Source organism: Vicia villosa, unplaced genomic scaffold, assembly GCF_029867415.1.
Source record: "Vicia villosa cultivar HV-30 ecotype Madison, WI unplaced genomic scaffold, Vvil1.0 ctg.002268F_1_1, whole genome shotgun sequence".
NCBI classification, from domain to species: domain Eukaryota; kingdom Viridiplantae; phylum Streptophyta; class Magnoliopsida; order Fabales; family Fabaceae; genus Vicia; species Vicia villosa.
The window spans coordinates 123962-196050 of NW_026705880.1; the positions used below are offsets into that span (position 1 = coordinate 123962).

The 72089-nt window shown below is 37.3% G+C and overlaps 1 protein-coding gene and 2 long non-coding RNA genes across 3 annotated transcripts; all 3 read right to left on the bottom strand.

Annotated features, from left to right (window-relative positions):
* Nucleotides 1-2564: 2564 nt before the first annotated feature.
* LOC131638331 (cinnamoyl-CoA reductase CAD2-like) lies at nucleotides 2565-4978 on the bottom strand. The gene is made up of 6 exons (XM_058908892.1): nucleotides 4790-4978; nucleotides 4495-4664; nucleotides 3828-4019; nucleotides 3509-3671; nucleotides 3053-3236; nucleotides 2565-2905 (listed from the first exon to the last, which is right to left on the bottom strand). Exons 1-6 carry the CDS (start codon nucleotides 4908-4910, stop codon nucleotides 2761-2763), a joined length of 975 nt encoding a protein of 324 aa, XP_058764875.1. The 5' UTR covers nucleotides 4911-4978; the 3' UTR covers nucleotides 2565-2760.
* A 12077-nt stretch (nucleotides 4979-17055) lies between these two features.
* On the bottom strand, nucleotides 17056-18568 carry LOC131638336 (uncharacterized). The gene is made up of 4 exons (XR_009294646.1): nucleotides 18294-18568; nucleotides 18156-18212; nucleotides 17808-18057; nucleotides 17056-17295 (listed from the first exon to the last, which is right to left on the bottom strand). It is a non-coding gene; the product is annotated as an uncharacterized LOC131638336 (long non-coding RNA).
* Nucleotides 18569-27253: 8685 nt separating this feature from the next.
* LOC131638337 (uncharacterized) lies at nucleotides 27254-28766 on the bottom strand. Its single transcript, XR_009294647.1, has 4 exons — nucleotides 28492-28766; nucleotides 28354-28410; nucleotides 28006-28255; nucleotides 27254-27493 (listed from the first exon to the last, which is right to left on the bottom strand). It is a non-coding gene; the product is annotated as an uncharacterized LOC131638337 (long non-coding RNA).
* Between the last annotated feature and the right edge of the window lie 43323 nt (nucleotides 28767-72089).

A 72089-nucleotide genomic window follows, 5' to 3' on the forward strand; every position in this document is an offset into this window, starting at 1 on the left:
GTGTGTATGTGTGTGTAAGACTATGTACATAAGAAATGTGATGCCAGAACACACCATGGGATTTGAGAGAAATAACCTGCATATACCCAAACAAGGGCATGGCTCGCGTAAGCAAATATGGATATATCAGACGTGACCTAGAAATCAACCATGTATAGTAAAATACTATATCATCAAAGGGACGTGTCTGACAGTCGAATTTGTATGGTCGGAAGTGTATACATAGTGTATTATGTAGTCAAGATACACTCTAAATTGCTTGATTGACTAATTTCCTCTAAGCGGGAGGAATGCACAAGTACGATAGATATCCTCGGTATAGTGATCAACATATGATCGATCGGAGATGCGTGGTAAGTGTTGGAGGATCCATACTTGAAAATGGTACATATGAATTATTAGTAATGGTGTAGCATAACTGTTATGAAAATGGTACAGAAACAGTAAATGATGCAAATATATTACCGCCAATAACGTGCAACTAGTTGTCATCTGTTTGGTCTTTCAAAGACAACCTTCAACTAATTTGGAGTACATGTATACCAAACAAGCGCCCCTAGTTATACTGATGAATCCGCTCCAAGTCAGCGAAGTTTCTGAATTAAGCCATATCCACATTTTAGGTGCTCTTGTCCACAAATATGGATGTGCCAACCAAGTATAATAGGTATGTTATTATTACATATGCTCTATGCTGCATAACCTATTCATCATCTCCATTGGCCTGCTCTGCCTTAGTGAATTGGTGTGCATACAACCTCTCCAAGAGTCCAAATATAGAATGACACTCTCGGGTGTCTTCTATCTCCTTCCAGGAATCATCTGGATTAGCTTCCAAATAATCCACCATCATCTCCAATGCATCACCTATGGTAATCCTGGAGTAGTATAATAATCTTTCACTAGTCGGAAGATGGAGAAAACATTACGCATCATCCAATGTGATGGACATCTCACCATGTAAAATATGAAAAGATGACGTATCAAAGTGTCATCTCTCAACGAACGATGACATCATACCATGGATAGTAGTAGTATAATCAGTCATGCATAAATCCCGTAGCCCAGATAACTACATCACATCATGAAACCATTGTTCATCAGGATGTTGCAACCTCACAATCTTCCGACCATGGTTGATACATTTTAAAGTATCACGTTATTGTAGAAAAATGAATTATGTTAGAATGTTTGAATATTGTAACACATTGGTTTCAAAGAATAAATATAGATAAATTTTACCTCTCTGTCCCACACATGCTTGGCAGCAAGGTTTGCATATAGAGAAATCAGTGATAAGTCATATGGGTCTCCTCCAAACTCCTCAAGAATGGCCACATCGACAACAGGTGCCTTAACTTGGACTGGTGGGGCTTCTGGGGCATTATGATGTGGCACATGCCACCTCCGGGATGAAGAAGTCGGAGATGGCTGAATCCTAGAAGTTCAGGCCTTTGTATTAAACGAGCTGGAATCGACTGATGGTTGCGAGGGTCGGGCTATTTCCCTACGAGCCTTATTCGATCTTGGTTATTAGGCATGTTGTCTATAATTAAGCCACACAAGCAATACAAAGTAGAAAAAAATCAAACCCGTATGAAACACATTGAAAATCAAGTCAAACAATGCAGAGAGACAAAATATGGAAATGTACTTCCGTATTTCTGAAAAATTCAATTTTGAACAAATACGGAAGTGTATTTCCGTATTAACCTAGAACTAAAAAAACCAAAAATGTCAGAAATGCATGAAAACTAGACATGCTTAGTTATACTACCTATATATTAATATATTAATGTCCATTACACAACCTAATGCTCTATTCTACATATGCTTGTCTAGGGAAATCAAATGTGAAAATCTTGAATTCAAAAACTTACTAAATATGTGAGTTTAATATTAAGCACTTTGATCGATCGGATGTTGAGAGTAGTAATTTGAAAGTGAGTTGAAATTGTTTGAGAGTTTGAGAGATATGATGAAAATAAGAAAGGAGAGGTCTGACGCGCTTTTAATTAAAAATCCGTCTAAAGATACATTTCTGCAAGTTATACGAATATGCATTTCCGTATTAATTTTTAATATAAAATTAAGATTTGACTCACTTATGAATGAATTGTGTGTAAACCGAGGTGTATCCGAAAGTATATTTTTCGTATTAGGATGTGGGAGGTATCCCCAAAAGTTTATCTTGCAAGCAAATCCTAAATAGCCAATCCTTCATATCCCACCATACCAAACTTGTGATCCAACATAAATACCCTTCCATGTGATAGTTTTTTATTTTAGCAACACACAACAACGTACATATGCAGTGAACGTAGTTTTTATATGATATTAACAATAGACATTCATTCATATAGAAATAGAGAATGAAGTAATGATTTCAATATAGTGCATAATACTTATAATAATAAGACTTACAAACGAATATATAGTTAAGTATAAAAAGATTATACTGATCAACAAGTCCTAGCTCCACTTAATGGGATACCATGCCTCAGATTCAAACTCAGAATCTCATAGTTACGTGTATGAGTTTTTAGTATAAGAGTTTTTAGTGATTATTACCTTTCTATCTATAAAAACTTTGATTAAATCAAAAGATAACACATCTTATTTTACAAGGATAACCCCTTATGAACAAACAAGGAAGATATAATAATCTCAAAGTAAACACTTATTGATGCTGTCAAAAAATTTCAACAACAGTAAAACATTTTATTCTACTAAGTGGTTTATCGTGCCTGATCGCGACCATTAAAAGTCGACAATTTTTTTCTCCCGGAAGCTTTCCACAGTTTCCTTGAGACTGACTTCCAAAGGAATAAAGTCTATTCCCAAACTGTTAGCCTTTTCCTTGGAAATCTGATACACTGGCATGTGTGGCTCATCATCCTCACACCTGATGCATAGTACAGAAAAAAGAGACAAGATTGTTCATAAAATTGTGTCTCTATGACTGAAGTAACTTATGACTTCTCTGTACAATATCCAAATTCATATTTTAATCTATGCAATGCACTCGTGAAGGTATAGCAATCGAACTTACTTGTCTGAAATTTGTATTGTTGGGTATAGATCACGTAAAATCCTAGCAAGTTCTGAACAATGTACCACTGTCTCAGATAAACAATATCTTCCACCACCTGAAGCAATCTCATATGCGTGAATATGAGCGTTCGCAACATCTTTTACATTCACCCATCCATAATTTTTATTTCGAAAAGGTAAACCTGCGTTCAACAATTACACGAGTTGTTCTATTATGCAACAGGGTAATTCTTTTCTGAAATAAATATGACATTAATTAATATGTCACACATTGCAAAAATTCACTGTTATTTGTTAACGGAAGCAACAGATACAGTAACACAAGAGATACGAGAAACAGCTACATGAGCAAGACAATGATCAATACTTAAATGAAACATTGATCGAAAGAAGAGTGAAATTGATTTTAGAGTTTCACTGCAGCCATATGCACTTTATGTCATGAAAGAATTACCATTTATTAGGTTTAGAATTAGTTCAACACTTTCGTTAACCTCAGGTTGTAAGAGAGGTCCGGCAACCATTGTTGGATTGATAACAACCATGTCAATCTTGTTTTCATTTACAAATTCCCAGGCAGCAGCCTCAGCCAAAGTCTTTGAAAGCGGATACCATAACTGATAACACAAATACAAGTTGGCAACAAAGTTAATTTATGAAAAACACATTACTCAATTCCTAACTTCAGATAAACCACATCGAAATCACGTATCCCAGCTTGACGAGCTTCAAGTTTTTTTAATTCTAAGTAACATTCAGGAAAAAATACTAACCTTTGATTCCCTACAAAAATCTGGATTTGAAAACCATGTCTCATCGATTACAACTTCGGGAGTTTTTGGCCTTGGATCATGTACAACTGTAGCAAAAGAAGAAGTAAAGACAACTCGTTTCACAGATGGTGATTTCGCACATGATTTAAGAACATTAAGAGTTCCCTTCACTGCCGGATCAATCAACTCAGCCTGAAATATAGAAACCAAAAGTTAACCGTGCATATACCAGTAATTGGTCTGTTTTGCAAAGACAATAAATAGGTAAGTTTACATAATCACATGATTTGTCAACTATATACATAATCAATAACAGCCAGCCTAGGCTTTGAACTTCGATTTCAAAGTGTTGTTGTCATTAAGCAACCTGATTAATTTGAACCCTGTTTCTTGTACTTTTGTGTATGAAAGTATCTCTTATATATTTCTACTAATTTGGTTACCGATGAAAATCACTTAACCAAAATTTCATTTAAAGTTCAAGAAAAAACCTTCATTCTTACATCACAATGAATCATATCGGATACGCTCTGCGGATACATATTGAAGGAGTATCGAATTTTTTTAATTAAAAAAAAAAATTCCGGTACTTCCCAATACGACGGTGACACGTTGCGATGCGCTGCCACACGGTTCAACTACTTATAAAAAATAGAATAGAGTGAACCTGTGGATCGTCTACGACAAAACGAACAGGTGAAGCAGTATGAAAGACACCATCACATCCCTGAATAATAGAGTCAAAGGAACCTTCATCCAAAAGATCAGCCTTAAAAAGTTGCAACCTCTCTTTTGCACCATCAAGTTTAAGCAAGTGGTCAACCTTTTTCGGATTACCTGCTTGCACACCAATTAAACCAATTATTCATAAGGGTGATCAAATAACTGAAACAAAAAGAACATGAATGTTGATGAATTTATTATATAAAGAGAAAGAAGTTGAAGAAAAAAGAAGCACTGACTTGGATCTCGAACGGTGGCTCTGACGGTGTAACCACGTTGGAGAAGGAACTTAACAATCCATGAAGCAATAAAACCAGAAGCACCAGTCACACACACCACCTTTCCTTCTCCACTCATCATCCTTGTTCTCCTTTTCCTTCAAAAACTTTGAACTTCCCTTGACTTTTATGTTAAAAGATGGATGTTCGTACTTTATATACTGATTTATTCTTAATTTCCTTGTCTAATAAAAAAAAATAATTAAATATTAGCTAATTCTAGTAACATAGTTCACATGACAGCTTTTGTACTTTGGCACATGGTGTATCAATAATTTAGTTTTTTTTTCTAATTATTTTACTGTAGCAATTATCAAGAAAAATCAGCACACATGCCGAAATTTATAACAAAATTGATTATCTAGAAAAGGAAAAAACACATTTAAAATCCAACATTGGCATTAAAGTGAAATAGTACAAGATAAGATTTGGTTTCACTAGTGTAGTGTGAAGCCATGAAAGGAAATCTACTTAGACATTTAATTTAATTACCACTTCGGTTATTACCTGGGTACCTCATTGCTAATAAAAGTGTTAGAACAAGATTAAGAATCTATGTTCAAAATCTGGTTTTGATGATAACAAATATATATTTTGTGAGTAATAATTTTATTACTAATGGTTTTATTTAGTGTGCAGATATTATGTTATAAATCTCATACATGACTCATCAGAATAAGAATACGACAACTACATCCAGAAGATCGAAGAAGCCAAACATCGTTCATTAGATATTCTGATCCAGAACACATCAACTACCAAAGACAGCAGGCAAACAAACAAGCAAGATTGAAAACAAGCTTATTCAAGAAGCTTTGCAAACATCAGAAGATCACACAAGTATGAAGATCAGAAGTTCTGAAGCTACAAGTCCTGAAGACTACGATACAGTGATATATAACATACAAACATCAGCAGAAGACACGCCAATAAAGAATCTTCAGCTCAACATACAAATTGAGTAAAATATAAAGAGCTTAGAATCTAAGGGAGAGCCGTTAGAAACATCATCATAAGCAAAACAGTTGCAACATTTAAAAGGAACAACTCCTAAGGCTGAAAGAAGAAGCAACCCGCATGCAGCACATTGGAAAGACAAGTCTATCCAAAGAAGCACGCCATCAACTATAATCATTATGTTTGAGAATAAGGTTCTTCCAAGAACAACACATGTCACAAAAGGCTCAATCTAGACGAACCATTCAAGACAACATTCAAACCAATCTCAACGGCTAGATTCCAACGGTAACATACCAAGCTATATAAATAAATCAAAACCTCAGACTTGAAGGTATGCATGCTGGAAAGCATCTGAGTATGCATCCAGAGTGAGCATCAGAATGTGTATCTAGGATACATCTACAAAGAGCGGAAAAATGAGAGATCCTGAGAGAAAATCAGTAGAAGAAGCTGAGCATGAATATCACATAAGTATCTTCATGAAACCATGCATCAGAAAATTCACAAGAAGCAACACATACTTAGTATGTGATAATCCACTGTGTTGTGATACATTAACCATATGCTTAATATAAGCTAAGAAGAAATCCCTTCTGTTAAGCAGTATTCTCCACTAGAGTTATCAGAAGTTCACTAATACTTGATCAACTCATACATTTTTCACATTGAATGACTTGAGAAACAGAATACACTGAGTTGTTGCTCGAAGAAATTTTTCATGTTTACTTATGATCATTAAATGTGTTATCAGCTGTAACAAGCTTTATGATCAGTAGTCAAAAAGAAAAATGAAGATCTACTCACTAGAAGCAATCAATATGAGAGCTGATGCTCCATATCTGCTTAAGTAGATAAGAAGAAGATGGTCTTACAAGAAGGAATTAATTTCAAGAGCTGAAGCTCTAATCTCCTTACTCAAATAAGAGAAGACCAGACCACAAGAAGCAATCAACATAAAGCTGCTGCTCTAAATCTACTTGGGAGAAAGAAGAAGTGCAAATCAAATCAGAAGCAATCAACAATAGAATTGTTGCTCTAAATAAGCTTAAGAAGATTTGAAGATGAAGATCATGACAAGAAGCCATCAACACAAGAGTGTTGTCTCTTAATATGCTTATCAGAAAATGAAGAAGATCTCATCCAGAAGTTCAAGAATAGAAGACCACAAGACTATGTATTGTTCTTGTTATAAATTGTAAAACACATAGAGTTGTTGCTCGTAGTGTGTTATATCTTAGGAAACTTCTGATAGAATGTTTAGGCTCTATAAATGACTTCTAGTCAGTGAGCCATAAATATACATTTTGAGAATAGGAGACCATATGCTTGATTAAGAAGCACACCAATTATCTCCAGAAGATAGATGAACGTTATATCCTGCTAGGATCCCTGAACGGCTCATTATCAGAAGTTAGTCACAGCAGGTAGTTGTGCAGGGAGTTAGTTACAACGAGTTGTTGTGCAGGTTACTAGATTGATGAACATTATATCCAGAAGGGATCACTGAACGGTTCAGTCATCTAGGGGTTAGTCACTCGCGGGTAGCTTGTGCAGGGTGCATGGATCAATGGACGTTATATCTCGCGGTAATCACTGAACGGGTCATTGTCCAGATGGTCAGTCACAGCAGTTGGCTGTGAAGGTTGTGAGTCACGATGGAGGATTGTGCGGTTGTAATCATGATTTGGTTATAGTGGATTAAGACCTCTGTTGAGAGGAAAATCACCTGAAGAAGGTGGACTGGAGGTAGCCTTAGTTAGAAGGTGACCCAGGATAAAAATGAATGTGTCTTTTACTTTCTGCACATATCAGTTTTAACTTAGAACATTCACACAAAAGCTCCTCAGACTTGTACTGAGAAAGTCATAAGTTCTGATGACAAACAGAAGTTAAAATGAACATCTAATTGCTTATGCAGTTCTACTTCCTCATGCTTCCGCAACATCAAAAGCATAATCCAATAGATGATCAAATGAATGAAAAAATAGACATTAAAGAAAAAGAAAGGGAATTTTAATTGATAAAGAACATGATTCAATCCCCCCTTTCTTGTGTTTTCGTCACCTTCAATTGGTATGGCTCTGTATTGATCTCAAGATCAAACACTTAACCGTGTAGAGAGATCCAGAAGGAGAAAAACCACACTGAGTTGAAATCAAAGTCAAATTCAAACACTCAGTATAATCAGAAGATGTCAAGACAAAAGATCTCAAGACTCTGAATATCATCTACCTAGCAGAAGGAGTTTTGAAAATCAACAAAAGAATATTCTACAAAGCTCAAGACATCAGAATGAAGAATATGTGCTCAATGAAAATATTCAAAGATAAATAAGTGTAGTTGACTCATCTCAGACTCACCGGCACCAATCAGAGGAAGAAGATATGAAAGAACATCTGCTAAATGAAGACATTCAAAATCAGAAAGAGCAAATCTGACTCAAGCCAGAATGATAAATCTATTCAACTAAGATCAAGTCAAGAAAGACACTTCAAGACAAAGAAGGAAGGTTTATCACTCAATATGGTCAGATCTTTCTAAAACTCTCTCTTTTATAATTTTACCAAAATAAGTTTATTGACATAGATTTCTTCTGTTATTTTAATTAGTGTCTACTCTACTATATGTCACATTATCCATGCATGTCCTGCATCTGTGCTTTTAACATTAATTACAACATTCCTTTCATATTTTTTAGGTTTCTCTAAAATCTATCTCTGTGCTCTTAGCATATGTCTCCATCACTTATCTGCTCCTACATGACTAACACCTCATTATCATTTTCTCTCTTACTGAAATACTCGATATAAGTGTGTCCTCATCAAATTGGTTTTAAAAAAAAGGAAAGTTAATTAGATATGATGTTGCTAAAACATCTAGATGTTATAGACAAGATTGAGAATGTGAAGATTATCAGAAGTTCTGACCACTCTAGAAAACAAGACTTAAAAGGATTAGCTATATTTTAAAAAGGACGATTGAAGGTTTAAGTATTTATGAGCTTTTAAAACCTTTGACAATCAAATTCTAACCTTTGGTGTTCATACACGCAAAACCCTTGGATTCTGAACACGTGTTAAAATGTTTTAAAATGGAAAAGTCGGCGTATCTCTTAGTCCTATGTCTTAGGTCTCTGTTCCAAATCTCCTCGTATCACGATATCTCCTCCTAACCGTCAGGATCATCATTAGCAAATAATAATTAGGTTTAACTAGGGGTTCTTTTTCAAAATGGTATCCACCGTTATTTATACTTCCTAATCTCTCATTAGCCTTCATCTCTTCACTAATTCTTCTAAAATCCAATACTCTTCCTTCTATACCCTAGCTTCTACTTCTCTTCAACCGACTTCCTTCTTCAAAATGGATTTCCAACCATACCTTCTTACTCTAAAAGAAAATTACATATGTCCCACCGAAAGCAGTGGATTTCTCAGGGAATGTCTTGAAAAGCAAGGCTGGTCTAACTATGTTGCTCTTCTTCATGGAAAGGTCTTTCCAAATCTTGTAAAAATCTTCTGGAAGAAAGCTTCTGTCAGTAATGACAATCGCAGCATCTCGGCCAAAATTTATGGCATCCCCTTTGTCATCTCTAAAGAATCAATTACTGAAACAATTGGTTATGTGTCTAACCCATCTGCTATGTGTCCTGATATGTTTGATCAATGGAATGATGCTAACCCTGTCACTAACAGTGTAGCCAGACATATCTTCAACAATGCAGACTTCCTTTCTCCTCTAAGACGAATTTTGTTTAAGTTTGTGCTATCAAACCTAACACCCAGGGGACTTTTTCATCATCTTGTGTCAAGCAGAGATCGCTTCATGATTCATTGGCTTGAAAGTGGTCGACCACTAAATCTTCCTGTAATCATCTTCCGTCAGTTAAGGGAATCACTTATAGCTTTTAAGTGTGGCCAAAGTTTCCACATCCCTTATGGAAGATTACTATCAGCTCTATTAGTTTCTGCCGAATTAGTTCAGATTATTCAGAATGCAGAGTTTGAGAAAAGTGATGACATTCTTATGGAAGAAGAGTGTTTACCATTCATTGCTTAGTGTAATACGGTGAACTGACTTTTTATCGAAATGTCGCGGATAGCATGAGTCGCCACCGACTTTTATTTTATCCAAATTATTAGAAAGGCTAAAAGAACAGGAAAAACCTTTTAAATAAAAACTGAGTTCAGGGGGTAATTTATGCAAAGGGAAGGTGTAAGGCACCCTTTGCATCCATGGTTTTCCATGGGCTCTTAATTGCTTTGCTCTTTTGAAAGAAAAAGTGTAGAAAACAAATAAGAATTTAGCTTGTAAATAAGCGTAGCTTTTTGAAAGTTTTTTTTGAGAAAAGGGTAGAAAAAGATTTTAAACCAGAGCATGCAATTAATGGCAAATTACCTGGTTAGATGAAAAATGTTCTTTTAGCCTTTCAGGGCTATCCATACCATAGGAGGGTAAGGAAGCCCTTTGATTTAGAGGTTGAAGGGTCGTCAAATTATCATTCGCCACAAGACTGTCCCTTGCCATAGAGGGGCAGGTAGTCTAAGGGAAGGATCAAAATAGCCATCTTCGTTAGGAAACCAGAGGATACCTCAGCACTTCGTAGGAAACTTTGAGGGACGAGATCATATTTGGCGAATCGAAGGCAGCATCATTAGGGACTTATGATCTTTGAATGAACTGAGAGCAACATTGCTGAGGTATCCTCGTATTCGAGGGACTTGGCTATTCTGCATTTTAAAACACAAGGCAACAGGCAACAAGAGGGGTACCATAAAAGGTGCGTGTGTGCAACAATCACGTGATTAAATTCAATTATAAATTATCTTGTAAAATTAATGACTCTAATTCAGTTCAAGGTTATCACTCCCTAGATTACTAACCACGCAGTTAATCAGAAAAGTTAAACCCTAATTACTATTACAACCTCGGAGAAGTTACATAATAAAGCAAAAGGGTTTGTGGGCAAACCACAAAAAAGAAATAATTAAGTAGATGATAAGTTCAGGATTACCAAAGGTTTGAGCTTTAATCGATCTGGTTAACCCTGCAAAAAAGACAGAAAGGAGTGAGTGTAGGCGGAGTTCATTATATTTGAATGCGAACCCTAATCTTAATTTAGAAAGGCAAAAATAAAATTTAAAAGAAATATAGAATAGGACTTAGCTTTTGATCTGATATGGCTCGTAGTCGGACAAACCCTAATGGTAACCCTGGAAAAAAAACTGCACAAAAGAGAAAATTTCAGTGTAGGCACGATCTTCGTAAACCCTGATTAGGGCACAAGTCAACTGTGATTAATAGAATAAATAAAACCAAATTAATTAATTATTGGTTTTCAACCTAATCGGCAAAGATAATTTTTTTGATTAAATTGTCTAATCCTACTGAGTATTTTAATCAGTTAATAAAAATATTTATAATCTATTAAATAATTAGATAATTTAATCCTTAAATCAAATTAAAAATATTTAATGACTAAAATCAAATTAAATAGTAAAATAAAATCAAAATAAATGACTTATTATAAAAATAATGAAATTTGGAAGAAATTTTATTTAAGGAGAATATTTTAAAAAGGTTTTAGCTAGGTGAAGGTAAGTAGGCAATATATAAACAAAAAACTGAATTATACAATAAAAATAAAAATAAAAGGATTGGGACTTAGCGTTTTAGATCCGGTGTTGCAGGTCCCTGGAGGTCTATCATAGGCGTGCAGGCTTGTGGTCGCTAGATCCAGTTTTGAGATCAACCAGAGGTCATGATGTGATAGCGCACCATGGTCGCGAATAGGCTAGACGCACATGATCTGCCAGCGAAGGCACTCAAAGAAGTGAATAAAAAAACAAACGCAGGGAGCCAGAATCGAGCTCGCGTCCTCGCGCTCGAAGACTTCTGGCCGGACTTCTCCTCCACTGGGCCTCCTCTTTTTCGCTGTTAACATAACAAACCCATAATACTATATGGAAAACAAACTTTTTAAAAAGGAATTTAAATTAATCACGCGCCAGACTTCATCTTCTTCACTTCTGAGCCAGTCCCTTTTGCTACGAACTGGCTAGTTTTTATCCACGATTTATTCCATAGCTACCACCTGCGAAATCCCAACTAAACAAAATACAATGAATAAATCAAATTCAAGGACATGAATCGATTGTAAATCGCCTTCTAAGTCCGTTGGTGCCGTTAGTTTGGACCAATTCTTCCTAAATCTAGAATTCCCAATTTAAAGCTTTGGAAACCTAGCAATGGTGGATTGCTATTCCTGTGTCAAACCTCAAATTAAACGTATCAGAAACATTTCCTACATCTACATGAACACAAATATAGCATGGAATTATGTTTAAAATTCATAAATTGGACAAATCGGTTTGAAAAAGAGAAGAGGAAACCGTGACATGTGAGGCCAGGTTTTCGACCGATTTAGCGCCTTGTACTGGTATGGAATGCTTCAAGGAACATCAAAGAATGTATTGGTACACTGTTTTTGGCCTGACTCGATCCAAATCCGTGAATGCTAGCTCTTGAAAGGCACGGTTCTTTTTTGTTCTCCCAAGGTTCTTTAAGCCGCCAAAAAAAATCTCCCCAATAGTTTGAACCATCCTCCTCTTATAGTAGAAGGATTAGGTTAATAAAACTTGAAAAAATCCAATCAAATCTTGTTTCTTGTTGATAGAAATTTTGATTAAAAATTGATTGATAAATCCTTCCAAAATTGACTCAACTTCAATCTTTTCCTCCCAATTTGATTATGCACGAAATTTGATTGGCATTTAGGCATAACTGATGATTATATTTGATACTTATGGGATCTCTAACAAATATGTGATTTTTACTTGATCAAAATCACTTTTTAAATGATTAAATATTCATAAAAAAAATCAAATAAACATTAAAAATTCGTGCCAATTAGATTTGAAGTCTGAGATAACTTGAGGATCAAGATTGGGCCAAAAAATATTGGGCCCCTTTGCAAGAAAATCCATTTTAAAGCCTTTTACTTCACATTTTTTCCTTTAAAATCGACCAACTTTAACAAGGCGTTTCTCCCTCAATTTTTAAGATATGGAGGAGTTCTAGGACTTTTTGGAAACCACAAGATGTCCTCTACAAGCAACTTTGGAAGCTTTTTTCCATTTGAAGAATTTATCTCGATGATATGGGCTTTGACAAGAAACTGCTTTCGGTTGACTTTCAAAAAGGACTTGTAATCTTTTTATCCATATCTCTCAAATGAAGCATTTTTAGACATGGCATGTGAGAGACAAAGTTGTAGAGAATTCAATTTCCTTCAAAATGAGCTTTATATGGGAAATTTATGATGTTCCATGTGAGAGTTATGGCTGGTCAAAGTTCAGTTGACTTTCTCCTATGAAAACCCTAATTTTGAAACTTTTGAAATTGTTGATTTCTGATCTTTTCTTGATGAACCATGATCAATCCTTGATCAGATGGTGAATGATACTTCAAAATGAGGATGTTGACAAAAAATCAGGAGTTTTGACTGTAGTTTGACCATAGTTGATTTTTAGGTCAAACTGGTCGACTGTTGATCTTTTAAGCAGTTGACTGTGCAATCTTGGGAGTTAGGGCTTGAAAATTGGCATAGGGATTCTTTGGATCATATGATAGGCCATGGGAGCTTCTTGAGGTATCAGAACCTGACTTTTCTTTGAGAAAGGCAAAACCCTAATCGGAGAGCTGTTGTTTAGGAGAGTGTATATTCAGCCAAGTATTGAGACTTTGATATTCAAATGAGCTTTAGCATGAAAATGTGGTGGGAAAATTTTGGGGTATGATAGCTGCCCCTGTTCAATCTTCTTATACCTGAGGATGTAGATTGGCTTGTGTGCCTGTCGGAATCTGAAGGTAGAAGAGGATTGAACACTAGAATACCCAGGAATTTGTCCTGGCTGAAGCAGGGACTTTTGCCGGAGACGGGCTTAAAGATGCCGTCCAAGTGTTGGAAAATATGTATGAGACGGGCTTAAAGATGCCATCTGATCTGGATAAATAGGAAAGTCAGAATAATTCGTACGTTAGACTATATCCGAGCTTGAAGTATTGAGAAGAAAATGTTGAATGTTAGTCGTGTCAACACCGTTTGTAGTAACTGAATTAGACTCTGGAAGGTTGATCATGTCCACACTGTTCGTGATGATGGAATTAGATCTTTGAAAGTCTCTTGATTATCTCTGAACTATCTCTGGAGAATACCCGGAACTAAGTATCAGAATTAAATCTTTGTCTTGACTATATCTGAACTATCTCTGGAGAATACTCGGAACTAAGTATCAGAATTAAATCTCTGTCTTGACTATCTGTCGTGCACTCGGCTTTTTACCATACCTCTCGTGGAGAGATACGCGAACTGACTCTTTTTTGTTTCTGCTTTTGTGTTTTTGAAAATCAGAGAGTCGCCACCGACCTTTTATTTTATCCAATTAAGGAAAGGTTTATAGAAGAAACTGAAAAAAGACCTTTAAGAAATTCTGGGTAAAGGGGTAGGTTATACAAAGGGAAGGTGTTAACACCCTTTGTATCCATGGTTATCCATGGGCTCTTTAATTTGCTTAGCTCACTTGTTTTCAATCACTTTTCTATTGCCTTGAAATGCTTGTATGTGGTTTCAAATACCTTTTTAAATTGACTTTGTAATGATCCTTGTGCGGATGTATACAAAGTGTTTTTATTTTTCGAAAGATGTTTTTGAAAAAAGAACGTTAACTTCGTAATGATCCTTGTTTGGATATATACAAAGTATTGTCTTTTTTTGAAAGTTTTATTTTGAAAAACAATGGTGTATGAGAGATTTGTTTGTTTTGATCTGAGCAAGCAAATTAGGAGGTCTACCCTAAGTTATAAGGTCTTTATCCTATTTCCTTTAAAAAACTATCCTTTTACCGGATGTAAACGAAAGTTCGATTTTGCATTTAAAACAGTAGAGTTTGGTTTTGATTTTGAAAAAGAGTGAAAGAGGGATTACCCTAAGAGGTGCAAGTGTGATTGTGTTTTGATTCAGATATTTTATCTTTGAAGTTAGTGATCTAACGATTCAATTTTTATCTTTGGCATACACGCAGTTTTATATGTGCTGGAATTTAAATGCGGAAATGTAAAATGCGGAAAGTAAATCTACGCTATTACATCGATTGTGCAGGAAATGTAAACTACGCTATTTACATGAGTTTGACAACCTATACATTTATCTAGGAATTTAAATTGCAAGAAAATAAAAGAAGTGTTTTTGGATTTTTTATGATTGATTTTAATTATAATTAATGCATGATTAATTTAATTAAAATGAGAAAAAGATGGAAATAAAATTTAAACCTAAAAAAAAAAGTTTAAAATATGTTCAAAATGCTTGTTAATTAATTTTAAAACAAAACTAATTTTTTTGGAATTTTTTGAAATTGTTTTGAAAATTATTAAGTTAAATAATCATATAATTATACAAATAATCACACAAATAATTAAAACTTAAATAGAAAATTATTCTAAATATATACAAAATTAGCCTATAATATATAAACTATATTTTATATAAAGAACAAATTTTTTTATGATTTTTTGATTGGTTGAAATAATTAAAAATAAATATATAAATATAAACTAATTAATTATGCAAAATATTTAAATTATGAAGAAAAATAAAATATTTTTATATCAGAAAATAAAATATTATTTTATTAACTTAAAAATATTTTTTGTGTATTTTTTTATTTTTAGAACTATTTTTAATTAATTTTGCAAAGAAATTAAAATAAAATAAAAAATATAAAAAGATATGATCATGTGTGGTATTTAAATAAAGTCCATGATAAGGATGCGTGTTTTGATGCGTTGGATTGACATATGGATGGATCTGATGGTGGGAAGCCTGAAGGCGTATGACACGTAAGACACCTGCAACACACCGGATTAGAAAAATTAAATTTAAAAAACGCGCGCGCGCAAGCCAATGGGGTGAGGACACGTCTTCGTCTTCAACCTCCAGACACCACCTTTAACAACGCTTTTATGCAAAAGCGCTGTAATTGATGAACCCTAAATCTGCAAAAATAGCGAGTAGGGGTAAATCAAAACAATAATTTTTCGCGATATGCTCTTTTGACTGGGTTTTCTCCCCTGAATTCGAATATGGCCTTAGTTTCTTCTAATTTTGCTTGTAACGAAAATCCCTAAATAGGATCTAAGAACCCTAAAAATGGTAACCTCGTATACAAGCATTCAAAACTCAATTAAACTTCCAGAAATGATCAACACGTCAAGCTAAACTCAAATATATGTCTACATCTTGCTAAGTATGCGTGTATGATCAAATACGAGTTGATTTATATTTGAACAAATCGTGACCTGTGTAGCTCGATTCAGTGAGTTTCAAGACTTGCAATTGATCTGATTATGTTTAGTGAGGGTTAGGGAATGTGTTTGAGTATTTAGTTTATATTGAAACGAGCTATAATTTAAAATTCGAATTCTAAATTTTCTTCAAAATTTCAAGTGATTACAAAAGTGGCATATGCATAGTATTGGTTCTGAATTTGTCTCTCTTACATTACTGAAGTATGCTAGCTCTTATATAAGCATTGAAGTGCTTAAGAACTAAGCTAAAAAGCATTAAGTGCTTTTGTTGAATTCTTGACTTTTTCAACACATGTAGCTTTGCATTTAAGCTACCATGGTGTCATACCCCAATTTTTGACCCATACATTTCGCTTCATTAGATTATTTGCATATCATTCATTCACTAAGGCATGATTTCAAATAATCGACATTTGTACAAAATCAGGGTTTTTGCATGGTTTAAGCTGAGTATGTCAATTGAGCTTGATTTCAATGTTGTTTCTAGTAGAGTATGGGAGGGAATTAGGTTTTGAATTCTCTTTAACTTTTGGTCAAGCTGTGGTGCATTATTCATCCGGTGTGACTTAAGGTGCAAGGCATTAAGAATGGGAAGATATTGGGATTCCATTGGTTTGAGGTTGCATTTGAGATATTGATTATTCAAACTTTAACAAGACATCTTGTTCAAGCAATTCAAGAGATGGAAGAAAAGCTCATTTGATCTTCAAACGTGATTATCATGAAAAGAATCAAAGTTTTCAAAGAGGAATTGATTGTGATTTCAAGGTCATTTCGAATTGTTTGGTTTGCATGCTATACCTAATACTACAAAGGCATCAAGTTTGAAAGTCATGCTACTTAGTCTATACAAAACTTGTGATGGCATTTCAATTGTTCATAAGGTGTTACCAAGATAAAAAAGATTTACAAGAATTATGTTGGTTTGGATTATTAAAATGCCAAGTGTTGTGAAAGATGAAAAAATGTTACAATGGTATACAAGTCTTACAGATGCTCACAAGATACAAGAAACATCATTTACAAGCTCATTAAAACCTAAGTGAAGTCTTAAACATATGCTTCAATCCTAGTCTTCAAATTCTATCATTCCCTCCAAATTGTGTCCATAAAGCTCCAAGAATGTGCTGCTGCCCCAACCTGCAAAAGCAGCCCACAATAGTCCAAAATTTTCTCAAAATAGACATACAAAAAACCTGCATCAAAAAGCAATAAACAGTCCAAAGATGCAGTCTACAAAACAAAACAAAGTTGCTGCCAGCATCAGAAATTGCAAGAAAATGGTAAAAAACACAAGCTGCTACACAAAGGTTCACTACAACATTTCCAAATCAAAGGCCAAACCTCAATATTTTTTATCCAACCCTAGAATCAAATGCCAAACCTACACACTATATAATCATCCACTATTTCATTGAGAAGGGGAGGATTCGGCAGCCCCCATCTTCACTTTAACAAAAACCTAACCTACCACAAAAAGCTCATAAACACACAAAGAAATACTCAGAGTTTCACATTGAACTCTGATATTTTTTGAGCTAAACCCCTCCCTGCATACAAGTTCAAACACTTGGTCCTAGTTCAGACTCAACCAGAAGGCTTTTGACAGAAAGATTCAAAGAAAGCTACTCGTATTCAAAGGCTGAAGGTACCTTTCCAAACCTGTGCATAACTCTGAAATATTGATGATACCTTGTGTCTGCTTAATCTATTATTTGTTTCTTGCTTCTACTTGTGTATTTTGATTCCACCTGGGGCCAGGTTTGAACTCAACCAACTCACCAATGAAAAGCCCGAGTGGAAAGGCCTCTTAGGCTGAACCCATGGTGCTGAGGTGATTCTAGGCCGCAGAGATGATTGGCACTACTGGTACAGAATGTCTTGGTGTGTGAAATATCTTCCCTGCATAAATAATAGACAGATACATTCACTTAAAGTGAAAATCTAAAATCAAACTAAAAATATACTTGTGAACTCATCAATCCTGATAAAAATGATACCTCAGTAGAAAGAAATAATAAAGAAACAGAATTTTGTTGTTGTCATTGAACTGCAAACTGAGAACGAAGCACACTGTTGTCATTAACGTTTGAACCTAGGAGATTGAGAAAACTATGAGAGTTTGAGAGTGATGTTACCGTTTCATTGAGCGACGATAGAGAGGATGAGTATTCATTTTCTCTGGTTGATTATCCATCAATTTCTGCGGCTAGTGAGGACGGTTCTTTGTCGGGAATCGTTTCAGGCAATCGAAAGAGAGGTTTAGGGTTTTTGTGTTGTTCGATTAAGAAAGTGATCGAAGGAGATCGAGAGTGAGAGGAAGCTATAGCAAAGAGAGATTGATTAGAAACTTAGCCATGAAAACATGTTTGTAGCGAGATCAAAAGAGAGTTGCACCGAGATAGGAGATTTCTTTTTCTTTTTTCTGATTGAACGATGAAAGGGGAAGATTAGAGTATTTAGGGTTTCCTATTGGGAACCGGGTAATGTTTCTCAATTGGGATGGATCCGGGTCAGACCCAACCCGGGATACTTTAAATCCATGTTTTTTTATATTTTTTTATAGGGCCAAATCCTTTTATTGGGCCGTTTTCACACCTCCCTCTGGATTTCGCACCCCTGGCCCAATTAGCTCTTTTTCTAATTTATCCTCCTTTGTTCTTTATCTAAATATGTTCATAAAGTTCAAGTCTTTTATTTTTTAGTATAGGATTTTAATTCTCTTTTCTATATCCTTATTAGAATACAAAAAGTATTGTAAGATTAAATTTTCTTTTTTTTTTAGAATTAGTTTAATAAGTTTGTTTGATTAAAGAACATTAAAACCCCAAAAATATTTTAGTTTAAATTTCTCATCTAGAAGAATCCAAAAAATGTATGATCTTTTAATTAGAATTTTATTTTATTGTTTAGTATGTTAAAAAGCTCCAAAAAAAAAAATAATTGCCATTCAAAATAACAATTTCTCGATCCAACGTCGAGTTTCTTCTTTTCAAAAACTTTTTTCCTTAAATCAAAGTGATCGAGTGACAAGAAGTGCACACCTCTTGAATACCTTTGATCCTTTGAATCAAACTTTCAAAATTATTTCTTAATCAAATCGAAGTGATCGAGTGACAAGAAGTGCACACCTCTTGAATACCTTTGATCCTTTGAATCAAACTTTAAAATATTTTCTTAATTAAATCAAAGTGGTCGAGTGACAAGAAGTGCACACCTCTTGAATACCTTTGATCCTTTGAATCAAACTTTCAAAATTATTTCTTAATCAAATCGAAGTGATCAAGTGACAAGAAGTGCACACCTCTTGAATACCTTTGATCCTTTGAATCAAACTTTAAAATATTTTCTTAATTAAATCAAAGTGGTCGAGTGACAAGAAGTGCACACCTCTTGAATACCTTTGATCCTTTGAATCAAACTTCAAAATTCTTTCTTAATTAAATCAAAGTGGTCGAGTGACAAGAAGTGCACACCTCTTGAATACCTTTGATCCTTTGAATCAAACTTTCAAAATTATTTCTTAATCAAATCGAAGTGATCAAGTGACAAGAAGTGCACACCTCTTGAATACCTTTGATCCTTTGAATCAAACTTTAAAATATTTTCTTAATTAAATCAAAGTGGTCGAGTGACAAGAAGTGCACACCTCTTGAATACCTTTGATCCTTTGAATCAAACTTCAAAATTCTTTCTTAATTAAATCGAAGTGATCGAGTGACAAGAAGTGCACACCTCTTGAAAACCTTTGATCCTTTGAATCAAACACTAAACATCCTTCATAAAATTAAGGGTTAAATAAGTTTTTGGTCCCTATAAATATTGCAATTTCATTTTTAGTCCCTCCCTGCCTTTAGGCAACGGTTTTAGCTGGTTTTGGCAACGGTTTTCTTGTAAAAACCGTTGCCTAAAGGTAGGGAGGGACTAAAAATGAAAATTGGAATATTTATAGGGACCAAAAACTTATTTAACCCTAAAATTAATCACAAACTCGTAGTTTTTTATCTGAACTACGGTCGCTCTGACTTTCCCATTGCACGAGGGAATACGTAGGCACAAGATACAAATGTCTTGGCGAGCATAATAATAAAAAATCTTTCCTTTCCCTTTCACAATAATAAAAAATAAAAACCCCTTTTCTTTTCTTAATTAATAAACTAAAGAACGCAAACATTACGCAAACACTCATTCATAAAACTAGCTAAATGGGTCCCATCGAGTACGATGGAGGTGAGGGGTGCTAATACCTTCCCCTTGCCTAACCGACTCCCGAACCCTAATTCGGTTGCGATGACCGTCTTATCCATTTGTTTTTATCCATGGGTTTTATTCGACATTTTCCCTTTCCTCTTTGGAATAAATAAAGATCGGTGGCGACTCTGTTCTTTTTCGAGTGTGTAGACACCTCGAGTAATTTTTAGCGCTACAGAATTGGCGACTCTGCTGGGGAAGGATAACAAAAAGTCTTAAGAAAGTCAACCCTAGTTTAATTTGTTTTATGTTTAAGTGTTTGCCTTTGTTTGTTTACTCTTGTGTTCTTTTTATGTTCTTTATGGTTATTCTTGTGCTCTTGTGTTATTTATGTTTACTCTTGTATTATTTATGTTTCTTTAATCTTGCTTTATCGCTTGTATTTATATTGCTATATATATTCATCTGTGGGAATGGAAATGATGCTTGAGTGAAGCTCTTAACCCGAGCTTTTGAAAAACAAGAGAAAAAACATAAGTTAGGAGGTGGTTGTGTAGTGTTAGCCCCCAAAGTGCACACCTTGAATGGCTAATACGAAAACCCCACTTGGAGGAGACTTAGTCATGAGATTTGTCATAAGATGGTTCGCCCATCGCATGACCGAAATCTGATTTTGTCGCTAACTCCAAGGACCTTTAGAACCCGTTCCATCCAAGAGAAGTTATGTATCGATCCCCAAGGTGCACTCCTTGTATGATTGGTACAATAACTTCGCCTAGAGGTTGCATATTCATGAAGTTCGTTATAAGACGGTTCACCTGTCGCATGATGAAATTCTGATCATGCTTGGGTGCCTCTAGGAACCGTTATATCCAAAAACTTTAGAGCTAACCTTGTGAGGGGATTTTTTGGGTAAAGAACTTAGAACTATCCTAACTTAAGGAGCCTTCCTATAGGTTGTTTTGTTATCACGCTTTACATCCAATATTGCATGCCATTGCATATCATTTGCATCATGCATACATCCATGTTGTCCTTATACCTCATTCCAACTGTCTCTTTCATTCAGTCACCCTCAATCGTCAAGTTGATTCCTCGAAACATTGACTAGAAGCTGATTCCTCAAGACTATGGAAGAACTTCAACAAGACCAAAAGTTGTTGAGAGCGGAAGTTGGCCAGTTGAGGGAGCAGATGAATCATATCATGGGAATTCTGGAAGTCTTACTGAAAGGTGGAAAAATCTCTCCACCGATCATTGCATCAGAAGTGCAAGCTCCTATAGCCCAAAGGCAGTATTATCCAGTGGTTGCTCAAGTGGAAACCCATGGCCTGTCTCCTATGGATCCTTCTCAACCCTCCTTTTCAAAAATTCCTGATCAACAATCTTTGCCTATCCCTCGACAAAGCCAAGGTTATCAGTGGCAAGGAAAGAAGCTGAATAAAACATTGAGGAAACAACAAAAGATGCCTCGTCGCTTTGATACCATTCCTATGTCTTATACCGAGTTGTATCTTGTGTTGATTCAGAACTCATTGGTAGCTCCCAGACCAACCCAGCCTGCAAAGTTTCCATTTCCCAAGGAATACGATCCAAATGTCAAGTGTGATTTTCATAGTGGGATATCAGGTCACTCCATTGAAGATTGCAATGTCCTGAAGGAAATAGTTCAAGATCTGATTGACAAAAAGATACTCTCTTTCAAGGATATCAGTCCTAATATGGTCACTAATCCTATGCCATGATCAGTGTGATGACTTCCTGAATCGTCTCCTCAAAGCCAATCAAAGAAGATCATTGAGCCACTTTTATCATTTGCATTTGTAGTTTTTTCCTTGATTGCTAAGTGTTTATTTGCTTTTAAAAACATTGTTAAACTTAATGGTAGTATTAATGAAATGAATGCAAGTTTTGAATCAATCCATTCGTTTCACTCTGTTTTTTTACTTTCTTTACAAAAACAGAACAAAAAATGTCTTTATTTCTCCCATTTCCTTTTCTTTATCGTACTTTTGTTTAAGCAAGTATTGGAGGGAGAATGATGAAAACAAAATACACGGATTGAAATAGTATGCTTTCGAATAAAACTTTGCTAACGATGTACAGGCATTGTTTCAAATCCCCAAACACTGGAGTTATAAGGAAGATAATCCCTTGTTAACCCCTTTGAGCCTAGAAGTTGGTGTTTATTTTCAAAAAAATCAAAACCCTTAAATATTAACCTAGGGCAGGGTAGTTATTTAGTTACAATGACTAATTCATTTGATTTCCAAGAGAATCATTCATTTCTGAAGGGACCATCCCAAAAGAGGTTCAACTGTGTCCTCTCTTCGTACACAATGTCGAAGAAGTAGTGAAAATCCAAAGCTTATGACAGTTATACTCTCTGGAACCATCAATGTGGCAGACGCAGTCTATAAATTCTCTAATCAAGTGGACAAACGTCACACAAGTTGTTCAAAAAAAATAGAATTAAAAAAAAAAGAAAAAATAGAAAGGCCCGCTAAGTCAAAACCTATAAAGGAAACTTAGGCAAAAATTAGGGCATCCCGTTGGATTGAAAGATTATAAAAGATCGTTGTCAAAAAAAATCTTGTGTGACTTCCAAAGAAGAATAGATGACTGTCGCCTTAAAGATAATTGGTTCTCAAACCACCAGTTTCAAATCCTCTTGGAAATTGAATACATGTGTCAAGTAACTGAACATAGGACTGAAGTACATCACGAAGAATGGGTGGGTTAAAATTAAAATTTGAGCCTATATCCTTTGTTTCATAAACCGTGAACCTGACCACATTACAACCCTTAAAAGACCTAATTGAAGCAAGGTTTCCTTTGAAAGCATACTGCTGCAAGGTTGTGTTAACTTGACTCCTAATTTATTTGCTAATCATTTGCGTTGACATCATGCTGTTACGTTATCTTTCACAAATTGAATTTCAAAAAAAGTTCTCATAAGGATTCACCTTTTTTTATACCTTTGTCATCCAATAAACGACTTGTTTTTGAAATTTCCATATACGTTGCATTAAAATTACCATTTTTGAATAAACTGTTTTATTTGCAAGTCAGCACTTAGCATTAAAGGAATCGCAGATGTGTGAAATTAGGTATCTGCAAGTGATTCAATCAGGGGCACATTCTTCCCAAGCATAGTCAACTTGGGGAAAGTTATTTCAAGATCCAGTTGATCTGGGGCAGTTACCTCGAGACAAAGTCTCTCAAAGGCTCACACTGGGGCATGTTACATTACTGAAATAGTGAAGCCAGTTACTTAAAGGGCTCTTCATTTAGGGGCAATCTCCTCCCAAGTGCCAGGCATAGGGGCATAAAATCTCAGATCCTCATTTATAATAGTGCATAAGATTCTTCAGTGATTAGTGAATCATGATTTGTTTGGTTGATGGTGGGTCTACTCCGGCCGGTTTATTTGTTGCAGTATTGAGATTATTTGAAACCTTAAGCGTTTTGGGGGTTTTCCAATTGATATTTAATTTCCCCAATAGGGTAAGCTGATTTTGTCTTTTCCTAAGTGGTGGTCCTGATTCCCCAAGCAATTCTAAAGCTTCTCCAACAATTGATGTTTGCAGTTTCGCTTTGGGTTATCCCAGTAAGCGTGGTTCCGCTGCTAGTAAGTTTCTCTGACAAGTGTTGGTTTCCCTATAGGGTTTATTTCCCCAATGGATGTTATTCCCATCAAATTTTTCTCATATCCAGCATAATATTATTTCTTCTGGAAGATGTTATAAACGACAGACTCTATGTAGAAGTCTCCATCCAATTGAGATTAGTCGAGTATCCCGTTGTACTATGATGTTTTGAAGATCTCCAATTTGTCTGTTTTGTTCGTTTTGTCAGCATGTGCATGGCATTCATACATTCATATTTACACCATTCATGTACATTTGCATTTCCTAATGATCCTAAATCCATTTTGGTTGTGTTTACCACCAAGTAGTGTATTCCTTCTCCCTAGTAGAGTGTCAGCCCTAAGCAGAAAAGTGTGTATCCTTTCTAAATTCCCCACTGAGTTTATCCCTCGTGGGAGTGTTTGCTTTAGTTTTCCTTTCCATTTTGGATAGGATAAATCCTTAGATGAGCTTATTCCTCACTAGGATGAGTCTTGGTTGACCGTTTCTCTCCAGTTTGTTCCTGGATTGATTTTTGCCTCTAATCACTTGGACCTCTCAAATTAATGAAACTTGGATCAAGAGTATATCTAATTTTCACTTTTGATAACATTATTCCTACACCTTCAATAAACGTTGGTGTATCCTTTATTTCGCTACCATCAGTAAAAGTTGGTAGTTCACCTTCAGTAAACGTCGGTGATTCTTTCATTTTCTACCTTCAGTAAAAGTTGGTAGTTCACCTTCAGTAAACGTCGGTGTATCTCTTGTTTCTCTACCTTCAGTAAAAGTCGGTAGTTCACCTTCAGTAAACGTCGGTGTATCTTTTGTTTCTCTACCATCAGTAAAAGTTGGTAGTTCACCTTCAGTAAACGTTGGTGATTCTTTTGTTTCTCTACCTTCAGTAAAAGTTGGTAGTTCACCTTCAGTAAACGTCGGTGTATCTTTTGTTTCGCTACCATCAGTAAAAGTTGGTAGTTCACCTTCAGTAAACGTCGGTGATTCTTTCATTTTCTACCTTCAGTAAAAGTTGGTAGTTCACCTTCAGTAAACGTCGGTGTATCTCTTGTTTCTCTACCTTCAGTAAAAGTCGGTAGTTCACCTTCAGTAAACGTCGGTGTATCTTTTGTTTCTCTACCATCAGTAAAAGTTGGTAGTTCACCTTCAGTAAACGTTGGTGATTCTTTTGTTTCTCTACCTTCAGTAAACGTTGGTAGTTCACCTTCAGTAAACGTCGGTGTATCTTTTGTTTCTCTACCTTCAGTAAACGTTGGTAGTTCACCTTCAGTAAACGTCGGTGTATCTTTTATTTCTCTACCTTCAGTAAAAGTCGGTAGTTCACCTTCAGTAAACGTCGGTGTATCTTTTATTTCTCTACCTTCAGTAAAAGTCGGTAGTTCACCTTCAGTAAACGTCGGTGTATCTTTGTTTCTTTACCTTCAGTAAACGTTGGTAGTTCACCTTCAGTAAACGTCGGTGTATCTTTTGTTTCTCTACCTTCAGTAAACGTCGGTTGTTCACCTTCAGTAAACGTCGGTGTATCTTCCATTCCTCTACCTTCAGTAAAAGTTGGTAGTTCACCTTCAGTAAACGTCGGTGATTCTTTTATTTCTCTACCTTCAGTAAAAGTTGGTAGTTCACCTTCAGTAAACGTCGGTGATTCTTTCATTTCTCTACCTTCAGTAAAAGTTGGCAGTTCACCTTCAGTAAACGTCGGTGTATCTTTTCTTTTCCCTACCTTCAGTAAAAGTCGGTAGTTCACCTTCAGTAAACGTTGGTGTATCTTTCTTTTCTCTACCTTCAGTAAAAGTTGGTAGTTCACCTTCAGTAAACGTCGGTGTATCTTTTCTTTTCCCTACCTTCAGTAAAAGTCGGTAGTTCACCTTCAGTAAACGTTGGTGTATCTTTCTTTTCTCTACCTTCAGTAAAAGTCGGTAGTTCACCTTCAGTAAACGTTGGTGTATCTTTCTTTTCTCTACCTTCAGTAAAAGTCGGTAGTTCACCTTCAGTAAACGTCGGTGTATCTTTTGTTTTTCTACCTTCAGTAAAAGTCGGTAGTTCACCTTCAGTAAACGTCGGTGATTCTTTTGTTTCTCTACCTTCAGTAAAAGTTGGTAGTTCACCTTCAGTAAACGTTGGTGATTCTTTTGTTTCTCTACCTTCAGTAAAAGTTGGTAGTCCACCTTCAGTAAACGTCAGTGTATCTTTTGTTTCTCTACCTTCAGTAAAAGTTGGTAGTTCACCTTCAGTAAACGTCGGTGTATCTTTTTGTTTCTCTACCTTCAGTAAAAGTTGGTAATTCACCTTCAGTAAACGTCGGTGATTCTTTTGTTTCTCTACCAGTGAGGTATTTTCCCCTGTAGATTTGTAATCGCTTCTCTAGTGGAGTTGGATTCCATTTCCTATTGGACTTGGATATCCCTTTGTTGTAATCCCTTCCCTAGTTGGGTCGCTTTGTCGATATTCCCATGTGGAATTCATTTGTCTTTACTTTGTTTCTTTAGTGGTAGTTTGTCTCTTGTGACACCTTGTACCATTAATTTTCCTCATATGAATTCATACATATCATATCATATGCATATATGCAGTTCTTAGGGCCAAAAATTGTGTATTTTTGTATTTAAGTCCCTTCAATCACATCGAGACGAAGATTTCAATCTTCATGCCTCTAGATTGAAGACACTTAAATAGGGGCATCTGTCATACCCCAATTTTTGACCCATACATTTCGCTTCATTAGATTATTTGCATATCATTCATTCACTAAGGCATGATTTCAAATAATCGACATTTGTACAAAATCAGGGTTTTTGCATGGTTTAAGCTGAGTATGTCAATTGAGCTTGATTTCAATGTTGTTTCTAGTAGAGTATGGGAGGGAATTAGGTTTTGAATTCTCTTTAACTTTTGGTCAAGCTGTGGTGCATTATTCATCCGGTGTGACTTAAGGTGCAAGGCATTAAGAATGGGAAGATATTGGGATTCCATTGGTTTGAGGTTGCATTTGAGATATTGATTATTCAAACTTTAACAAGACATCTTGTTCAAGCAATTCAAGAGATGGAAGAAAAGCTCATTTGATCTTCAAACGTGATTATCATGAAAAGAATCAAAGTTTTCAAAGAGGAATTGATTGTGATTTCAAGGTCATTTCGAATTGTTTGGTTTGCATGCTATACCTAATACTACAAAGGCATCAAGTTTGAAAGTCATGCTACTTAGTCTATACAAAACTTGTGATGGCATTTCAATTGTTCATAAGGTGTTACCAAGATAAAAAAGATTTACAAGAATTATGTTGGTTTGGATTATTAAAATGCCAAGTGTTGTGAAAGATGAAAAAATGTTACAATGGTATACAAGTCTTACAGATGCTCACAAGATACAAGAAACATCATTTACAAGCTCATTAAAACCTAAGTGAAGTCTTAAACATATGCTTCAATCCTAGTCTTCAAATTCTATCATTCCCTCCAAATTGTGTCCATAAAGCTCCAAGAATGTGCTGCTGCCCCAACCTGCAAAAGCAGCCCACAATAGTCCAAAATTTTCTCAAAATAGACATACAAAAAACCTGCATCAAAAAGCAATAAACAGTCCAAAGATGCAGTCTACAAAACAAAACAAAGTTGCTGCCAGCATCAGAAATTGCAAGAAAATGGTAAAAAACACAAGCTGCTACACAAAGGTTCACTACAACATTTCCAAATCAAAGGCCAAACCTCAATATTTTTTATCCAACCCTAGAATCAAATGCCAAACCTACACACTATATAATCATCCACTATTTCATTGAGAAGGGGAGGATTCGGCAGCCCCCATCTTCACTTTAACAAAAACCTAACCTACCACAAAAAGCTCATAAACACACAAAGAAATACTCAGAGTTTCACATTGAACTCTGATATTTTTTGAGCTAAACCCCTCCCTGCATACAAGTTCAAACACTTGGTCCTAGTTCAGACTCAACCAGAAGGCTTTTGACAGAAAGATTCAAAGAAAGCTACTCGTATTCAAAGGCTGAAGGTACCTTTCCAAACCTGTGCATAACTCTGAAATATTGATGATACCTTGTGTCTGCTTAATCTATTATTTGTTTCTTGCTTCTACTTGTGTATTTTGATTCCACCTGGGGCCAGGTTTGAACTCAACCAACTCACCAATGAAAAGCCCGAGTGGAAAGGCCTCTTAGGCTGAACCCATGGTGCTGAGGTGATTCTAGGCCGCAGAGATGATTGGCACTACTGGTACAGAATGTCTTGGTGTGTGAAATATCTTCCCTGCATAAATAATAGACAGATACATTCACTTAAAGTGAAAATCTAAAATCAAACTAAAAATATACTTGTGAACTCATCAATCCTGATAAAAATGATACCTCAGTAGAAAGAAATAATAAAGAAACAGAATTTTGTTGTTGTCATTGAACTGCAAACTGAGAACGAAGCACACTGTTGTCATTAACGTTTGAACCTAGGAGATTGAGAAAACTATGAGAGTTTGAGAGTGATGTTACCGTTTCATTGAGCGACGATAGAGAGGATGAGTATTTATTTTCTCTGGTTGATTATCCATCAATTTCTGCGGCTAGTGAGGACGGTTCTTTGTCGGGAATCGTTTCAGGCAATCGAAAGAGAGGTTTAGGGTTTTTGTGTTGTTCGATTAAGAAAGTGATCGAAGGAGATCGAGAGTGAGAGGAAGCTATAGCAAAGAGAGATTGATTAGAAACTTAGCCATGAAAACATGTTTGTAGCGAGATCAAAAGAGAGTTGCACCGAGATAGGAGATTTCTTTTTCTTTTTTCTGATTGAACGATGAAAGGGGAAGATTAGAGTATTTAGGGTTTCCTATTGGGAACCGGGTAATGTTTCTCAATTGGGATGGATCCGGGTCAGACCCAACCCGGGATACTTTAAATCCATGTTTTTTTATATTTTTTTATAGGGCCAAATCCTTTTATTGGGCCGTTTTCACACCTCCCTCTGGATTTCGCACCCCTGGCCCAATTAGCTCTTTTTCTAATTTATCCTCCTTTGTTCTTTATCTAAATATGTTCATAAAGTTCAAGTCTTTTATTTTTTAGTATAGGATTTTAATTCTCTTTTCTATATCCTTATTAGAATACAAAAAGTATTGTAAGATTAAATTTTCTTTTTTTTTAGAATTAGTTTAATAAGTTTGTTTGATTAAAGAACATTAAAACCCCAAAAATATTTTAGTTTAAATTTCTCATCTAGAAGAATCCAAAAAATGTATGATCTTTTAATTAGAATTTTATTTTATTGTTTAGTATGTTAAAAAGCTCCAAAAAAAAAAAATAATTGCCATTCAAAATAACAATTTCTCGATCCAACGTCGAGTTTCTTCTTTTCAAAAACTTTTTTCCTTAAATCAAAGTGATCGAGTGACAAGAAGTGCACACCTCTTGAATACCTTTGATCCTTTGAATCAAACTTTCAAAATTATTTCTTAATCAAATCGAAGTGATCGAGTGACAAGAAGTGCACACCTCTTGAATACCTTTGATCCTTTGAATCAAACTTTAAAATATTTTCTTAATTAAATCAAAGTGGTCGAGTGACAAGAAGTGCACACCTCTTGAATACCTTTGATCCTTTGAATCAAACTTTCAAAATTATTTCTTAATCAAATCGAAGTGATCAAGTGACAAGAAGTGCACACCTCTTGAATACCTTTGATCCTTTGAATCAAACTTTAAAATATTTTCTTAATTAAATCAAAGTGGTCGAGTGACAAGAAGTGCACACCTCTTGAATACCTTTGATCCTTTGAATCAAACTTCAAAATTCTTTCTTAATTAAATCAAAGTGGTCGAGTGACAAGAAGTGCACACCTCTTGAATACCTTTGATCCTTTGAATCAAACTTTCAAAATTATTTCTTAATCAAATCGAAGTGATCAAGTGACAAGAAGTGCACACCTCTTGAATACCTTTGATCCTTTGAATCAAACTTTAAAATATTTTCTTAATTAAATCAAAGTGGTCGAGTGACAAGAAGTGCACACCTCTTGAATACCTTTGATCCTTTGAATCAAACTTCAAAATTCTTTCTTAATTAAATCGAAGTGATCGAGTGACAAGAAGTGCACACCTCTTGAAAACCTTTGATCCTTTGAATCAAACACTAAACATCCTTCATAAAATTAATCACAAACTCGTAGTTTTTTATCTGAACTACGGTCGCTCTGACTTTCCCATTGCACGAGGGAATACGTAGGCACAAGATACAAATGTCTTGGCGAGCATAATAATAAAAAATCTTTCCTTTCCCTTTCACAATAATAAAAAATAAAAACCCCTTTTCTTTTCTTAATTAATAAACTAAAGAACGCAAACATTACGCAAACACTCATTCATAAAACTAGCTAAATGGGTCCCATCGAGTACGATGGAGGTGAGGGGTGCTAATACCTTCCCCTTGCCTAACCGACTCCCGAACCCTAATTCGGTTGCGATGACCGTCTTATCCATTTGTTTTTATCCATGGGTTTTATTCGACATTTTCCCTTTCCTCTTTGGAATAAATAAAGATCGGTGGCGACTCTGTTCTTTTTCGAGTGTGTAGACACCTCGAGTAATTTTTAGCGCTACACATGGCTTGACTTTCCACTCTCCTTCTGCTGTACTTGGCTTGGGGCAGAGTTTTGATTGATTCCTTGATGAGTCATGCTTAGAAATTAAGCCAAGCATTATCCTCCCATTTTCTTTTTTTCAATTTAATCTTAAATATGATAAAATTAAACCAAAAATGGAACAAAAATGATGTGGGCTTTGTCTTGGTCGTGGGAGGCCCTTTACATCATGGGAAATATGTTTGAATCATGGAAATTAGGCCCCATTTGGAAAAAACACATTTTTGATCAATGTTGATTTCATGCATTTTCCCAAAATTTAGCCAACTTCAACAAGGTGTAAATCCCTCAATTTTTGTCATATGAAGGAGTTCTTGCACTTTTTGGAAACCTCAAAGAGTCCTCTAACCAATTTCTTTGGTCTCATGTCAAAATGATTTTCCATGCTCCTTGTGTGTCCTTTTGAAAAAAGTGACTTTTTGTTGACTTTGAAAATGACCTGTAATGTCTTGATTCTTATTTTTCAAATGGTGAATCAAATGATCATGGGACCAATTGCATTTGAAAGATAATTGAATTTCCTTCACAATGAGCTTTGGTTTGAATTTTTTGGATGAAGGATGAGAGAGTTATGACCAGTCAAAGTTCAGTTGACTTTTTAGGAGAAAACCCTAATTTTGAATCTTAGGGTTTTGTTGATTTTTGATATTTCCTTGATGAATTATGATCATCCAATGATCAAATGATGAATCCTTTGACAAAATATGGATGTTGACAAAAAATTTCATTTTTGACTGTCTGTTGACTTTTTTGGTCAAACGGGTCGTCTGTTGACTGTTTGAGCTGCTGACGGTGCGTCTGAGCGAATTGAAGTTTGAAAATTTGTATGATGGTACTTTGAGATATATGGAGGTCCATGAAATCCATTTGAAGTCTCAAAAACTTGTTTCTCCTGAAAAAACAATAAACCCTAATTAGGGACTGTTTGTGTAGGAGACAGTTGAGCGTACCTGATTTTTGTGCAGTGCTGAGTCTCTGCTAATCATGTGATATTCAGAAGACTTCTAGAACAAAAATCTTGGAGTTTTGAATTGCAAAAGATTGATTTGATTGATGGTACAAAACACGGAGAATTGCACTGTCAGCGGTTTGACTGTCGACTGACTGTTCAGGTATTAATGTAGCAGTTAGAGTGAAAAAATTCAACAGTCAAAGTTGATTTTTTTGTTTTTTTGTTTTTTTTTATTGTTTTTGATTATGTTAATGGTGAAAATTTATTTACATGACTTGTTAGAAAAACACAAACATAATAAATAAATAAATAATATGTACTGTATGCGAGCAAAATTACCGATAATATCCCTGAAAATCATTTAATGCACAGAAAAAATAAATATTTAACTGGCAGAAAACACACAAAATATTATCTGAATAATTAAGCAACAGTATGACAAATAGTACAACATTTAATACTGACAGTACAAACATTACATACTATAATGAACTGTATGACGAGTAAACGGTACATTTAAGAAAATAAGAGATACGGCAAACTTTAAGAATGACGATTAATAACCCATGCTACAAACAATAACATGTAGATGATTGGGAGTGTCAACATCCCAGGTCCACATTTTTCCGGGCTATGTAGACAGAAGAAAGACATGATTACCACCACAACAGTGATGACCATAAGAAAACACGTTTCTATCCGCTTCGCCATTTTTGCCGGGGGAAGAAGAGAGAATGAATATGAAGTAGAAATTTGAGAGATGAGTTAGAATTTGATGTGAGATTTTATGGAAAAAATGAGAGGTATTTATAGAATGAAAAGAAGGATAGAGACGTTGGGGAATGAAGTGATTCCGTACAAAAGGAAAATTTGAGTGGAAGTAAGATTTGAAAGAAAGTGTATGATAGTGTTGAAAAAAAAAAGATGTGTAGAATAAAGTTAAGATTTGATTTTTGAAAAAGAGATTTGAAAAGAAAGGAAAAGATTTTGAAAATAATGGAATATAATACAAAAATTAGTGGTAAACAAAAAATTAATAATAATTTACTTGTTACCAATACAGTCTGAATCACGAACTCTGCGCCTGCAAAAGATTTAGTTCTGTACCAATTGCGTCAGTACTATTTATCTGTAAATAAACATCAAATAAATAGGGTGTGTGAAGTAATAAACAGTAATTGGCGTTTGCGTAAGAATAAATCCACCAGCGAGCCAGAATACCGTATAAGAAAAATTCTAAAAACCAAGTATTCATAAATCAGGATGTGAAAATCCAAGATTATATGAAACTCTTAATTTTTAGATTGAAGTTTTCTTGAAAAAAGATGCGGGCAAATTTTGGGGTATAACAGTTGCCCCTATTCAATCTTCTTAAACCTGAAGAGATTGTTTGAAATCTGAAGGTAGAAGATGATTGAATATTTTAGATGCCCTGAAAATTTGCACTTACCTCCACCGGGAGTGATGCTGGAATTTGTCTTTGAATGTTGTCTGAGAAATGTTGTTGGAAGATTGAAACATTACCTGAGATGGGCTTTCAGATGCCATCTGGCAATTGTGTTGATGGTTTGTTCACCAGAATGAATCCATTGATTATATCTTGATGAAGGATTTGAGAACCTCTGCGTCGACCGTTTCGGAACCGTCCAAGGTTACCATTTTAAGTCTAGGAGGATGATCGTTACGGAACTGTCCAAAGTTTTTCCGCTTTAGATTTTGAAAGTTGATCGTTGCGGAACCGTCTGAGGTATCAGCTTTAGATCTTCGATGGTAGATCGTTTTGGAACCGTCTGAGGTATCAGCTTTAGATCTTCGATGGTAGATCGTTCAGGAACCGTCCGAGGTATCAGCTTTAGATCTTCGATGGTAGATCGTTCTGGAACCGTCTGAGGTATCAACTTTAGATCTTTGTTGCTTGTTTTTTAGTTGATAAGTGATTTGAAAGGAGAGATCTCTTCAGAATGAATCCTTGGCTTGATTATATCTGAGAGGACTGCTTATTTGAATAGAGTTCAAGGGGAACACTGCATGTAATTGAGAACATCTTTGCTGAAGACGTCCGTCTGCCTGAAAAAATCAAGTTAGTGATATGCAATGTTTATGATGCATGTAATGCATGAGATTCTCTAACTAAAGGAGAAATATGCATGTTATGTATGCGTTTGTCATGAAACATTATATGCTGTGTATGAATATGTGTATGACGTATGATGTAGGATGTATGATGTATGATGTATGATGTATGATGTATGATGTATGATGTATGATGTATGATGCATGATGTATGATGTATGGTTGGGAAAATAAATCCCAGCTAGTCAGTCATCTGGAGATGAAGGTATTGTGATTGTTGATGATCTTTTGTCGTTTTGTTTGAGTACCCTCGGCTGGGAACCTTTTTTGAGAACCATGGTACTGTGTTGAAGGATCTTTGACTACCGTTCGGGGATGAAAGGTAATTGGAAAGTTCTGATTTTGATGCCCTTTTAAAGTGGGAATGAGGAAGATGCATAATCCTCCGATGCACTATTTGACTAAGTCCTGGCGTGGAGATCACACCTTCTGGGGACAGTAATCTGGAACAGCCCTGTTGGGGAATAAGATTTCTCGAATCACTTTGTTGGAGAGAAGAATCTCTTTGGGGAATTTGCTGAGAAATGCATCTCTGTTAGAGATTTTTCTTTTGATGCTGGTTTCGGGATGATGTCCAAATGATTGGGACATTACCTGAATGCTATTCCTGTTTTTCCTTGGTAAACATCAATCATATTCAAATGCACATGTTCATTCAAAATTATCATTGGGACGTTTACATATTCAAAACAAAAAAAATGAAAATGTTGATTTTGAGCATAAGATGCATTGATTTTTGAAAAAGAGCCATGATAGGCTGATTAGTACAAGGAGACAAAAATCCTAGTAGTAGGAAATTGTCATAAAGTTTTGAAAAGAGTTTATAAAGATAAATAGCTATGTGAAAACAACCCAGTCAAGTTTCAATTCTGCTATTGCCAATCTGTCTTCGAGCATCTCATCCCTCACTTGTTGGAAGAAAGTAATTGGACTGATCGGCATCTTTGATGTGTTGAATCTTGAAGGTGAGTAGGCAGCTATACAGAACATAGTTGTACGCTTTATTCCCTAAGTTTTGCCTAGGCCGCCCTTTCAGGTTTTCAGCCTACCGGGATAATTTTATTTAGCCTCTAATTTTTGCCTGGATCGCCCTTTCGGGTTTTCAATCCACCGAGACGCTCATTTTTTTGCCTAAGTTGCCCTTTCAGGTTTTCAACTTAGCGAGCTTTTCTTTTCAAGCGAAGTATTTTTTGACTATGTCCGCATTCACAGGGTGTGGGAAATCCTCGCCATCCATGGTGGTAAGCAACATGGCACCGCCGGAGAATATTTTCTTGATTACAAATGGTCCCTCATAAGTGGGAGTCCACTTGCCCCTGGGGTCACCTTGTGGCAGGATAATGCGTTTGACAACCAAGCCACCGGTTTGGTATGTTGGAACAAGAATTGTTCTGATCAATAATCTTAGTTTTGATGATAACAATGTATATGAATTTTGCTCAAGATAATGTGGTACTCTAATCCTATGCAATTTCCTTTTCAGGAAATATATAAAGAGTATGCACAAATCAGTGCTAAGAAGCTTTGACTCAGAAGGTTCAGTATGCAACTTCAGCACATGGTCTGGCAAGACATCAGAAGATGGTCAAGCAGAATCAGAACATGGTCTATTAGAAGCATCAGAAGAACTTGAGTTTAAAAGCAGAAGCACTGAAGTCATGGAATCACGCTCAGAAGCATATCAAGATCAGAAGATCAGAAGATGCTCTGCACCAAGCTGTTTGTACTCTGATGATTTTCAACGTAGTATTTACAAAGAACAAATCAGAATCAAGTACTAGATGGCAGGCTACGCTGACTGACAAAAGGAACGTTAGAAGCTATTAAAGGCAATGTCAGTAGTCACAGCAAAAGCAAGGCTCGAGGTAGTTGACAAAATAGTGAAACATTAAATGCAATGTTGTATGGAATATGCAAAGCATTAAATGCTCCCAACGGTCATCTTCTCATATGCCTATATAAATGAAGTTCTGATGAGAAGCAAGGTTACAAAATTCTTAACAATTTCTGTGAATATTAACTTGCTGAAACGCTGTTCAACTCAAAGCTCAAAAACTTCATCTTCAACCTCACTACATTACTGTTGTAATAATTTAGTGAGTCTAAGCTTAAATCTGTAAGAGAAATATCACAGTTTGTGATTATCGCTTTTAAGAAGCAATTGTAATACTCTTAGAATTGATTACATTAATTTGTAAGTAACTAGAGTGATCAAGTGTTGATCAGGATACTCTAGGAAGTCTTAGCTTGTGTCTAAGCAGTTGTAATTAGAGTGATCACATGGTGGTCAGGATACTCTAAGAAAGTCTTAGCTTGTGTCTAAGCATTTGTTCCTAGAGTGATCAGGTTGTGATCAGAAGACTCTAGAAGACTTAGAAGTTATCTAAGTGGAAAACCATTGTAATCTCGTGTGATTAGTGGATTAAATCCTCAGTTGAGGTAAATCACCTTGTATAGGGTGGACTGGAGTAGTTTAGTTAACAACGAACCAGGATAAAAATACTTGTGCAAATTATTTTTATCTTACGAGTTTTTGAAACTACACTTATTCAACCCCCCCCCTTTCTAAGTGTTTTTCTATCCTTCAATTGGTATCAGAGCGCCGGTTCTAAGGTGCAAGCACTTAACCGTGTTTAGAAAAGATTCAGGAAGAGAAAAATGCTTCGGTAAAAGATGGCTGGTGAAGTTCAAACTAATCCAACTGCATCTACATCTGGCTCTGCTGAGCAATACAATGGTAACAATGGTTATACTAGACCACCAGTATTTGATGGTGAAAATTTTGAATACTGGAAAGATAAACTGGAAAGTTACTTTCTTGGTCTAGATGGTGAACTATGGGATCTTCTGATGGATGGTTACAAACATCCAGTGAAAGCTAGTGGCGTAAGGCTTACAAGGCAAGAAATGGATGATGATCAGAAGAAGCTTTTCAAGAATCATCATAAATGTAGGACTGTTTTGCTGAATGCTATCTCTCATGCTGAGTATGAGAAGATATCTAACAGGGAAACGGCTCATGACATATATGAGTCCTTGAAAATGACTCATGAAGGAAATGCTCAAGTCAAGGAGACCAAAGCTCTTGCACTAATCCAGAAGTACGAAGCCTTCAAGATGGAGGATGATGAAGACATTGAGAAGATGTTTTCAAGATTTCAAACTCTGACTGCTGGATTAAGAGTTCTGGACAAAGGCTACACCAAAGCTGATCATGTAAAAAAGATCATCAGAAGCTTACCCAGAAGATGGGGTCCAATGGTGACTGCATTCAAGATTGCCAAGAATCTGAATGAAGTTTCGTTGGAAGAGCTTATTAGTGCCTTGAGAAGCCATGAAATAGAGCTGGATGCAAACGAGCCTCAGAAGAAAGGTAAGTCTATTGCATTAAAATCTAATGTTAAAAAATGCACTAACGCTTTTCAGGCTAGAGAAGAAGATCCTGAAGAATCAGAATCTGAAGAAGAAGATGAACTGTCCATGATCTCCAGAAGGGTAAACCAACTCTGGAAGAGCAAGCAAAGGAAGTTCAGAAGCTTCAGAAGTTCAAAGAAATTTGAACATGGAGAATCTTCTGGTGACAGAAGATCTGACAAGAAGAAGGCTGTCTGCTATGAGTGCAATGAGCCTGGACATTACAAGAACGAGTGTCCAAAACTTCAGAAGGAGAATCCCAAGAAGAAGTTTCATAAGAAGAAAGGTCTTATGGCAACATGGGATGATTCAGAACCAGAATCAGACTCTGAAGGAGAGCAAGCCAACTTCGCGCTGATGGCTACAGAAGATGATGGATCAGAATCTACATCAGAATCAGATTCTGAAGAGGTATTTTCTGAACTATCTAGAGAAGTGTTAGTTTCCAGTTTAACAGAACTTCTGGAACTCAAGGCTCATCTTAGTATCAAATACAAAAAGCTGAAAAAGCAGTTTGAATTTGAAACTAAGAAGCTGGAATTGGAAAATTCTGAACTGAAGGAAAAAGTTTTAAATCTATCCAAAGATAGTGGATCTCCTTCTGAAACAGAAAAACCCATTCCTAGCATGAATCATATTCTGAAAGAATATGACTCGAGCTTCAGAAAGTTCTTATCTAGAAGTATTGGCAGAAGTCATCTTGCTTCTATGATATATGGTGTTTCTGGAAACAGAAGGTTTGGCTTTGGCTATGAGGGTGATACCTCACATAAATCTGAACCTATTGATGATCTGAAGATCACATACAAGCCATTGTATGATCAGTTCAAATATGGCCATGCTCATGATATTAGGCTCACTTCACATGCACAGAAGTTTAACACTGTTCACACCAAGAAGCATGTGACACATCCTAAGAAATATCATGCTGACAAACCTAAAGAATATCATGATGTTCCTCCTGTTAAATATTTTGCTAAACCCAAGTTCAATCAGAACTTGAGGAGAACTAACAAGAAAGGACCCAAGAAATTGTGGGTACCTAAGGAGAAGATAATTTCTGTTGCAGATATCCTTGGCGGCAAAGAGGACAAAAAGCAAAATGTCATGGTACCTGGACTCTGGGTGCTCGCGACACATGACGGGAAGAAGGTCTACATTCCAAGACCTGGTGCTTAAACCAAGTGGAGAAGTCAAGTTTGGAGGAGATCAGAAAGGTAATATCATTGGCTCTGGAACCATAAGTCTTGGTAACTCTCCTTCCATAACTAATGTACTTCTTGTAGAAGGATTAACGCATAACTTATTGTCCATAAGTCAATTAAGTGACAATGGTTATGACATAATCTTTAATCAAAAGTCTTGCAAGGCTGTAAGTCAGAAGGATGGCTCAATCCTATTTACAGGCAAGAGAAAGAACAACATTTATAAGACAGATCTTCAGGATCTTAAGAATCAGAAGGTGACTTGTCTTATGTCTGTTTCTGAAGAGGAATGGGTCTGGCACAGAAGATTAGGACATGCTAGTTTGAGAAAGATTTCTCAGATTAACAAACTAAATCTTGTCAGAGGACTCCCAAATCTGAAATACAAATCAGATGCTCTTTGTGAAGCATGTCAGAAGGGCAAGTTCTCCAGACCTGCATTCAAGTCTAAGAATGTTGTCTCTTCCTCAAGGCCGTTAGAACTTTTGCACATTGATCTGTTTGGCCCTGTCAAAACAGCATCTGTCAAAGGGAAGAAATATGGATTAGTCATCGTTGATGATTTAGCCGCTGGACATGGGTAAAGTTCTTGAAACACAAGGATGAGTCTCATTCAGTGTTCTTTGAATTCTGCACTCAGATCCAAACTGAGAAGGAGTGTAAAATCATAAAGGTCAGAAGTGATCATGGTGGTGAATTTGAGAACAAATTCTTTGAGAAGTTCTTCAAAGAAAATGGTATTGCCCATGATTTCTCTTGTCCTAGAACTCCATAGCAAAATGGAGTTGTAGAGCGAAAGAATAGGACTCTACAAGAAATGGCCAGAACCATGATCAACGAAACCAATATGGCTAAGCACTTATGGGCAGAAGCAATAAACACTGCATGTTATATTAAGAATAGAATCTCTATAAGACCTATTCTAAATAAGACTCCTTATGAATTGTGGAAGAACAGAAAGCCCAACATTTCATATTTTCATCCTTTTGGATGTGTTTGTTTTATTCTAAACACTAAAGATCATCTTGGTAAGTTTGATTCTAAAGCACAAAAGTGTTTCCTTCTTGGATATTCTGAACGCTCTAAAGGTTACAGAGTATACAATACTGAAACATTGATTGTAGAAGAATTAATCAATATCAGGTTTGATGATAAGCTTGGTCTTGAAAAGCCAAAGCAGTTTGAGAATTTTGCAGATTTTGATATTGATATATCAGAAGAAGTAGAACCAAGAAGCAAAGCCGCAGAAGATGATAGTCTCAGAAGCAATGGATCAGAAGATCAAATTGCTGCATCCTTGGAAAATCTGAGAATTTCTGAAGAACCAACTATCAGAAGATCATCTAGACTCACATCTGCTCACTCAGAAGATGTCATTATTGGAAAGAAAGATGATCCAATAAGAACCAGAGCGTTCTTAAAAAGTGAGAATCAGAATCTGCTCTCAGAAGCTAAAAACTAAAAGTCTTGTTGTCATCAGCATCTGAAAGCAAGACGACAGTTGTAATCTGGTATCTTCTGGCTGTAAACTCGTGTTGGCTACAGGTAAAAGCGTGCATCTGAAGGGACGTCTTCCTAGGTAACTGTGTAAATCGTTTCAGAAGTCACTCTCTCACCTAACGTCATTCCTCATTAAATGCAATTGATTTTATTTGATTTTGTAACTGTTCACTGTCATAAAATGCATTACATTGTCTTTTCAAATCCGTGTCTATAAATTCATTTCAAATTTTTTAGGGTTTCTTTTCGCTCTTTTTTCATTTTCCTTTGTGTATGCATTTCTGCAATCTGTTCTCTCTTTTCTCTAACCCTAAGAGAAAACCAAGTTCTAGTTCTTCTCTCAAAGTTGCTCAAATGGCTGCCTCATCATCTCTCAATGCTGGTCCCTCTGCACCCATTCATCTTCGTGAAGGAGAACAACCGTTGGTCCCGGTCATCACTTGCTCTATCCCTAAAGACAAGTTGGAAGTTATTTGTGAACACATGGTTGATTTTGACAGTCTTGAAGAACATGAGTTTCGCCTCAAGGAGGACATGATTTTTCAGGGATGGACATCACTTTTTGCTGAGTTCTGTGGTCCTACTTACCCAGATTTAGTGAAGGAATTCTGGATTCATGCCGTCGTCACTCCTACCTCCATCCTATCTTTTGTTCATAATAAATTTGTGGTAGTAACAGAAGCAATTATGAGAATGATGTTTGATCTCAGAACCGCTGAAGGAGCTTTTGAACTTAATAAAAGAGAAGACTGGGATGACGTTCTATCCACTCTCTATGATGGAGGAAAATACAACAAGCCTGTTAAAGATTTGAAGCTCATTTATCAAATCTGGACAAAGATTCTCTTGGGATGTTTCTATCACAGGAAATCAACCCACTCTGCTGATTATGTAAACAAGGAGCAAAAATACATTCTGTATTGTATTGCTACCCAGAAGAAAGTTGATGTTATTCACATCATTTTCAAACACATGTGTTAGGCTGTGAAAGAATCTAGGGATACTTTCAAATCGAAAAAGAGCTACATCATTCCGTTTGGAAGAATCTTTACAAATCTTCTGGTCCACTCCAAGATTGTGGAAAGTCTGGAATCAGAAGGAACCATTAAAGATCTTGCAGTTTGCACAGGAAGCTACTTGAATGCTCTTACCTTGAGAAAGATGAATGTAATCAGTTCTGTAAAGAACGTTCCTAAGCCTCTTTCTGGAGTTGAAGACAGAAGGGATCCTATTCTTGCTGAATTTGAATCCTTCTTCAGAAATGAGATTCCAGAAGTTAGGACAAGGTATCTCAACTCTCTCAATGAAGAAGCTGTCCAAACTGTCCCTGAAAAAGGCAAAAGGAAAAGCGCTCCTTCTTCAAAAGCTGCTGACTTAGAAGAACCTGCTCAGAAAGCTGCTGTCAACAAAGAAAGAAGGACTAAAAGGAAGCTTGATCGTTCCTCTGGTAGTCAGGATAAAGAAGTTCTTACAGAAGTTGTTCCTGTAGCTACTGACAGTTCTGCTACACTTGAAGCTATAGTTGAATCAGAAGCAGCGTCTGAGAAAACAGCAGAAAAGGAAGAAGATGTTGCTGTTGAGAAAAATAAAAAGAAAAAGGCATCTAAAGTTGTTGTTGTTCAAAAAGTTGCTGAGAAGAAGAAGAGAAGAAGAATGATTGTGACTGATAGTGAGGAGGAAGAAGTTGCCTCTGAAGCTGTAGAAAAGGAAGAAGACAGTCGAATGGCTGCCAGAAGAAAAGAAATTGCTTCTGGAAAAGCAAAGGTAGTGGAAGAAAAGAAATCCAAGAAGGAGAAGCGCCGTGAAGCTGAACTTGCTGCTCTTCAGAATGTTTCTAAAGGTATTGTCTTCTCTGAACTTGTTTCTGCACCTGCTTATCAATCAGAAGTTGCACCAATATCTGTTGCCCCTCCTTCTGAACCTCTAAACCAACCAGAAACAGTCCCATCAGAATCACCCATTCTTGTCCATGCTCTCATTCCTCCCTCTCCTTCTCAAATAAACACTGTATCTGACCAAGTCATTGAACCCACTGTTCTTGACATACAACCCCTCCAAACTGTCATTCCTCTCACAACATCTTCACCCTCGTCTCTATCTCCTTCTTCTGAAAATATTGAACCCATTCCTGTTAGAACAAGATTTGTTCTGATCAATTATCTTAGTTTTGATGATAACAATAATATGAATTTTGCTTAAGATAATATGGTACTCTAATCCAATGCAATTTCCTTTTCAGGAAATATATAAAGAGTACGCATAATTCAGCGCTCAGAAGCTTTGTCTCAAAGGGTTCAGCATGCAACATCAGAACATGGTCTGGCAAGACATCAGAAGATGGTCGAAGCAGAATCAGAACATGGGTCTATGGAAGCATCAGAAGAACAAGAGAACAGAAGCACTGAAGTTCTGATGGTATCACGCTCAGAAGCACTTCAAGGTCAGAAGATCAGAAGATGCTTTGCACCAAGCTGTTTGACTCTGATGATATTCAAACGTTGTAATCACAAACATCAGATCAGAAGGAAGTACAAGTGGCAAGCTACGCTGACTGACAAAAGGAACGTTAAAAGCTATTCTAGGCTACGTCAGTAGACACAGCGTGAACAAGGCTCGAGGTAGTTGACAAAAGCGTATAACATTAAATGCGATGCTGTACGGAACACGCAAAGCATTAAATGCGCTCAACGGTCATCTTCTCCAACGCCTATAAATATGAAGTTCTGATGAGAAGCAAGGTTAACGATCCTGAACAAAAACAACTCAAATTAACTTGCTGAAACTCTGTTCAAATCAAAGCTCAGAATCTTCATCTTCATCAAAGCTCACTACATTGCTGTTGTAATATATTAGTGAGATTAAGCTTAAACGTTAAGAGAAATATCACAGTTTGTGATTATAGCTTTTAAGAAGCATTTGTAATACTCTTAGAATTGATTACATTAAGTTGTAAGGAACTAGAGTGATCGTGTGGATCAGAATACTCTAGGAAGTCTTAGAGGTTATCTAAGCAGGTTGTAACTAGAGTGATCGTGTGGATCAGTATACTCTAGAAAAGTCTTAGAGGGTATCTAAGCAGTTGTTCCTGGAGTGATCAGTGTGTGATCAGAAGACTCTGGAAGACTTAGTTGCTGACTAAGTGGAGAACCATTGTAATCCGTGCGATTAGTGGATTAAATCCTCAGTTGAGGTAAATCATCTCTGCGGGGGTGGACTGGAATAGTTTAGTTAACAACGAACCAGGATAAAAATAACTGTGCAATTTATTTTTATCTGTCAAGTTTTTAAAGCTACACTTATTCAAACCCCCCCCTTTCTAAGTGTTTTTCTATCCTTCAATTGGCATCAGAGCGCCGGTTCTAAGGTGCAAGCACTTAACCGTGTTTAGAAAAGATTCAGGAAGAGAAAAACGCTTCAGTAAAAGATGGCTGGTGAATCTGAAAAATCTACACCTGCATCTACATCTGGCTCTGCTGAGCAATACAACGGTAACAATGGTTATACTAGACCGCCGGTATTTGATGGTGAAAACTTTGAATACTGAAAAGATAAACTGGAAAGTTACTTTCTTGGTCTAGATGGTGATCTATGGGATCTTCTGATGGATGGTTACAAACATCCAGTAAATGCCAGTGGCGTAAAGCTGACAAGGCAAGAAATGAATGATGATCAGAAGAAGCTTTTCAGGAATCATCATAAATGCAGAACTGTTTTGCTGAATGCTATCTCTCATGCTGAGTATGAGAAGATATCTAACAGGGAAACGGCCTATGACATATATGAGTCCTTGAAAATGACTCATGAAGGAAATGCTCAAGTCAAGGAGACTAAAGCTCTAGCTTTAATCCAGAAGTATGAAGCCTTCAAGATGGAGGATGATGAAGACATTGAAAAGATGTTTTCAAGATTTCAAACTCTTACTGCTGGATTGAGAGTTCTTGACAAGGGATACACCAAGGCTGATCACGTAAAGAAGATCATCAGAAGCTTACCCAGAAGATGGGGTCCTATGGTGACTGCATTCAAGATTGCAAAGAATCTGAATGAAGTTTCTCTGGAAGAGCTTATCAGTGCCTTGAGAAGTCATGAAATAGAGCTGGACGCAAATGAGCCTCAAAAGAAAGGTAAGTCTATTGCATTAAAATCCAATATCAAGAAATGCACTAACGCTTTTCAGGCTAGAGAAGAAGATCCTGAAGAATCAGAATCTGAAGAAGAAGATGAACTGTCCTTGATCTCCAGAAGGCTAAATCAACTCTGGAAGACCAAGCAAAGGAAGTTCAGAGGCTTCAGAAGTTCAAAGAAATTTGAACGTGGAGAATCTTCTGATGACAGAAGATTTGACAAGAAGAAGGTCATGTGCTATGAATGCAATGAGCCTGGACACTTCAAGAATGAATGTCCAAATCTTCAGAAGGAAAATCCCAAGAAGAAGTTTCATAAGAAGAAAGGTCTTATGGCAACCTGGGATGAGTCAGAAGATGATTCAGACTCTGAAGGTGAGCAGGCTAACTGTGCGCTGATGGCGACAGAAGATGACGGATCAGAATCTACATCAGAATCAGATTCTGAAGAGGTATTTTCTGAACTTACTAGAGATGAGTTAGTTTCCGGTCTAACTGAACTTCTGGAACTCAAGTCTCAGATTAGTCTCAAATACAAAAAGCTGAAAAAGCTATTTGAATTTGAAACAAAGAAGCTTGAGTTGGAGAATTCTGAATTAAAAGAAAAACTTTTAAAATTATCCAATAATGTTGGATCTCCTTCTGATTCAGAAAAATCCACTCCTAGTCTAAACCATATTCTGAAAGAATATGATTTAAGTTTCAGGAAGTTCTTATCTAGAAGTATTGGCAGAAGTCAGCTAGCTTCTATGATATATGCTGTGTCTGGAAACAAAAGAGTCGGCATTGGTTTTGAGGGTGAAACCCCATACAAACTTGAACCTGTTGATGAAATGAAATTCACATACAAGCCATTGTATGATCAGTTCAAGTATGGCCACTCCCATGATATTAGGCACACTTCACATGCTCAAAGTTTTCACATAACACACACCAAAAAGCATGTAACACAACCTAGGAAATATCATGGAACTCACATTAAGAATTATCATGCTGTTCCTCCTATTGCTTACAATGTTAAACCCAAGTTCAATCAGAACTTGAGAAAATCTAACAAGAAAGGACCCAAAAAGATGTGGGTACCTAAGGATAAGATTATTCCTATTGCAGATATCCTTGACTGCAAAAAGGACAAAGCACAACATGTCATGGTACCTGGACTCTGGATGCTCACGACACATGACAGGAAGAAGGTCTATGTTCCAAGACCTGGTGCTTAAATCTGGAGGAGAAGTCAAGTTTGGAGGAGATCAGAAGGGCAAGATAATTGGCTCTGGAACTATAAAGTCTGGTAACTCTCCTTCCATTTCTAATGTACTTCTTGTAGAAGGATTAACACATAACCTCTTATCTATCAGTCAATTGAGTGACAATGGTTATGATATAATCTTTAATCAAGAGTCTTGCAAGGCTGTAAATCAGAAGGATGGCTCAATCCTATTTACAGGCAAGAGGAAGAACAACATTTATAAGACAGATCTGCAAGATCTTATGAGTCAGAAGGTGACTTGTCTTATGTCTGTTTCTGAAGAGCAGTGGGTCTGGCACAGAAGATTAGGTCATGCTAGTTTGAGAAAGATTTCTCAGATTAACAAACTGAATCTTGTCAGAGGACTCCCTAATCTGAAATTCAAATCAGATGCTCTTTGTGAAGCATGTCAGAAGTGAAGGATAGAAAAACACTTAGAAAGGGGGGGATTGAATAAGTGTAACTTTAAATCTTGGACGATAAAAATAAATTGCACAATTATTTTTACCCTGGTTCGCTGTTAACGAAGCTACTCCAGTCCACCCCCGCAGAGATGATTTACCTCAACTGAGGATTTAATCCACTAATCGCACGGATTACAATGGTTTTCCACTTAGTCCGCAACTAAGTCTTCCAGAGTCTTCTGATCACACACTGATCACTCCAGGAACAACTGCTTAGATACCCTCTAAGACTTTTCTAGAGTCTACTGATCAACACGATCACTCTAGGCTTAGTTCACTCCTAAGACTTCTCTAGAGTATTCTGATCCACACGATCACTCTAGTTCCTTACAACTTAATGTAATTCTAAGAGTATTACAAATGCTTCTTAAAAGCGATAATCACAACTGTGATATTTCTCTTAACGTTTAAGCTTAATCTCACTAAGATATTACAAAAGCAATGTAGTGAGTTGATGAAGATTCTGAGCTTTGATTGAATAGCGTTTCAGCAAGTTTGATATAAGTTGTTTTGGTGCAGAATCGTTAACCTTGCTTCTCATCAGAACTTCATATTTATAGGCGTTGAGAAGATGACCGTTGAGTGCATTTAATGCTTTGCGTGTTCCGTACAGCATTGCATTTAATGTTATACGCTTTTGTCAACTACCTCGAGCCTTGTTCACGCTGTGTCTACTGACGTAGCCTTTAGTAGCTTTAACGTTCCTTTTGTCAGTCAGCGTAGCTTGCCACCTGTACTTCCTTCTGATCTGATGTTTGTGAATACGACGTTTGAATATCATCAGAGTCAAACAGCTTGGTGCATAGCATCTTCTGATCTTCTGACCTTGAAGTGCTTCTGAGCGTGATACCATCTTCTGATCTTCAGTGCTTCTGATCTCATGTTCTTCTGATGCTTCCATAGACCCATGTTCTGATACTGCTTCGACCATCTTCTGATGTCTTGCCAGACCATGTTCTGATGTTGCATGCTGAACCATTTGAGACACAACTTCTGAGCGCTGAATTATGCGTACTCTTTATATATATTTCCTGAAAGGGAAATTGCATTGGATTAGAGTACCATATTATCTTAAGCAAAATTCATATTATTGTTATCATCAAAACTAAGATAATTGATAAGAACAAATCTTGTTCTAACAATCTCCCCCTTTTTGATGATGACAAAAACATATATAAATGATATGAATTTGCGATCAGAAAGAGTAGACGGCAAAAGACAAATTACACAGCTATAGCATAAGCATATGAATATGTCTCCCCCTGAGATTAACAATCTCCCCCTGAGATAAATAATCTCCCCCTGAAATAAATACTCGAAGAACTTTGATAAAAGACTTCCCTGATTATTTCGGTAGAGACGATCATATAAGCTTCTGCCTTCAGAGAATTCATAGCTTCTGACTTCAGCTTCCATTGGACAGCTTCAGAACTTGAATTTCTTTAGATCTTCAGAACATTCACAGCTTCTGACTTCTGCTTCCATTCAGGACAGCTTCAGAACTTGAGTTTTCTGGATCTTTTAGAACATTCACATCTTCTGATTTCTGCTTCCCTCGGATAGCTTCAGAACTTTGAATGTCTACCAATCATCACTTCATGCTAGATTTGTATCAGAACATTGTTGAATGTACCAGAGCATCATCAGAGCATCTCTACATCCTGAAATGTTACAGAACAAAAAACTAAACGACAAAAGTCAGCATGAACGAATTAGAACATAAAATGTATGTTTGAACACATTATATGTATCAGAGCCATATAGGCTGAAATAATGTATCAGAGCAAATAATGTATCAGAGCCATAACATTATATGTATCAGAGCAAATAGAATTTTGTCAGAACAGGATAGACAATGATATTCAAATTCTATTATCAGTGCTTCTGATTCATTCTTCTTTCTTGCTTCTGATCTCTGAAGCTTGACAGCACTCAGCTTGCTTCAGTTTCCAAGAGCTTATTCCTTTTACAGAATAACGCTTCTTATGGTTTTGCTTCTAGTGTTTGCTTCTGAAGATTCACTTCACTTCTCTGTACCTGCAAAACACTTAAACCATATAGAACTTGCAGTTCTTGTTAGTGAATGTGTGGGAGCCTCTTTACCCAGCAACTGATAGATTTAATCAAATCATTTATCATTTATCTTTCTCCCCCTTTTTGTCATAACATCAAAAAGAAATATTTCAAAAGATTCAGATGCATAAGACAAATAGAAACACTGGAATGAAAAAAAACAAAGAAACTTTTTCATTGATAATCAAAAGATGGTTACAAGAAGATGTGCAACAAAGAAAAATAAAACTACTAAGACCAAATCCTAGGACCCTAGCTAAGACAACGTCTGTGCCAGCATGCCATGAAGGAGTAAAACACCTCATTGACTGCTTCTTGGGCTTTCAGGCGAGGGATCAGGGAGACTTGGTCCTGAAGCAGATCTTCCACCATCTTTACCAGAGACAACATTCTCAGCGGGTGAAGATGAAGAGATTTCTTCAGAAGAGATTAAGGGAGAGGAAAGGTTAGATGAAGAGGACGCTGAGTCTTGAAGGTCGAAAGATGAGGAAGAAGATGGAGATGATGGAGGGCTTTCACCAGGAGGATGAAACACTCGTCTAGAATAATTTCCAGACAACATTGCTTCGAAAGGATTCACCTTGAGAGGATCATAGGTGATTTTGATCTTTTTGGGTTTGGAAGGTGATGTTTCAACAGCTTTCCTTTTGTTGTTTTGATCATTTTCATTATTTCCTGGGCTTGATGAAGAGTTCATGATGGGTTTGCAGAAAAAAATGAACAAGTAGGGTTTGATATGGAAGAGAGAGAGAGAGAGAAACTTGATGAGGAATGCACAGAGATAGAGAGAGTTGAGAGGGAAAGAGAAGAGTTTAAAGAGTATTTAAAAGAAAATGAAATGAAACGAATGATGACTAGCATTTAATGTTACGTGACGTGAGGAGAGATAATAAAGACAAATGATGTGACTAGCACAGTTACCTATGGTCGGCGTCCCTTCAACTGCACGCGCGCTTATCCATGAATAGTAACGACAGGTTTACCATCCCGAGATAAAACGTAACAGCTGTTTTGCTTTAAAAGAGATTCTGAATCAACTTAGACAATGAAACGTTAGTAATAACCGAATCATAATTTCTAAAAGAATTCAATCAGAACTTCTGATTAAAAGAAATGTTCCACATTCATTTCAGAAGATACTCATACATGAGAACTTCTCATCTTCTCATTCTGGGCATAAATCCATACTGATGTTCTTCAGAATGAACTTAAACCTATCTTCAGCCAGGGGTTTTGTAAAGATATCAGCCCATTGATGGTCTGTATCCACAAAGTTTAAAGAAATAACACCCTTCTGAACATAGTCCCTTATGAAATGATGTTTAATCTCAATATGTTTAGCTTTTGAATGAAGGATAGGATTTTTAGATAAACATATAGCAGAAGTATTATCACAGAATATAGGAATGTTACTCTCATATATCTGATAATCTTCCAACTGACTCTTCATCCAGAGCATCTGTGTACTACAGCCAGCAGCAGCGACATATTCTGCTTCTGTCGTTGATAGAGCAATAGTTGCTTGCTTCTTGCTGTACCAGGAGATCAAATGACTTCCAAGAAATTGGCAACTTCCTGAAGTACTTTTTCTTTCAATTCTGTCTCCAGCATAATCAGCATCACAGAATCCTACTAAGTTGTATTCTTTAGATTTTCTGTAAACTAAACCAACATTAGTAGTACCTTTCAGATACCTTAGAATTCTCTTAACAGCAGTTAAATGAGATTCTCTAGGATCTGATTGGAATCTAGCACACAAACAAACACTGAACAGAATGTCAGGTCTAGAAGCAGTCAAATATAGAAGAGATCCAATCATACCTCTGTATAACTTCTGATCTACCTTCTTACTTACCTCATCCTTACCTAGGATGCATGTTGGATGCATAGGAGTTTTGGCTTCTTTGCAGTCTAGAAGATTAAACTTCTTCAGAAGTTCCTTCACATACTTGGTTTGGTGAACGTACGTTCCTTCTGATGTTTGATTTATTTGTATTCCAAGGAAGTACTTGAGTTCTCCCATCATGCTCATTTCAAACTCAGCCTGCATAGACTCAGCAAACTCCTTTCCAAGTGTAGCATTAGATGTTCCAAAAATAATATCATCCACATATATTTGACAAATTAAAATATCCCTTTTAAAGGTTTTACAAAAGAGAGTAGTGTCCACTTTTCCTCTAGTGAAACCATTATCCAGAAGGAAAGAACTTAAGCGTTCATACCAAGCTCTGGGAGCCTGTTTCAATCCATACAATGATTTCTTAAGTTTAAAAACATGATTAGGAGACATAGAGTCTTCAAAACCAGGAGGTTGATGGACATAAACTTCTTCATCTATATAACCATTTAAGAAGGCACTCTTAACATCCATCTGATAGAGAGTGATGTTATGTTGAGTGGCAAAAGAAATTAATAGACGAATAGACTCTAACCTGGCCACTGGTGCAAAGGTTTCTGTATAGTCAATCCCTTCTTGCTGACTATAACCCTGAGCCACCAATCTGGCTTTGTTCCTTACCACTTCACCTTTCTCACTGAGCTTGTTTCTGAAGACCCATTTTGTACCAATTATATTGAATCCATCTGGTCTAGGAACAAGATCCCAAACATCATTCCTTGTAAACTGATTTAGTTCTTCTTGCATAGCAATTATCCAGTCTGGATCTTCTAGAGCATGATCAACAGAAGTTGGCTCGATCAAAGATACAAGACCTAATTGACAGTCTGCACTGTTCTTAAGGAATGCTCTTGTTCTGATTGGATCATCCTTCTTTCCAAGAATGACATCTTCTGAATGACCAGAGATGAGTCTAGATGATCTTCTGACAGATGGTTCTTCAGAAATACTTAGATCCTCCAGAGAAGCTGATACTTGATCTTCAGATTCTTTGCTTCTGAGAAGCTCTGCTTCTGATGCGTTGCTTCTTGGCTCAACAACTTCTGATATGTCAATATCATAACCTGCAAAATTATCAAACTGCTTTGGTTTTTCAGAACCAAGCTTATCATCAAACCTGATATTGATTGATTCTTCTACAACCAATGTTTCAGTATTGTATACTCTGTAGCCTTTTGAGCGTTCAGAATATCCAAGAAGAAAACATTTTTGTGCTTTGGAATCAAACTTACCAAGATAATCTTTAGTGTTCAGAATAAAGCATACACATCCAAAAGGATGGAAATATGAAATGTTGGGCTTTCTATTCTTCCACAATTCATAGGGAGTCTTATTTAGAATAGGTCTGATAGAGATTCTATTCTGAATATAGCATGCAGTGTTTATTGCTTCTGCCCAGAAATGCTTAGCCATATTGGTTTCATTGATCATGGTTCTGGCCATTTCTTGCAGAGTCCTATTCTTTCGTTCTACAACCCCATTTTGCTGTGGAGTTCTAGGACAAGAGAAATCATGGGCAATACCATTTTCTTTGAAGAACTCTTCAAAGGATCTGTTCTCAAATTCACCACCATGATCACTTCTGACCTTTATGATTTTACACTCTTTTTCAGATTGAATCTGAATGCAGAAATCAAAGAACACTGAATGAGTCTCATCCTTGTGTTTCAAGAATTTTACCCATGTCCAGCGACTATAATCATCTACGATGACTAATCCATATTTCTTTCCTCTGACAGATGCTGTTTTGACTGGGCCAAACAGATCAATGTGCAAGAGTTCTAATGGCCTTGAGGTAGAAACAACATTCTTAGACTTGAATGCAGGTTTGGAGAACTTGCCCTTCTGACATGCTTCACAAAGAGCATCTGATTTGAATTTCAGATTAGGGAGTCCTCTGACAAGATTCAGTTTGTTAATCTGAGAGATCTTTCTCAAACTAGCATGACCTAATCTCCTGTGCCAGATCCACTGCTCTTCAGAACCAGACATAAGACAAGTCACCTTCTGACTCATAAGATCTTGCAGATCTGTCTTATAAATGTTGTTCTTCCTCTTGCCTGTAAATAGGATTGAGCCATCCTTCTGATTTACAGCCTTGCAAGACTTTTGATTAAAGATTATATCATAACCATTGTCACTCAATTGACTGATAGATAAGAGGTTATGTGTTAATCCTTCTACAAGAAGTACATTAGAGATGGAAGGAGAGTTACCAGACTTTATAGTTCCAGAGCCAATTATCTTGCCCTTCTGATCTCCTCCAAACTTGACTTCTCCTCCTGACTTAAGCACCAGGTCTTGGAACATAGACCTTCTTCCTGTCATGTGTCGCGAGCATCCAGAGTCCAGGTACCATGACATGTTGTGCTTTGTCCTTCTTGCAGCCAAGGATATCTGCAATAGGAATAATCTTATCCTTAGGTACCCACATTTTCTTGGGTCCTTTCTTGTTAGATTTTCTCAAGTTCTGATTGAACTTGGGTTTGACATTATAAGCAATAGGAGGAACAGCATGATAATTCTTAATATGAGTTTCAGGATATTTCCTAGGTTGTGTCACATGCTTCTTGGTGTGTGTTATGTGAAAACTTTGTGCATGTGAAGTGTGCCTAATATCATGAGAGTGGCCATACTCGAACTGATCATACAATGGCTTGTATGTGAGTTTCATTTCATCAACAGGTTCAAGTTTGTATGGAGTTTCACCCTCAAAACCAATGCCGACTCTTTTGTTTCCAGACACAGCATATATCATAGAAGCTAGCTGACTTCTGCCAATACTTCTAGATAAGAACTTCCTGAAACTTAAATCATATTCTTTCAGAATATGGTTTAGACTAGGAGTGGATTTTTCTGAATCAGAAGGGGATCCAACATTATTGGATAATTTTAAAAGTTTTTCTTTTAATTCAGAATTCTCCAACTCAAGCCTCTTTGTTTCAAATTCAAATAGCTTTTTCAGCTTTTTGTATTTAATACAAATCTGAGACTTGGATTCCAGAAGTTCAGTTAATCCGGAAACTAACTCATCTCTAGTAAGTTCAGAAAATACCTCTTCAGAATCTGATTCTGATGTAGATTCTGATCCGTCATCTTCTGTCGCCATCAGCGCACAGTTAGCCTGCTCATCTTCTGAATCATCTTCTGACTCATCCCAGGTTGCCATAAGACCTTTCTTCTTATGAAACTTTTTCTTGGGACTTTCCTTCTGAAGATTTGGACATTCATTCTTGTAGTGTCCTGGTTCATTGCATTCATAGCACATGACTTTCTTCTTGTCAAATCTTCTATCATCAGAAGATTCTCCACGTTCAAATTTCTTTGAACTTCTGAAGCCTCTGAACTTCCTTTGCTTGCTCTTCCAGAGTTGATTTACCCTTCTGGAAATCATGGACAGTTCATCTTCTTCTTCAGATTCTGATTCTTCAGGATCTTCTTCTTTGGCCTGAAAAGCGTTAGTGCATTTCTTGATATTAGATTTTAATGCAATAGATTTACCTTTCTTTTGAGGCTCATTTGCATCCAGCTCAATCTCATGGCTTCTCAAGGCACTGATAAGCTCTTCCAGAGAAACTTCATTCAGATTCTTCGCAATCTTGAATGCAGTCACCATCGGACCCCATCTTCTGGGTAAGCTTCTGATGATCTTCTTTACATGATCAGCCTTGGTGTATCCTTTGTCAAGAACTCTCAATCCAGCAGTAAGAGTTTGAAATCTTGAAAACATCTTTTCAATGTCTTCATCATCCTCCATCTTGAAGGCTTCATACTTCTGGATTAAAGCTAGAGCTTTAGTCTCCTTGACTTGAGCATTTCCCTCATGAGTCATTTTCAAGGACTCATATATGTCATAGGCCGTTTCCCTGTTAGATATCTTCTCATACTCAGCATGAGAGATAGCATTCAGCAAAACAGTTCTGCATTTATGATGATTCCTGAAAAGCTTCTTTTGATCATCATTCATTTCTTGCCTTGACAGCTTTGCGCCACTGGCATTTACTGGATGTTTGTAACCATCCATCAGAAGATCCCATAGATCACCATCTAGACCCAGAAAGTAACTTTCTAGTTTATCTTTCCAGTATTCAAAGTTTTCACCATCAAATACCGGCGGTCTAGTATAACCATTGTTACCGTTGTATTGCTCAGCAGAGCCAGATGTAGATGCAGGTGTAGGTGTAGTCTTTTCACTTTCATCAACCATCTTTTACTGAAGCGTTTTTCTCTTCCTGAATCTTTTCTAAACACGGTTAAGTGCTTGCACCTTAGAACCGGCGCTCTGATACCAATTGAAGGATAGAAAAACACTTAGAAAGGGGGGGATTGAATAAGTGTAACTTTAAATCTTGGACGATAAAAATAAATTGCACAATTATTTTTATCCTGGTTCGCTGTTAACGAAGCTACTCCAGTCCACCCCCGCAGAGATGATTTACCTCAACTGAGGATTTAATCCACTAATCGCACGGATTACAATGGTTTTCCACTTAGTCCGCAACTAAGTCTTCCAGAGTCTTCTGATCACACACTGATCACTCCAGGAACAACTGCTTAGATACCCTCTAAGACTTTTCTAGAGTCTACTGATCAACACGATCACTCTAGGCTTAGTTCACTCCTAAGACTTCTCTAGAGTATTCTGATCCACACGATCACTCTAGTTCCTTACAACTTAATGTAATTCTAAGAGTATTACAAATGCTTCTTAAAAGCGATAATCACAACTGTGATATTTCTCTTAACGTTTAAGCTTAATCTCACTAAGATATTACAAAAGCAATGTAGTGAGTTGATGAAGATTCTGAGCTTTGATTGAATAGCGTTTCAGCAAGTTTGATATAAGTTGTTTTGGTGCAGAATCGTTAACCTTGCTTCTCATCAGAACTTCATATTTATAGGCGTTGAGAAGATGACCGTTGAGTGCATTTAATGCTTTGCGTGTTCCGTACAGCATTGCATTTAATGTTATACGCTTTTGTCAACTACCTCGAGCCTTGTTCACGCTGTGTCTACTGACGTAGCCTTTAGTAGCTTTAACGTTCCTTTTGTCAGTCAGCGTAGCTTGCCACCTGTACTTCCTTCTGATCTGATGTTTGTGAATACGACGTTTGAATATCATCAGAGTCAAACAGCTTGGTGCATAGCATCTTCTGATCTTCTGACCTTGAAGTGCTTCTGAGCGTGATACCATCTTCTGATCTTCAGTGCTTCTGATCTCATGTTCTTCTGATGCTTCCATAGACCCATGTTCTGATACTGCTTCGACCATCTTCTGATGTCTTGCCAGACCATGTTCTGATGTTGCATGCTGAACCATTTGAGACACAACTTCTGAGCGCTGAATTATGCGTACTCTTTATATATATTTCCTGAAAGGGAAATTGCATTGGATTAGAGTACCATATTATCTTAAGCAAAATTCATATTATTGTTATCATCAAAACTAAGATAATTGATAAGAACAAATCTTGTTCTAACAAGAAGGGCAAGTTCTCCAAACCTGCATTCAAGTCCAAGAATGTTGTTTCTACCTCAAGGCCATTAGAACTCTTGCACATTGATCTGTTTGGCCCAGTCAAAACAGCATCTGTCAGAGGGAAGAAATATGGATTAGTCATCGTAGATGATTATAGCCGCTGGACATGGGTAAAATTCTTGAAACACAAGGATGAGTCTCATTCAGTGTTCTTTGATTTCTGCATTCAGATTCAATCTGAAAAAGAGTGTAAAATCATAAAGGTCAAAAGTGATCATGGTGGTGAATTTGAGAACAGATCCTTTGAAGAATTCTTCAAAGAAAATGGTATTGCCCATGATTTCTCTTGTCCTAGAACTCCACAGCAAAATGGAGTTGTAGAACGAAAGAATAGGACTCTGCAAGAAATGGCCAGAACCATGATCAATGAAACCAATATGGCTAAGCATTTCTGGGCAGAAGCAATAAACACTGCATGCTATATTCAGAATAGAATCTCTATCAGACCTATTCTAAATAAGACTCCTTATGAATTGTGGAAGAATAGAAAGCCCAACATTTCATATTTCCATCCTTTTGGATGTGTATGCTTTATTCTGAACACTAAAGATCATCTTGGTAAGTTTGATTCCAAAGCTCAAAAATGTTTCCTTCTTGGATATTCTGAACGCTCAAAAGGCTACAGAGTATACAATACTGAAACATTGATTGTAGAAGAATCAATCAATATCAGGTTTGATGATAAGCTTGGTTCTGAAAAACCAAAGCAGTTTGATAATTTTGCAGATTGTGATATTGATATATCAGAAGTTGTTGAGCCAAGAAGCAACGCATCAGAAGCAGAGCTTCTCAGAAGCAAAGAATCTGAAGATCAAGTATCAGCTTCTCTGGAGAATCTAAGCATATCTGAAGAACCATCTGTCAGAAGATCATCCAGACTCATCTTTGGTCATTCAGAAGATGTCATTCTTGGAAAGAAGGATGATCCAATCAGAACAAGAGCATTCCTTAAGAACAATGCAGACTGTCACTTAGGTCTTGTATCTTTGATCGAGCCAACTTCTGTTGATCATGCTCTAGAAGATCCAGACTGGATTATTGCTATGCAAGAAGAACTGAATCAGTTTACAAGGAATGATGTTTGGGATCTTGTTCCTAGACCAGATGGATTCAATATAATCGGTACAAAATGGGTCTTCAGAAACAAGCTCAGTGAGAAAGGTGAAGTGGTAAGGAACAAAGCCAGACTGGTGGCTCAGGGTTATAGTCAGCAAGAAGGGATTGACTATACAGAAACCTTTGCACCAGTAGCCAGGTTAGAATCTATTCGTCTATTAATTTCATTTGCCACTCAACATAACATCACTCTCTATCAAATGGATGTTAAGAGTGCCTTCTTAAATGGTTATATAGATGAAGAAGTTTATGTCCATCAACCTCCTGGTTTTGAAGACTCTATGTCTCCTAATCATGTTTTTAAATTAAAGAAATCGTTATATGGATTGAAACAAGCTCCCAGAGCTTGGTATGAACGCTTAAGTTCTTTCCTTCTGGATAATGGTTTCACTAGAGGAAAAGTGGACACTACTCTCTTTTGTAAAACCTTTAAAAGGGATATTTTAATTTTTCAAATATATGTAGATGATATTATTTTTGGAACATCTAATGCTACACTTGGAAAGGAGTTTGCTGAGTCTATGCAGGCTGAGTTTGAAATGAGCATGATGGGAGAACTCAAGTATTTCCTTGGAATACAAATAAATCAAACATCAGAAGGAACGTATGTTCACCAAACCAAGTATGTGAAGGAACTTCTGAAGAAGTTTAATCTTCTAGACTGCAAAGAAGCCAAAACTCCTATGCATCCAACATGCATCCTAGGTAAGGATGAGGTAAGTAAGAAGGTAGATCAGAAGTTATACAGAGGTATGATTGGATCTCTTCTATATCTGACTGTTCTAGACCTGACATTCTGTTCAGTGTTTGTTTGTGTGCTAGATTCCAATCAGATCCTAGAGAATCTCATTTAACTGCTGTTAAGAGAATTCTAAGGTATCTGAAAGGTACTACTAATGTTGGCTTAGTTTACAGAAAATCTAAAGAATACAACTTAGTAGGATTCTGCGATGCTGACTATGCTGGAGACAGAATTGAAAGAAAGAGTACTTCGGGAAGTTGCCAATTTCTTGGAAGTCATTTGATCTCCTGGTATAGCAAGAAGCAAGCAACTATTGCTCTATCAACGACAGAAGCAGAATATGTCGCTGCTGCTGGTTGCAGTACACAGATGCTCTGGATGAAGAGTCAGCTAGAAGATTATCAGATATTTGAGAGTAACATTCCTATATTCTGTGATAATACTTCTGCTATATGTTTATCTAAGAATCCTATTCTTCATTCAAAAGCTAAACATATTGAGATTAAACATCATTTCATAAGGGACTATGTTCAGAAGGGTGTTATATCTTTAAACTTTGTGGATACAGACCATCAATGGGCTGATATCTTTACAAAACCCCTGGCTGAAGATAGGTTTAAGTTCATTCTGAAGAACATCAGTATGGATTTATGCCCAAAATGAGAAGATGAGAAGTTCTCATGTATGAGTATCTTCTGAAATGAAAATGGATTTTTTTTAATCAAAAGTTCTGATTGAAATCTTTTAGAAATTATGATTCGGTTATTACTAACGTTTCATTGTCTAAGTTGATTCAGAACCTCTTTTAAAGCAAAACAGCTGTAACGTTTTATCTCGGGATGGTAAACCAGTCGTTACTATTCATGGATAAGCGCGCGTACAGTTGAAGGGACGCCGACCATAGGTAACTGTGCTAGTCACCACATTTGTCTTTATTATCTCTCCTCACGTCACGTAACATTAAATGCTTTTCATCATTTTCTCTCTTTCAGTTTTTCTTTATATTCTTCAAACACTTTTCCTTCCCTCTCATACTTTCTCTATTCACTCTATCTTTTTGCATTCATATCAAACCCTAGCTGTTCATTATCTGCAAATCCATCATGAACTCTTCATCAAGCCCAGGAAACCATGGAAAAGATCAAAACAAAAAGAGGAAAGCTGTTGAAACATCTCCCTCCAAACCCAAAAAGATAAAGATCACCTATGACCCTCTCAAGGTGAATCCATTCGAAGCAATGTTATCTGGAAACTATTCTAGACGTGTGTTTCAACCCCCTGGTGAAAGCCCTCCATCATCTCCATCTTCTTCCTCATCTTGTTTCCTTCTAGACTCAACTTCCTCTTCATCTAACCTTTCCTCTCCCTCAACCCATTCCGAAGAAATCTCTTCATCTTCACCTGCTGAGAATGTTGTCTCTGATAAAGATTGTGGAAGATCTGCATCAGAACCAAGTCTCCCTGACCCCTCGCCTGGAAGTCCAAGAAGCAGTCAATGAGGCGTTTCACTCCTTCATGGCATGCTGGCACAGACTTTGTCTTAGCTAGGGTCTTAGGATTTGGTCTTAGTAGTTTTACTTTCCTTGTTGCATCTGCTTGTTAAACATCTTCTCATGTAATCTGTTTTGATTATCAATAAAAAGTTTCCTTGATTTACATTCCAGTGATTTTATTTGTCGTTTTATTCATCTGAATCTTTTGAAATATTCTTTTTGATGTTATGACAAAAAGGGGGAGAAGATAAATGATAAATGATTTGATTAAATCTATCAGTTGCTGGGTAAAGCTCCCACACATTCACTAACAAGAACTGCAAGTTCTATATGGTTTAAGTGTTTTGCAGGTATAAAGAAGTGAAGAGAATCTTCAAAGCAAACACAAGAAGTAAAACCATGGAAACTGAAGCAAGCCGAGTGCTGTCAAGCTTCAGAAATCAGAAGCAAGAAAGAAGAATAGAATTTGATCCATATTTGTCTATTTGATCTGACAAAATTCTATTGGCTCTGATACATTATTTTAGCCTATATGGCTCTGATACATATAATGTGTTCTAATATACATTTTATGTTCTGACTCGTTCATGCTGACTTTTGTCGTTTAGTTTTTGTTCTGTAACATTTCAGGATGTAGAGATGCTCAGATGATGCTCTGGTACATTCAACAATGTTCTGATACAAATCTAGCATGAAGTGATGTTGGTAGAAATTCAAAGCTCTGAAGCTATCCGAGGGAAGCAGAAATCAGAAGCTGTGAAGGTTCTAAAGATCCAGAAAACTCAAGTTCTGAAGCTGTCCTAAATGGAAGCAGAAATCAGAAGCTGTGAATGTTCAGAAGATCAAAGAAATTCAAGTTCTGAAGCTGTCCTAGATGGAAGCAGAAATCAGAAGCTGTGAATGTTCAGAAGATCAAAGAAATTCAAGTTCTGAAGCTGTCCTAGATGGAAGCAGAAATCAGAAGCTGTGAGTGTTCTAGGGATCTAAGGAAATTCTAGTTCTGAAGCTGTCCAATGGAAGCAGAAGTCAGAAGCTATGAATTCTCTAAAGACAGAAGCTTATGTGATCGTCTCTACCGAAATAATCAGGGAAGTCTTTTATTAAAGTTCTTCGAGTATTTATTTCAGGGGGAGATTATTTATCTCAGGGGGAGATTGTTAATCTCAGGGGGAGACATATTCATATGCTTATGCTATAGCTGTGTAATTTGTCTTTTGCCGTCTGTTCTTTTTGATCGCAAATTCATATCATTTATATATGTTTTTGTCATCATCAAAAAGGGGGAGATTGTTAGAACAAGATTTGTTCTGATCAATTATCTTAGTTTTGATGATAACAATAATATGAATTTTGCTTAAGATAATATGGTACTCTAATCCAATGCAATTTCCTTTTCAGGAAATATATAAAGAGTACGCATAATTCAGCGCTCAGAAGCTTTGTCTCAAAGGGTTCAGCATGCAACATCAGAACATGGTCTGGCAAGACATCAGAAGATGGTCGAAGCAGAATCAGAACATGGGTCTATGGAAGCATCAGAAGAACAAGAGAACAGAAGCACTGAAGTTCTGATGGTATCACGCTCAGAAGCACTTCAAGGTCAGAAGATCAGAAGATGCTTTGCACCAAGCTGTTTGACTCTGATGATATTCAAACGTTGTAATCACAAACATCAGATCAGAAGGAAGTACAAGTGGCAAGCTACGCTGACTGACAAAAGGAACGTTAAAAGCTATTCTAGGCTACGTCAGTAGACACAGCGTGAACAAGGCTCGAGGTAGTTGACAAAAGCGTATAACATTAAATGCGATGCTGTACGGAACACGCAAAGCATTAAATGCGCTCAACGGTCATCTTCTCCAACGCCTATAAATATGAAGTTCTGATGAGAAGCAAGGTTAACGATCCTGAACAAAAACAACTCAAATTAACTTGCTGAAACTCTGTTCAAATCAAAGCTCAGAATCTTCATCTTCATCAAAGCTCACTACATTGCTGTTGTAATATATTAGTGAGATTAAGCTTAAACGTTAAGAGAAATATCACAGTTTGTGATTATAGCTTTTAAGAAGCATTTGTAATACTCTTAGAATTGATTACATTAAGTTGTAAGGAACTAGAGTGATCGTGTGGATCAGAATACTCTAGGAAGTCTTAGAGGTTATCTAAGCAGGTTGTAACTAGAGTGATCGTGTGGATCAGTATACTCTAGAAAAGTCTTAGAGGGTATCTAAGCAGTTGTTCCTGGAGTGATCAGTGTGTGATCAGAAGACTCTGGAAGACTTAGTTGCTGACTAAGTGGAGAACCATTGTAATCCGTGCGATTAGTGGATTAAATCCTCAGTTGAGGTAAATCATCTCTGCGGGGGTGGACTGGAGTAGTTTAGTTAACAACGAACCAGGATAAAAATAACTGTGCAATTTATTTTTATCTGTCAAGTTTTTAAAGCTACACTTATTCAAACCCCCCCTTTCTAAGTGTTTTTCTATCCTTCAATTCCCTCCACCTTACTAAATAATTTTTCAGAAATCGTCGAAAATTTCCTTTTTCCACTTAACCGTGATCCGCAGCCCTACTCCATACTTAAACCAGATTTTGGCCTACACAAAATCAAACCTCGTCGTCCCTACAGTATTGGTGTATGCTTTACAATTGTAAAGCAGCTTGTAGACAGAGGTGTGGAAGTTCTTCGTGCAGCTCATCATGGTGGAATAGATGATGAAGCAATGCGAAAGATCTGGCGGTCCTTCAGATTCATGTCTGATGTTGCCTTTAAAGCCCTTCAGGAGTCTTGTGAATATCTTGCTCCAAGACCTAAAAGGTTTCTAAGGGATGCTGAAGATTTTTGGTTTACTAGTTGTAGTGGCCGATTCTGCTTTGAAGAGAAAAAATTCATTGATGAGCTTGAATTAGCAAGGCTCCTTGCAGAACTGGAAGCGAATCCCTGCAGAACTCTTGTGGTCTGGAGACCAAAGTTCATGGTTCTGACTGGTGACTTTCAGGGGCTGTTCAACTGGTTCAGAATGAACCCTTCTGAAAGTGCTCCTGATATGGACTTTCCAGAAGTGGTCTATCCTGCAGCTGCAGCTGGTCCTCCTTCTCCAACAAATCTTGCAACCATTCTTCAAGCCCTGGAAGATGGAAATTCTGAGTTCCCATAACCAGAATATGCTGAAGCTATTTCTGAGTCTGACTTAGATGTAGAGATGGAAGATGCTGAAGAGATTGACTGTTCTCATTCAGAAGATCATCCTGCTGAGAATGTGGTGGTACATTCTGATGATCTCCCTGAAGAGACTACCATGGAAGCAGCAGTGGAGAATGCTATGCCAGTCAACAGAAGTCTGGAAGTTTCTTCTTCTGGTGAACCCTCCTATCTGGTGCGGACTTTGGAGGCCATGCAGAAGAATCAAAATGACCTGGCTTCTCGTCTGGATAGGCAAGATGACACCAATGCAGAGTTCAGAGCCTTCATGGCAAGGCAGACTGAGAGCAACAATGGGATTCATGAGACACTAGCCAAGATTTTGTCAATGCTAGGGTCTTAAGTCTTTGTGTCTTAGTTGTTTTCTGTTTGTTCGTTGCATCTGCGTTCTGCATAACTCTTGTACTTGTGCTTTTTATCAATGACTATTTGTTTCTCTTTCCATTTGTTCTGTGCTTACATCTAAATCTTTTACATTCTTTTTGATGTTATGACAAAAAGGGGGAGAAATAGTGATAAATGATTTGATTTATATTAGCAGTTGCCGGGAAGAAAGCCCCCACATTACTAACAGAAGCTGCAAGCTTCATATGTTTCTAAGTTGTTTTGCAGGATTGAAAGCTCAACATTAGAAGCAAAATCATGAGGAATCGCAAATTCTGTAAAAGGAATATGCTCTTGGATTCTTGAAGCAAGCTGAGTGCTATGAAGCTTCAGAATCAGAAGCAAGAAGGAAGAATGTTCAGATATTCTGATGATAGAATATGTTCTGATACATTCTATATGGCTTATATGGCTCTGATACATATTATATGTTCTGAAACATATTTTATGTTATGATTCATTCATGCTGACTTTTGTCGTTTAGTTTTGTTCTGTAACATTTCAGGATGTAGAGATGCTCTGATGATGCTCTGGTACATTCAACAATGTTCTGATACAATCTAGCATGAAGTGATGTAAGAAGAAATTCAAGCTCTGAAGCTGTCCGCTGGAAGCAGGAATCAGAAGCTGTGAATGTTCTGAGGATCTAAAGAAATTCAAGTTCTGAAGCTGTCCGATGAAAGCAGGAATCAGAAGCTGTGAATGTTCTGAGGATCTAAAGAAATTCAATGTTCTGAAGCTGTCCTATGGAAGCAGAAATCAGAAGCAGTGAATGTTCTGAAGTTCAAGCATATGTGAACGTCTCTACTGAAATACTCAGGGAAGTCTTTTATTTATAAAATTCTTCTAGTATTAATTTCAGGGGGAGATTATTCATCTCAGGGGGAGATTGTTAATCTCAGGGGGAGATTGTTAATCTCAGGGGGAGACACATTCACATTATGTTTATATGCTTATGCTATAATTGTGTAATTGTCTTTTGCCGTCTGTTATTCTGATTGCAAATTCATATCATTTATATATGTTTTTGTCATCATCAAAAAGGGGGAGATTGTTAGAACAAGAATTGTTCTGATCAATAATCTTAGTTTTGATGATAACAATGTATATGAATTTTGCTCAAGATAATGTGGTACTCTAATCCTATGCAATTTCCTTTTCAGGAAATATATAAAGAGTATGCACAAATCAGCGCTAAGAAGCTTTGACTCAGAAGGTTCAGTATGCAACTTCAGCACATGGTCTGGCAAGACATCAGAAGATGGTCAAGCAGAATCAGAACATGGTCTATTAGAAGCATCAGAAGAACTTGAGTTCAGAAGCAGAAGCACTGAAGTCATGGAATCACGCTCAGAAGCATATCAAGATCAGAAGATCAGAAGATGCTCTGCACCAAGCTGTTTGTACTCTGATGATTTTCAACGTAGTATTTACAAAGAACAAATCAGAATCAAGTACTAGATGGCAGGCTACGCTGACTGACAAAAGGAACGTTAGAAGCTATTAAAGGCAATGTCAGTAGTCACAGCAAAAGCAAGGCTCGAGGTAGTTGACAAAATAGTGAAACATTAAATGCAATGTTGTACGGAATACGCAAAGCATTAAATGCTCCCAACGGTCATCTTCTCAAACGCCTATATAAATGAAGTTCTGATGAGAAGCAAGGTTACAAAATTCTTAACAATTTCTGTGAATATTAACTTGCTGAAACGCTGTTCAACTCAAAGCTCAGAAACTTCATCTTCAACCTCACTACATTACTGTTGTAATACTTTAGTGAGTCTAAGCTTAAATCTGTAAGAGAAATATCACAGTTTGTGATTATCGCTTTTAAGAAGCAATTGTAATACTCTTAGAATTGATTACATTAATTTGTAAGTAACTAGAGTGATCAAGTGTTGATCAGGATACTCTAGGAAGTCTTAGCTTGTGTCTAAGCAATTGTAATTAGAGTGATCACGTGGTGGTCAGGATACTCTAAGAAAGTCTTAGCTTGTGTCTAAGCATTTGTTCCTAGAGTGATCAGGTTGTGATCAGAAGACTCTAGAAGACTTAGAAGTTGTCTAAGTGGAAAAACATTGTAATCTCATGTGATTAGTGGATTAAATCCTCAGTTGAGGTAAATCACCTTGTATAGGGTGGACTGGAGTAGTTTAGTTAACAACGAACCAGGATAAAAATACTTGTGCAAATTATTTTTATCTTACGAGTTTTTGAAACTACACTTATTCAAACCCCCCCTTTCTAAGTGTTTTTCTATCCTTCATGGTATGCTTGACTTTTGACTTTTTTGTTGAAAGCTTTGAACATACGCTTTTGGTATAATTGACCATGACAAATAGCTGCGAGCCTTTTCTCATCAATCAAGTTTATCTGGTCCAACCGAGTCTGAATCCAATCGTCTTCGTCTAGATCGGCTTCTTTCATAATCCTTAGGGAAGGAATCTGAATTTCAATTGGAAGAACTGCCTCCATACCATAGACTAAGGAGAATGGAGTTGCCCCTGTTGAAGTACGCGCAAATGTGCGATAACCATGAAGAGAAAAAGGTAACATCTCATGCCAGTCTTTGTAGGTTATTGTCATCTTTTGTATGATTTTCTTGATGTTCTTGTTGGCAGCTTCCACCGTGCCATTCATCTTTGGTCGATATGGAGAGGAATTATGATGTTTGATCTTGAACTGTGTGCAGAGTTCAGTAATCATTCTGTTGTTTAAATTTGTGCCATTGTCTGTGATGATCCTTTCAGGGATGCCATACCGACAAATGAGATTGTGCTTGATAAACTGGGCCACAACATTCTTGGTGACAGAAGCAAATGAAGCTGCTTCTACCCATTTTGTGAAGTAGTCGATAGCGACCAGGATAAAACGATGTCCGTTGGAGGCAGTAGGCTTGATTTCTCCAATCATATCAATACCCCACATTGCAAAAGGCCAAGGAGCCGTCAGGACATTTAACGGGACTGGAGGTACATGTACTTTGTCGGCATATATCTGGCATTTGTGACAGGTTCTGGAGTGATGATGGCAGTCTGTCTCCATGGTAGACCAGTAATAACCTGCTCTGAGGATCTTTTTAGCCATTGTATGTCCACTTGAATGAGTACCGAAGGCACCATCGTGTATATCTTCCATAATCTGTTCTGCTTCCTTCTTGTTTACACAACGAAGCAAAGTTGAGTCATGGTTGCGTTTGTATAGGGTTCCATTACATAGGAAGAATTTGGCAGCAAACCTCCTTAGAAACTTTCTGTCGTTGATGGATGCCCCTTTAGGGTACTCCTGGGCTTCGAGATACCTTTTTACTTCATGGAACCATGGTTTTTCTTCTGTTCCTTCGGCATCGATCTCATTGCAATAGGCTGGTTCGTCTTGTCTGTAAATGGTGATCATTGGCGCCTCGTTGTCCCACCTAACTTTGAACATGGATGACATGGTAGCTAAGGCATCAGCTAGTTGATTTTCTTCGCGCGGGATGTGTTCAAAAGTGATTTCTTTGAAATAAGGAATCAGACTCAACACATACTCTTTGTAAGGAATTAGATTTGGGTGCTTCGTGTCCCATTCCTCTTTGACTTGATAAATCACAAGCGCCGAGTCTCCGTAGACCTCCAGGAATTTGATTCTTAGATCGATTGCAGCTTTGAGACCCAGAATACATGCTTCGTACTCGGCTATATTGTTAGTGCAGTTGAAGCACAATCTGGCAGTGAATGGTGTATAACCTCCTGCAGGGGAAATGATCACAGCTCCGATGCCATTGCCAAGCGCATAAGAAGCTCCATCAAAAACCATAGTCCATCGGGATCCTGGCTCGGGTCCTTCTTCTGGTCCTGGTTGTTCGTAGTCATTGACTAGCATAATGTCTTCATCTGGGAAGTCAAAGTTCAATGCTTGATAATCATCCACTGCTTGATGAGCCAGATGATCAGCTACCACACTCCCTTTGATTGCTTTTTGTGAAGTGTATTGAATGTCATATTCTGTTAAGATCATTTGCCATCGTGCTATTCTTCCAGAGAGAGCAGGTTTTTCGAACACATACTTGATAGGATCCATTTTGGAGATTAGGAAAGTGGTGTGATTTAGCATATACTGTCTTAGTCGGCGAGCCGCCCATGCTAAGGCACAGCAAGTTTTTTCGAGTAGTGAGTATCTTGTTTCACAATCGGTAAACTTTTTGCTAAGGTAGTAGATTGCATGCTCCTTTCGGCCGGACTCGTCATGTTGCCCCAGTACACAACCCATTGAGTCTTCTAACACAGTTAGGTACATTATCAGAGGTCTTCCTTCCACTGGTGGTAACAAGATTGGCGGTTTTTGGAGATACTCTTTGATTTTGTCAAAGGCTAACTGGCATTTATCATTCCACCTTTCCACTTGATCTTTCTTCAATAGTTTGAAGATTGGCACGCAAGTAGTAGTCATATGGGCAATAAATCGGGCGATGTAATTCAGACGTCCCAAGAATCCTCTGACTTGTTTCTCGGTACGGGGTATAGGCATTTCTTGAATGGCTTTAACCTTGGCAGGATCAACCTCAATACCTTTGCTGCTGACGATGAAACCTAAGAGTTTGCGGGATCTTACTCCAAAGGTACACTTATTTGGATTCAGTCGCAACCTGTATTTCTTGAGTCTGTCAAACAGCTTGTGCAGATGACCCAGATGTTCTTCTTCGGTGTTGGATTTTGCAATCATATCATCGACATACACCTCTATTTCCTGATGAATCATATCATGAAACAAAGCTACCATTGCACGCTGATATGTAGCTCCTGCGTTCTTTAAACCGAAGGGCATTACTTTGTAACAAAAGGTTCCCCAGGGTGTTGTGAAGGTTGTTTTTTCCATATCTTCGGGTGCCATCTTGATTTGATTGTACCCAGAGAATCCGTCCATGAAGCGGTATTGTCAACCAGCACATCGATGTGAGGTAAAGGGAAATCATCTTTGGGACTTGCCCGGTTCAGATCTCTGTAGTCTACACACATTCTGACTTTCCCGTCTTTTTTGGGCACGGGTACTTTGTTAGCTATCCAAGGAGGATAACTCACAACTTTCAGAAAACCGGCATTGAATTGCTTCTCAACCTCGTCTTTGATCTTTTTTGACATATCAGGCCTACTCCTCCGTAGTTTCTGCTTGACTGGAGCACTACCTTCTTTGATTGGCAGGCGATGAACCACAATGTCCGTGTCAAGGCCAGGCATATCTTCATAGGACCAGGCAAATATCTCGACGTAGTCTTGCAACATTTGAATCAGTCTTTTCTTGACACTATTTTCTAGATCAGCCCCTATCTTAACTTCTTTCTTTTCTTCGTCGCTGCCCAAGTTGATAACCTCAATTGGTTCTTCATGCGGCTGTATAGTCTTTTCTTCTTGTTCTAGCAGCCTTGCAAGTTCTCTTGGTACTTCACAATCTTCCTCACTTTCGTCCTCAGTTTGGTGGATCGGATTTTCAAAGTCATGACGGATCCAAAGTGAATGTGAATCTGCATTTATTTATGTGGGTGTGTGTAAGAAAACATAGCTATTTTGAAAAGCAAGGAAAGAAAAAGGATCACAAAATTTGAATATGCAAACGTCCCATGATTTTATTGAATGAACATGCTCATGATATGATAAACCCTTATAAAAGGACCAGTGTGCTTCGGGCAAGGCACACGGCTTTCAAGTTCATGGTTCGATAGTACAGGAACCATTTTTATCTTTGAACAATATAAACAACGAAGATAGGAAATTGCATTTACTCCTGATCAAAGGAGATCACATCCTTAGCTTCCTAGTTGTTTAATCCATTGTTGTGAGCAGGGAGTATCCAGCTGTTCCAGTTGCAGTTGTCTTCTTCATCTCCCACAGCATTGATTTCATTAGTGGGGAAATGAGTCGGTGATTTTTCGGGATAAGTGATATACTCTGCTGGATACGAGAGCCCAGGCTGAGATATCTCTGTTGGCTGAGCAAGATGCTCGATAAGGCCGTCCCATCCAGTCGGGATGATGTCTTTGAGGGAGACTTGTGCATTCTGCTGAGGGGTGTATTGTGACAGAAAATAACCCTCGTTATTTGGTGTTTCCCTGGCTTCTTCAAGAGTAAAATTGTCGTCGTAATGTTCATCCCATCCAGTTGGGACAATGTCTTCAATGGCGACTTGTGAGCTCGGAGGAGCGGAATATTTCACCATAAAGTCATATTTGCCACTTGGCTCTCCTAGCGTATCCCAAACTTCTTTAGGTGGATTTTGATATTGCTCAGTGATGGGATTTGTGAAACTTTTGTCATTTTCAATTTGATCACCCCATCCAGTTGGGGTAATGTCTTCCATAGCAATGAAAGAACTCTGAGGTGCGGTATACTGAAAATTATATCCGCCGCTTGGTTCTCCCAAAGTATTCCACATTCCCATGGGAAGGGGTGGAATTTCATCTGGATATGGCTGAATGATATGGTTCAAGAACACCCCATCATCTTCAATAGCGTTCACTCCTTGGCTGATGAAATGTGACATTAATCCTCCAGAACAAGGACTTTGATCGTTCTTTTGATTTCCATTAGCATAGCCCAGGCCTAGCTTGTCGGACTTGTAAGGTACATCGAGGAGCTGTCCCCACACTGTGCAGCCACCTTTTTCGATCACAGCTTTGGCATCTTTGAGAGAAGCCATAGTTGTAGTTGGATTAGCAGAAATATGCTTGGTAGTAGAGACATCTGGAGAGACCACCTCAAAAGATTGGCAGGGAGTTTCGATGAATTCGTCATCCAACTCAACATACTTTGAATTGCTCAGGTGACTAACCACATATTCCTCTTCGCCATAAACTGTGACAATCTTTCCTTTTACTGGATATTTCAACTTCTGGTGCAGGGTAGAAGTTACAGCTTTTGCCCCATGTATCCAAGGGCGTCCAAGTAAACAGGAATATGCTGGGTGAATTTCCATTACGTAAAAGGTAGAATCAAAGATCTGAGAGCCCACTCTGATTGGGAGATTCACCTTTCCGTACACTGTTCTTGTTGACCCGTGGAAGGCTCTTACCACAACATCGCTTGGTTGTAAAACAATTCCTTCGAAGTCAAGCTTTTCCAGTACTGTTTTTGGTAACACGTTCAAAGAAGAACCGTTATCTACCAGCACATGAGATAGAGTGGTGCCATTACATTCAATGGAGATGTGTAGGGCTTTATTGTGATTCTTTCCAGCAGGGGTTAGATCAACATCAGAGAAATCGAGGCCATTATTTACTGTTAGATTGGCAACACAATTTTCAAATTGATCGACTGAAATCTCTTGAGGCACATGGGCAGCTTTCAGGAACTTCATTAGTGCTTTGGCATGAGCTTCTGAATACTTTAGCAGAGACAGCATTGAGATTTTTGAAGCAGTGTGCCCCAGTTGTTCGACAATATTGTAATCACTTTTGCAGATGATTTTCAATATTTCCTCCATTTCTTGCTTTGATGGATCCTCAACAGTGACTTCCACCGGTATTTGAACTGGTTCAACTTGTGGCTCTTTGCCTCGAGCGTTGACATCTTGATTAGGAATTGGGACCTGGACTGGATTAGCAGCAGCATTTGGAGAAATTTCTGGTGAAAAGATACTTCCACTTCTCGTAATCTTACTGGTACCCACAATGTTATCAACAGTTGGAGCAGTAAAGTTCAGGGCCTCTTTGGTCAAGGTATCCTGTATAACTCCATGGACATAAACATTAGTGTCGTAACCCCACGGGACAGCTTTGTCTGAGGAGTATGGAAATGGAGTTGGACTAGCAATGATTACTGATGCCACTTTGAGTGTAGCAGAAATTTTGAAAGGAGCCTTGGCTGAGATTTTGAATGGTAAGTTGGAAACCACTGAGACGTCCTCTATTCTCATCCCGTTTGCAAAGACTTCGCATAAAACGTCCATAGAAGGGAGCCTCTCAAACATAATGATGCGGCGATCCATCCACTTTTGAATTCCCATTCTCAGATTTTCACAACCGTTGGGCAGGCATGTGCAATAAAAGCAATCAGGGTCACAACCTGGAAAGTAACCAGCTCGGATTAGCTTTCCTTTGACTTCAAGGAGCGGAGTTGACAATTCCCTCACATCATAGATGTAAACAGTGTCTATGATAGCATTGACGGTATTGTCGTGCTTCGGCATAGGTGCCGTGATGACATTTGGAGTTTTTGGAGGATTAAACTCAATTTCCCCAGCATCTATCATGTCCTGTATTTTATTTTTCAGGGCCCAACAGTGATCTGCGTCATGCCCTGGACAGTTAGAGTGATACGCACATGTTGCATCGGGGCGATAACTCGGAGAGGAAGTGTTGACATTCTTTGGAGGGTCTTTCAATGTGATCAGATCCGCTTTTAACAAATGCTGCAATGCTTGAGAGATTGGCATATTGATTCTGGTAAAATTTCTTCTTGGTGCATCTGGTCGACGCGTATATTTTGGCTGTTGATCTTTTTGAGGCGCAGATGCGGAGATCAGAACTGCCCCTACAGATTGGTGATGCTCATTCTTGCGACCTTTCTGAATTTGCATTGTATTGACCTCATTCCTCCCACTGATGGGCCTTTTTGTAGTACCAGAGGAAGAGCCTATTTGAATTTTTCCATTTTGAATGCCGCTTTCGACACGTTCTCCAGTCAATATCAGGTCAGTGAAACCTGATGATGAGCTTCCCAGCAAATGACTATAGAAAGGGCCAGTTAAAGTGCCCATGAACATATCGACTAGCTCGCGATCAAATAAGGGTGGTTGAACCCTTCCAGCCATATCTCTCCATTTTTGTGCATATCCTTTGAAACTTTCTTTTGGTACCATGGACATGCCCCTTAGTTGAGTACGGGTTGGTGCAAGGTCAGCATTGTATTGATACTGCTTGTAAAAAGCAGCAGCTAAATCTTCCCAGGTATGAACTTTTATACTTTCCAGCTGGTAGTACCACTCGAGTTGTGTACCCGACAGACTTTCTTGGAAGAAGTGAATCCATAATTTGTTATCTGCTGTATGAGGTTGTATCTTCCTTACATAGGACCTCAGATGTAGTTTTGGGCAAGAAACTCCGTCATATTTTGCAAAGACAGGAACTTTGAACTTTGGAGGGATAACAATATCTGATATGAGCCCCAGATAATTGAAATCTAAACCAGGTATTTTTTGTATCTCCATAGCTTTCATGCGTTCCTCCAACTGCTGGTATTTGTCATCATCCTGTTCGTCTCCAGAATGATAATCTTCTTCATTAGAAGAGAGAGAGGGTTTGGCAGAACCCTGGTTGCTGTGATTGTCTCCTTGTTCACCATCACCGACTATTTCAGGGATCGGTGGCTTTTTGGACTTTTTGACTGGGATTTTGATCTTCCTTTTCAGGTGACTCAAGCCTACAGATCCTTTGGGCTTCTTTTACTTCTTGATCATCAGGGCTTTCAATTCTTGTTGCCCCTTTGCCAGTTCCAGAATTTCCACTTGAACTTGGGCGTTCTGTGCTTCTAGATTCTTGATGCTTTTTTCAGATTCCATCTCTTCTAACTGAAATAAACAGTGAGGAGATGAGAAATCCGTCATGTGAACCTGTTATGCAATGTGTATGAATGAATGAAATGCATATGCAATGTTTTAAAGGATCTTAGAATTTAGATTTGTTAAAACAAAGGAGAAACAAACATTAGTTAAACAATTTATTTCTTTCTTTTTCTTTTTCTTTTCTTTTTTCTTTTGCCTCATTCGGGCTTACAAAACAGAAATAAATAAAGAAAATGAATTATCCCTCAGGTCTCCCATGGACGCTTTCTCTTTGCACCTAGGAATGTGTTGATCTGCTGCTCTTCTTGGAGTTGTCCGGTGAGCTCTAATAATCTTCTCTCATAGTCTTGACAGTGTGCTTTGAAGGTGTCTCTTTCCTCTTTTAGTTGAACCCAAGACTTTTGCAACTCTTCCAGGTCAGTTGGCATATCCGGA

Excerpts from the sequence above, each read along its gene's own strand:
- LOC131638331 (XM_058908892.1), bottom strand. The coding sequence starts at position 4,910 with ATGATGAGTGGAGAAGGAAAGGTGGTGTGTGTGACTGGTGCTTCTGGT. Across the intron at positions 4,665-4,789 it reads AGCCACCGTTCGAGATCCAA|GTAATCCGAAAAAGGTTGAC; the intron begins GTCAGTGCTTCT and ends GTGTGCAAGCAG. Across the intron at positions 3,237-3,508 it reads AATTCTAAACCTAATAAATG|GTTTACCTTTTCGAAATAAA; the intron begins GTAATTCTTTCA and ends TGTTGAACGCAG.